Source organism: Lepidochelys kempii, chromosome 19 (assembly GCF_965140265.1).
Source record: "Lepidochelys kempii isolate rLepKem1 chromosome 19, rLepKem1.hap2, whole genome shotgun sequence".
Classification (NCBI taxonomy): Eukaryota; Metazoa; Chordata; order Testudines; family Cheloniidae; genus Lepidochelys; species Lepidochelys kempii.
Window position 1 is genome coordinate 11,148,229 of NC_133274.1, and position 55,777 is coordinate 11,204,005.

Below are 55,777 nucleotides of genomic sequence, written 5' to 3' on the forward strand. Positions count from 1 at the left end.
TTGTTTATTCTGTTTTTAAACCAAAAAAACCCCACATAAATGGCCTGACCAGCTGTTGCCACTGACTGAAAGCTGAGGGATGAGTCAGACACAAAGTATTCAGCATTTCTCCAAGATCGGGGTTCATGGGGCGTGGGGATCAACCTGGATGCTTCTACAGAGATTCTTAGCATCCTATATTGGACCCCACATATAGCACCAAGACACATTGCCACAGGAGGCCATCGATTTTGGGTGCCCAAGCACCTCAGAAAACCTATGGTGTCTCAAGGTGCCCCCCTCACCCCAATTGATATCCCCAAAATGTCTGCTCTTAATGCCTAGAGAACTGGGTAAGGCCAGGCTGCAGAAGGACAAATCACATTCTCCTCGACTGCTGGTTCTAACAGCAGATGGAAACAAATTGTGTGGAGGAGAGAAATGAGGTGGGGGTCTTGAAGGAGCAATATCCTGGGGTGACACCACAATATAGTTGTCTCCGACGCCCATCACTGTAGTACTGAAACACCGGGCAAGTGAGATCTGCACGGTGAGATCCAGAACGGGCGTTGCAGTGTGCAGAGACGAAAGCAAAAACGATGCAGCACTGCCAACTTCTAGAGCCTGTTCATCCCCGCCAATGGACAGATCCAAGGCCTTTGAGTCGACAGTCCCCACACACACCACTCCCCATCCCAGGGACGGCGTCTTTTGGCCTTGATCTGTCCTACAATGATTGTCTTTCAGTGAGAACATGCTGAGCCAGTGCTTCAAACCCTGGACCTGCAGCAGCCAACAGCCTGGGTACAAAGAAATGACCAGGCCCTTGAATTCAGTTGCATTTCTTGAACCCACCCATGGGGCGGGGCCGACTTTTCCCATTGGTTGACAGAGTGCTGATGATTTACATCCAGCCTCTTTTTTAGGGGGCTTCTGGGAGGTTCGACTTGCAAAGAGGGAATGAGGGATTGCCTGGCTGCACGTCCTTCACCCATGGCGATCCTCAGGCGGATGCTGATTCTTCTGTTGTGGAGCTGTTGCTCAGGTGAGTTTACTTCCCTGCTAATCCCGCCCCACCCTGTGTATTGGCCGCTACTGGAAAGGCATCTTTGCTGCCCTGCCGTGAGTGCGGTGCTGGGCCATCTAGCCTAACGCCAATGTGCTTGGTCCAAGAAACCGGGGAGACGGCGAATGTTCCCTTGTTCACGGTGCTTGCAGTCCCTTCCGTGACTCCAGAGGCGAGGCAGTGTGGGGGCTGCGTCCGACTGTCAGTCTGGGAGCGAGCAGCTGCGAGTCCCACGGGGCCTGTCTGCCTCCAGCAGCCTCTGTTAAGAATCTCCCTTCGTAGCCATGCCCGCCAAGTTCTGTCTCTTCTCTGCCCTGAGGGCCATGGCCTGCCCTGAGGCCAGTGGGACTCGGGGTGTGGTGGGAGTTTTCCCCGGCAGAAAGGGGGGCGGGAAATTAGGAGGGAGCAGGGGGTAGGAACTGAAAAGCCAGGGATTCTCTGGGGCCTCCCTCGTTCTGGCCTGGGCAGAAATATTGCTGTCCACACTAGGTACAATTGCTTGCTGGGACAGAGAGTGCTGACATGAAGCAGCCTCTATCCACCGATGGTAGCCAAGGATTTAGCCCACACCCCAGACGCTCGCTGGCCTCTCTGGGAGTTGCGGGTGCGTGAGATCAGCGGGACTGGTCCCATTGTGCCCTCGGACTTGGTCTGGGAGAGTGGGACACAGCAGGCATGTGAATTAGGCATGGGGTGTAAAGTAGTTAATTCTGGGGTATAGCCCCTGCGCTGCTTTTGGGGGAGGGAGTTTGGGGGGGGAGTGCCCCTCCAGAACTCTAGCACCCTGTCCAGGCCATGCTCATCTTCTCTTCCCTTCTCTGCATGCATAGGTGCTGGAACTAGGGGTGCTCCTGCACCCCCTGGCTTGAAGTAGTAATAACAACCCAAATCCCTGGCTTCTGCCTTCAGCACCCCCCCCTATAAAAATTGTTCCAGCCCCACTTTTTGCATGTGAGCCCCAGGGATCTGGGAATAGTTTCGGGAGGTCACATCCCCAGCTCGGGATGCTCAGGGGTCAAGAGCTTGATAACAGGTCACCCCACGTGATAAGCCAGCAGAGTTTCCTTCCCACTCAGCTGTCTAACTCACTGCCAGCGGGACTGCTCTTTGCACCTGGCTGGGATAGACACTGTGCACGGCCCCCGCAAAGCTGTGAAGGTTTTGGGTCCTTTCATCTTCCCTCGGCTGGTCTTGGTGGGGAGTGAAGTGGCTGCTAGTCGGGGAATAAGACGACCCTTCTCTTCCAGGAGCCGAGGGCAACCTGCAACCACTCCCCAAGTTTGGAGATGTCTATCACGTTACAGGTAATGCTCCAGGAGGGGGCTTGGCCCTGCGTGTATTGGGGGCTGGGGGCTGTCCCGGGGTGGTGGTGAGGAAATGTCTTAAGGATGGGAATTCTGAGGCTTAATTAGCATTTGCAAAGTGCTTGGAGATCCTTGGCTGGAAGGTGCTGTAGAATCACACAGGGACAGATTTTCACAGGTATTTAATGCAGATAGGGGCCTAGTGGGATTTCCGAAAACTCTCATGTAGGTTGGGTACCTAACTCCCACTGGAAATCAATGGGAGTTGGTTAGGTGCTTATCTGCAGCTGTAGGCACCTAAATATCTTTGAAAATGTGGCCTGAAGTACTTTGGCAAGGCAGAAGTGGTGCTCAGCTCCAAGTCAAGTTTAGCCTGGGGTCTGGGTTCAAGGGTTCGGGGGGAGGGAGTTAGCTCTTCTCTTGAGATGTCAGACATATCTGGCTTGAGAAATCAGTCCCCTCCAGGTTTGGGATGTGTTCCAGCCACCAAAGCTGCATAGCTGGGTCTCAGATTCAAATCAGACCGCCCCCTCCCCAGCCACGAAATGCAAAGGAGTGCAGATTTAAGGCCCTGATCCCTACCTGTTAGAATACTGTTGTCCAGGTTTGTTCCATCGGTATAGTCTGAAAGACAGTTGCATCTCCTCTATTTAAGGGGACCGGCTGAGGTCTGTGTTTGAATGCCACGCTCCCGTGTAAGAGTCCAAAGAGTAGGGAGGAAAGTAATTCTGTAGAAGCCATGATATCACCCTCCACAATCAGAGCTGCAGGCTTAAGTGCCACAAAGGCAGGAGGGGGCTGGTGTGTTCCCTCCCCACTGTTCTCATCAGCTTGGTTTCCAGGACTGCTCACATTATGCACTGCAGAAGAGAGCCTTCAGCTCCCATTTCTCAGTGCCCTAGGAAGGAGGTGCCTATAATCTTGTTCAACGACACCTTGAAACAACCTTAAACCCCCCCCCCCCCCGTCCCCGTCCCCACCTCTCGCCCCTTTTGGAGCCTGGCAAATGAGCTTTTTTCCCCTCTGAAGTGGTTTGGCTAGGACCCCTATTGAGATGAACTTGCAACCTCCTCCTAGCTGGGCAAGTGCCCTGGGCCTCCTCCCAATGAGCTCTCACTAGAAGGGATGTCTCTGGCCACTGAAATTTACCTCCGTGCTGCCCCATCCCCCCAACCCCACTCTGTCGTGAATTCGCAGCCCTTAACAAGGATTTGCACTGCAAGCGCTGAACCATGAAACCAGGTTAGAGAACACTGGGGCAACCCCTTACCTGGCTTTTATACCCTCCCACTGGCTTCAGGGGGAGTTTGCCTGGGTGCAGGGTGAGCCGGGGCTCAGGATTAGGCTCCTGTGTTTAAAATCAACTGATCGGTTGCTCTTAACTTCCCCTGCATTTGCCCTGCAGCTGGCGAGCCCTCTCTGACCGGATGGGTGGGGCACACTGTCTCTAAAGTGATTAACTGTAACTAAGATCTTGTCCCTTGTCTCTTATGGGACAGGCTAATCTGGCTTCTGTCACCTTGTGTCCTGCAGGGGTTATCAGCCTGCCCTATGCTGAAATCAAGGAGCCCTTCGAAGCCTGGTACAACCTGACCGGAGGCCAGAGCCGTATCCAGTATTACCATGGTAAGTCACCGGGGTACTGTTGGGGTAGCGGTCCAGGGAGGCAGTGTCCTTCTCCCCTTACCCCCATTGAATGGATTGCCCACGTCTGGCTGCACGGCAGAGCTCTCTCCTCTGAATGCATCTAGCGCTGTGGATATGTCTCTGTCATAGCACGCCTAGAGAGGCAGCACCTGGGCCAAGGCCCCAGAGGCTAAGCCTAGATCAGTTTATGCTCTGGGGTGCAGATTCATAGATATTAAGGTCAGAAGGGACCACTATGATCATCTAGTCTGACCTCCCGCACAATGCAGACCACAGAATCTCACCCACCCACTCCTGCAATAAACCTCTCACCTATGTCTGAGCTATTGAAGACCTCCAATCATGGTTTAAAGACTTCAAGGTGCAGAGAATCCTCCAGCAAGTGACCCGTGCCCCATGCTACAGAGGATGGCAAAAAAACCCCAGGGCCTCTTCCAATCTGCCCTGGAGGAAAATTCCTTCCCGACCCCAGATATGGCGATCAGCTGAACCGTGAGCATGTGGGCAAGATTCACCAGCCAGATACCCAGGAAAGAATTCTCTGCAGTAACTCAGATCCCATCCCATCTAACATCCCATCACAGGCCATTGGGCCTATTTACCATGAATAGTTAAAGATCAATTAATTGCCAAAATCATGTTATCCCATCATACCATCTCCTCCATAAATGTATCGAGTTTAATCTTGAAGCCAGATAGGTCTTTTGCCCCCACTGCTTCCCTTGGAAGGCTGTTCCAGAACTTCACTCCTCTGATGGCTAGAAACCTTCATCTAATTTCAAGTCTAAACTTCCCGATGGCCAGTTTATATCCATTTGTTCTTGTGTCCATATTGGTACTGAGCTTAAATAATTCCTCTCCCTCTCTGGTATTTATCCCTCTGATATATTTATAGAAAGCAATCATATCTCCCCTCTGCCTTCTTTTGGTTAGGCTAAACAAGCCAAGCTCCTTGAGTCTCCTTTCATAAGACAGGTTTTCCATTCCTCCGATCATCCTAGTAGCCCTTCTCTGTACCTGTTCCAGTTTGAATTCATCCTTCTTAAACATGGGAGACGAGAACTGCACACAGTATTCCAGATGAGGTCTCACCAGTGCCTTGTATAACGGTACTAAAACCTCCTTATCCCTACTGGAAATACCTTGCCTGATGCACCCCAAGACTGCATTAGCTTTTTTCATGGCCATATCACATTGGCGGCTCATAGTCATCCTGTGGTCAACCAATACTCCAAAGTCCTTCTCCTCCTCCATTACTTCTAATTGATGCATCCCCAGTTTATAACTAAAATTCTTGTTATTAATCCCTAAATGCATGACCTTGCACTTCTCACTATTAAATTTCATCCTATTACTATTACTCCAATTTACAAGGTCATCCAGATCCTCCTGTATGATATCCCGGTCCTTCTCTAAATTGGCAATACCTCCCAGCTTTGTATCATCCACAGACTTTATTAGCACACTCCCACTTTTTGTGCTGAGGTCAGTAATAAAAAGATTAAATAAGATTGGTCCCAAAACCAGTACCTGAGGAATTCCACTGGTAACCTCCCTCCAGCCTGACAGTTCACCTTTCAGTATGACCCGCTGTAGTCTCCCCTTTAACCAATTCCTTATCCACCTTTCAGTTTTCATATTGATCCCCATCTTTTCCAATTTAACTCATAATTCCCCATGTGGCACCGTACCAAATGCCTTACTGAAATCTAGGTAAATTAGATCCACTGCATTTCCTTTGTCTAACAAATCTGTTACTTTGGTTTGGCATGATCTACCTTTTGTAAAACCATGTTGTATTTTGTCCCATTTACCATTGACCTCAATGTCCTTAACTACTTTCTCCTTCAAAAATTTTTCCAAGACCTAGCATACTACAGATGTTAAACTAACAGGCCTTTAGTTACCCGGATCACTTTTTTTTCCTTTCTTAAAAATAGGAACTATGTTAGCAATTCTCCAGTCATACGGTACAACCCCTGAGTTTACAGATTCATTAAAAATTCTTGCTAATGGGCATGCAATTTTGTGTGCCAATTCCTTTAATATTCTTGGATGAAGATTATCTGGGCCCCCCGATTTAGTCCCATTAAGCTGTTCGAGGTTCACTTCTACTTCAGATATGGTAATATCTACTGTTAGGGGGCTTATTCCTTCACCCACTTACTTCCGTGGTCCTTCTTGCATGAACAGAGAGCAACAATACCCGAAGTCCAAAGGTGCAAACAATTCAATGTTTATTGGGGTGAACTTCCAGCAAGCATGATTCCAGTTTCCTTCCTTAGTGTCCCCCCTTCCCAGCTCTGACACCACAGAGCCTTACACCTGTGTCCCTGTTCCCATTTCTGCCCTTAGCCAAACATGATTCCAATTTTCCCCCCGCCACCATTCCCTGTTCCCATTTCCCCCTTTAGCAAAACATGATTCCAATTTCCCCACCCCCATTCCCTGTTCCCATTTTCCCCACACACACACACTTCCTGATTGACTGCAGACTATATAGTAAAACTTGAGTTCTGCTTAGCTATACCTTAACCAATCATTTTCCTGAAATCTAACTAACCAATTTTAACATATTGTAACATGATTATTTAACCAATTATATCCCACCACCTTAATTAGTTTACACCTAGCAAAATTAATTATACAGCAGACAGAAACAATCACAGAACCAGACAGAGATTATACAGACAAACAATGGGGAAATGGGGACTACAGTGATAGAACAAACACAGAAATGAGGATTTCACATCCCAGCTATTGATAAGTGAATTCTTGCCAGACAGGATGCTATCAAACTAAGTTTCCTTTTACATTTTCTAGGCACTTCCCTTTCTCTGGAGGCGATGAGCATTATCAGGACAGGATTGTATTCCTAACAGCCCAATAGCACCTTCTTTCAATGTGACTAGGTTGGGATGTGAGGATGTGACCGGTCGCTTCCCAGCTTATGGCTGCCTCTGCTGCTTAGCCAAAGGCCTTAGCCTAAGCACAGGGCCTCAGACTGTCACAGTAAGAGAAGGCCCTTACACCTGCAGACAGTGATTTTGATTCTTTCTTTTCATAGAATCATAGAATATCAGGGTTGGAAGGGACCTCAGGAGGTCATCTAGTCCAACCCCCTGCTCAAAGCAGGACCAATCCCCAATTTTTGCCCCATATCCCTAAATGGCCCCCTCAAGGATTGAACTCGCAGCCCTGGGTTTAGCAGGCCAAAGCTCAAACCACTGAGTGATAAGAATACACCTAAATTCTTCGAGTATAGGCCTTACAGACAGGCCTGAATATCTATATCCTAACATCCACCTCCATATCCTCATTCCCATTTGTCATGCTACCATTACCCCGAAGATCCTCTTTAGCCTTATTAAAGACTGAGGCAAAGTATTTGTTTAGATATTGGGCCATGCCTAGATTATCCTTGACCTCCACTTCATCCTCAGTATTAAGCGTTCCCACTTCTTCTTTCTTTGTTTTCTTCTTATTTATATGGCTATAGAACCTTTTACTATTGGTTTTAATTCCCTTTGCAAGGTCCAACTCTACTGGACTTTTAGCTTTTCTCACCATATCCCTACATGTTCTGGCCTCAATAAGGTAGCTTTCCTTGCTGATCCCTCCCATCTTCCACTCCCTGTAGGCTTTCTGCTTTTTCTTAATCACCTCTCTGAGATGCTTGCTCATCCAGCTGGGTCTACAACTCCTGCCAAAGAATTTTTCCCCTTTCTTGGGATGCAGGTTTCCGACAGCTTCTGCAGCTGTGACTTGAAGTAATCCCAGGCCTCCTCCGCCTTTAGATCCACAAGTCCTTCAGTCCAATCCACTTCCCTAACCAATTTCCTTAACTTTTGAAAGTCAGCCCTTTTGAAATCAAAAACCCTAGTTGCAGATTTATTTTTGTTACTCCTTCCGTGCAGTTTGAACTGAATTAAATGATCACTCGAACCGATCATGATCACTCGAACCAAGGTCGTCCCCTACAACCATTTCTTCTATGAGGTCCTCACTACTCACCAAAACCAAATCTAAAATGGCATCCCCTTGTCGGTTCAGCAGCTACTTGATGAAGGAATCCATCAGCTATCGCATCCAGGAAAATCTGAGCCCTGTTGTTATTACTAGCACTTGTCCTCCTGTCTATATCTGGGAAGTTAAAGTCTCCCATGATCAGGCAGTTTCCATTAGTATTCACTTCATTAAAAACATTAAAAAGGGCTCTATCCATATCCAAATTAGATCCCGGCGGTCTATAGCACACCCCAAACACTATCCCAGGGGAGGCTCTAATAGTTTTCTTCCCCAACGTAATTTTTGCCCAGACGGACTCTGTCTTATCCATTCCATCGCTTCTTGTTTCTTTACATTCTACCTCATCCTTGATATACAGTGCTACTCCACCACCTTTACCTTTATTTCAGTCTTTCCTAAACAGCACAGACCCTTCAACACCGGTAGTCCAGTCATGACGACTATTCCACCCTGTTTCTGCTATCCCTATAGTATCTGGTTTCACTTCCTGCACCAGTAACTCTAGTTCCTCCATTTTGTTACCTAGGCTCCTCGCTTTGGTGTACAAACACCTTAATTTTTGCTGTTTGGCCTCGCTCACATTCTGTACCCGATTAGGCACGGTCATTCTACAGCCAGTCTGACCTATTAGACTGGTATCCAGATAAACTGGGCTTCTAGCGTTAGCGACTATCTGCACCCCCGAGCATAGGATCTGGCCCCAGCATATTACCAAGCTGAGGTCCTGACGCAGGCAGCCCCCGCAGCGAAGGCCGGGGGCGTCAGAGAGGGAAATCCAAGCCAGGACGCTCAGGCTGAGGCCCACAGTGCACAAGGCTCTGGTTTATGCCGTGATTCTTTGCTAGAGCGCGGTTAACGGCTTCAGGTCACAGCTGCTGCAACTAAACTGGCCACCCTCCCCTGGCCAGCAAGCCTGTTCTCCTCTCCACTCCTGACAGCGGCACGTCAGGGCAGCTCCGCTGGCGAACAAGTGCTGAGCAGGAGGGGAGCACCAGGGACTTGATCCTGCAGCAGTGAGCACCCCATTTACTCCTACTTAGCAACCTGGGGGAGTCCCACTAGTCCCACTGCCGTGAGTGCCGGGGCATGGGAGGCTACCTCTAGCCCCTGGCATGGCCCGCGTCTCCCAACCCCCGTCACTCAGCACAGAGTGAAGGTCGCCTCTGTTACGCTTCCCCTTGCCCTCAGGGAGGGCGTGAACGCCTACAGCACTGTTACAGCCGTCTATGGTAACTGTTTGCCCTGGGTGCGTCCCTGCAGGCCAAGTGATCACGTACCAGCTTGGCTCTCTGGAGCCATTCGGCGCCAGTTTCAAGGTGACCCCAGAAACCACAGAAACCGAGGCAAACGTTCGGAAGTGCTTCCGGGTCAACGGCACGGCTGGGGATCTCATCAGCCCGCAGAGCGTCTTTCCCCGCCTGGGCGGCTTCAAGGTGAGCCCACGTCTCGCGGGACCAGCCGAAGAAGGGCCCCAGATGCCAGGCATCCTGCTCGGCGAATGGGCTCTCCTTCCCCCCCGGGAGACCCTGTAGTTACCTCACCCTGCACCATACCACAGGGCCACTGGCCTTACAAAGCGCACGCGCCATGGGGCTCTGCGGCAAACTAGTGCATGATTGAGCCAGCACACCCCTTCCCCTGGCAGCGATGTTACAAGCACAGGGCCAGATCCAGCCCTGCCCTAAGAAAGGTGCCTCGCCACTCAAGTTGGTGGGGCTTGTGCCAGGGCTGGCTGGGGTCAAACTATCCCTCCCAGGGGTGCACAAGTGGAAAGGGGTCCGGGGAAGCCTACCCCATCCCCCTTGTACACCCTGAGCAAGGGCCAGGGATAATCAGCTGAAGGGGGATGGGGACTTCTCCCTTTGTGCACCCCCGGGGAGAATGTCCCCCAAGAGGGGAGGACTGACCCGCGTCTAGACTTCCAGCCACGAGGCGCGAGCTTGGCCTGACTGTTGCACAGCGAGCCTCCATCCTGCGGCTCAGAGCGCGCACAGCTGCTGGCCAGAAGGCCGTGGGCAGCGCCTCATGTTTGCACCGCGTAGGATCTCTCTTGCTCCGGCAGTTAACTGCCCCATCTCATTCGGAAACACTGCCCCTACGCCCGCTGCCTCCCCAGCCCGTGCGGGAGGAGCCCTACAAAGGGCAGCTCTGCACCGTGCTGCAGAACGTGTCCTACTGGGGCCGGAAGAAGAACGTCTACACCTTGTGGGTGGCCAGCTCCGCCGACGGCCCCGTGCCCGTCCACTACGAGATGCGGGGCTTCAACAGCCTGCTGGGCTCTCACTACGACAAGTATGAGATTGACTACAGCAGCTTTGCCCGCAGCTACCCAGCCGGGGTCTTCAGCCTCCCACACGGTAAGCGTACTGCTGCCCTGGTCTACAGGGCTTCCGCCATCACACCCATCACAGGCCTGTAGATCCAGCGGAGACACCGTCCATCCCCTCCATACCATGCAAGCGCTTCTGGCTACAGTAATACCTGGCCACGTCGCAGGCAAACACCGGGCAAAGGGGTTGGTGAATCAAGGGACTTGAAGCCAGATCGGTGCCTGTGTGGATGGCACTGGTGTCCTCACGGAGCACAGTCTGTTGGTGAAGCCGTACAGACTGGAAGGATTGCCCGTGCCATGCAGACTCCGGTTGGCAAACACTAGATGTGAACATACTGGCGCTGGCAAACCTTGCACTGGGCAGAGAAGTGTCAACTTTCCATACGGCCCCTCAGCGGGTGTGAAGCAGCATAGTTCTGCTGAGGTCTGTTTACACCTGTGGCAGCCACGTGGCCCTCCAGAGCCAGGCTGGCTAACCCGCTAGCTGATGCCAGGCTCCAGGTGCCTCAGCTTTTCTGACGCCCTTCTGATGAACTGCCCTGGCCCAGCCTGCGCCCTGGCGTCACGCCATGGTGTGGGTCAGGTGCCGTTAACACAGGCAGTGCCATTGGCTTGCGTGGGGAGGTGGGGTCTGAGAAAAAAACAAGCTCCGGGAATTTCCGAGATGATAAAGATGCTCCCCCTAACCAAACCTCCCCATGCTCGACCCTAGGGTTTGAAAACTTAACTGGACAAAAGTCCTAGAAAAGAGCTCTCCATCCCTTACTTCTGACCCAAGGACATGGGGAGGGCCCTCTGCAAGTGCCTAACACAGTGAACAACCGGTGCAGGGCCAGATTCTGCCCTGGATTTACACTGATGTAACCCTCCCCTCCCCCAACTCTAAGGGAATTACTTCAGATTAACAGCCGTGTACCGGCAAAATCTGGCCTACTCCCTACCTATAGGCCAACTACAACTTTATACTGCAGCAAGAAGTGAACTGGTGAAGATGCAGCTTGATTTATGATTGCTCAGATAAAGTCAATCCTGCTCTTGATAACCTTTGCCCTGCCAGTCTGCTCCAGGGATAATCTGTGCCTGCCACAAACTTGTCCATGACAGTTGCTTCTGCCTCTGTCCTTTCTAGGTCTAAAATGCGAGCACTGGCCTGGCGCAGGGCCGGAGCACCAGATCCTGGCCAATCCAATGCAGGAATTTGTCGGGAGAATTAGAGAAATAGACAGAGTCCATCACCGGCTGTTCCACCACTACAAGGAGAAGTTCAGGAAGACGTATAGCACTGAGAAGGAGATGGAACACAGGAAACGAACCTTCATCCACAACATGAGGTATGGAGCTATCTTGGAAAGGAAAGGAAAGGAAAGGAAAGGAAAGGAAAGGAAAGGAAGAACAAGAGGGTTTGTTTAAGCATCTCAAGGAATGATCCAAGGGACCAGCAAAATACTGGTTGCTTGATAGAAGCGTCTTCTAATAACAATGGAAGAGACTCCTGCCTGGCCTGTGTGGGAATGCGCTGGGGTACTCTCTTGAGAAGGGAGGATGCCTGGTAAACGTGCCCTCACGTATGGGTATGGGTTGGCTGCGTCGTAAGCCTGGAATGAACCCAGGACACAGTTTGAGAGTGATTTTGGTTGCTGTATTTTGGGCGTCCAGCTCGAGAGTTCGGGACACTCGGCCCATGCTGAAAATCCGCCCCGAGCGTCTCCAGCTGGGCACCCAAAAAATCCAGGGGTTGGGGCTGGAAAGTTTGGCTGCAAACCCCTGGCCTCTCCCACCACATGTGGGGCAGCCCCAAGATGAGGGAACTCCCCAGACAGCTAGAAGTGATGCAGGTTGAGTCTCTTGCATGACATTCCCCCGCAAGAGCAGCTTAGAGGGTAAGTGCTAAGGGATGACTGCTCTGCATCACGGCCCATGGAACCTGACCCAGATACTGTCCCAGGCCCTTCCCTCTTGTTACAGGCCTGAGCTTCTCCGGGCTCCAGACTAGGGGCCTCCAATCAGCTAACCTCAGCAGGTGGGAGGAGGAGGTAGCTTCTTCTGGGATTGCTTCTCCCATGCGCCCTGGCATGGCTAGGAGCCACCCATGCCGGTTATGATTGTTTGTTTTTTTGGTGTTACTGGGTGGCCACAAGGCAGTGCTGCCTGCTGTCCAGCTCCCTCTTCACGGCATCCATCCCCTCCCAGGTACGTCCACTCCAAGAATCGGGACAACCTGCCCTACAAGCTGGTGCTGAACCACCTGGCCGACCGCACCCCGGCGGAGATGGCCGTGCTGCGGGGGCGGCTAAAGAGCGGGGCCCCCAACAACGGGCAGCCGTTCCCGTCTGAGGGGTACAAGAGCCTCGTCCTACCGGAGAGCCTGGACTGGAGGCTGTACGGTGAGTGACACATGCCGTGCTCTGCCGCCCATTCTAACCTCCCAATGGAGCAGCAGGGAGTCCAAGCCCTGCCCAGGGGGCTCTCGTCTGGAGCCGCTGCATATGACAGCCTGAGAAGGGAAACAGATCCCAGAGAAAACTAGCGCTGATGCACTGCATACCCCGGGCACACCCCATCCCTACCTTCTCCTGACCAGAGATCGCGTAACCCAGACTAAGGGTACAGGCCTACATGCCTCTCTAGTGGCCGGGCCGTAGAAGAGATTTGAGTCTCGCGCGGCCTCCACCTAACGGAGCAGGTCTTTTAGCTCAGGCAGTAACAGTGGCTGTTTTTAGCTCTGAGGGTCCCAGGTTCAAGCCCCACAAAGGGCCGAAGTGGGGTCCGTTACTCTCTGCGAAAAGGAACTTTTCTGCAAAATGGCCACTTTCCCATGGAAGAATGTGGGAGATGTTAAAAACCCTAAACTACCTCACTGCAAACCGTCCTGTAACCCCCTCCCTCCCCAGGTGCTGTGACCCCAGTGAAGGACCAGGCCGTGTGCGGCTCCTGCTGGAGCTTTGCTACCACCGGGGCAATGGAGGGTGCCCTGTTCCTCAAGGTGAGAGCCCAGCTGCCTTGCGTGTCTAGGGAGGGAGCAGTTCAGAGTCTCCGAGGCAGGCTGGGCCATCTGAGCCCACACCCACTTGTCAGGCTCCTGCCACTAGTCCGGATCCTCTGGGCTGCTGGGGTGAAGAATCCACCCCTCCGGCCGAGCTGCACAGTGCTGGGAGTTAAGGTGGGAGCACTGAAGGGAACATGGCCTTGCTCCATGCCACGGGTGACCTCTGGCGCCTGATAAAAACCAGCTCGGGGATGTGGAGCATGGTGTGGCTGCTAGACACAACATGCCTGGGAAGTGGAGGCCACCCCTCACTGGGGAGAGGAAGCAATGCGGGGGGTGGGGAAAATCATCCTTGAATGGGACAGGGGGCAGCCGGGCATGCTCCAGTGACCCCCCTCTGCTCAGGCCCTGGATGGAGGCAGTGCCCAGAGGGAACCTTTTGTGCTTTTGGCTGGAGGAGGGAGACAACTGACCCCTCCTTGAGCCGGGGGGAAGCCCCATCCCCCTTCTCCTCTGGGCTTTGTGCATTACCCGGGACTCCGGAGCTCTCGGCTGGAACCCTGACTTTCTTCTGGCTGCCCCCCCAGACCGGAGTGCTGACCCCGCTGTCCCAGCAAGTCCTGATCGACTGCTCTTGGGGCTTTGGGAACCATGCCTGCGACGGCGGCGAAGAGTGGCAGGCATACGAGTGGATGAAGAAGCACGGTGGCATTGCCAGCACCGAGTCCTACGGGCCGTACATGGGCCAGGTGAGCGCTGGGCCAGCGGCCGAGGAGAGCACGGAGCCGTTTGGCTTGGGGGAGCTGACGAATTTCTTCACGCCGGTGGGAGATTCTGGGAGGGCCTTCGGGACGCTGGGCACCCTTGTGCCTGCTGTCTCCATGGGGGCTGAGGGTGCTTCGTACCCTATCTGGGGCATGCACAGGCCACTTCAGCCACTGCCAGGCCTGTCAAAGGCAAGACGGCCTTGTGGTTAAAGCAGTGGATGGCAACCTGGGTTCAATCCCCAGCTCCACCAGGCTCCCTCTGTGATCACAGGCAGATCGCCCCCGGCTGGACTGAGCAGGGCTGGATTTCCACTTAGGCACAGTAGGTCCATGCCTAGGGGCGCCCTACCTCTCCAAAACCGTGGGTAACACAAAGGGCAGCTGTAGGCAGCAGGGGGCGCTGAAGATGCTGTGCCTCGGGGTGCGTAAGGTGCAAATCTGGCCCTGGTGCTGAGCAGCTGCAGCGCCCACTGCCGATGGGGGTGCTGAGCACCTCCAGAAAGCAGAAGTGCTGCCCTCCTTCCGTGCCTCAGCTCTGCAGCTATAAAACGGATTCAACCCTGCCCCGCGTCCCAGGCTGGCTGAGACGTTACAGTGACGGGGGCTGCATCAGTACCCAGACAGGAGAGCGGCGAGTCTGGCAAAGGAGTCTTGTGCAGGAGAGGGACTTCTCACCCGTGAGCCGCTCCATGGAACTCAAGGAGATGGTGGCTGTGATGGCCAGGGCCTGCGTGACAGCTGTCGCTAACTCATCATAACCCTGGCGGTGGCTGGAGCGGCCTGTGTAGATCCAAACCCTGAGACTGTTCGGCTGGCGCAGGGTGGGGGAGATCTGGGCGTGACGGGTTGGATCACAGAAACCCCTTTGGGAACTGCCAACTGGTGGGCCCAGACTACTTCTGCCCCTGCTTTCCCTGCCAGGCTGGGACGCCAGCACCCTGTCTGGCCGAGCCAGACACGCCCGTCTGCTCCAACACAGACCCAGGGTCTGAACCACGTGCTCCAAAGCTGCAGACTTAAAAAGCGTTCCTGTCTTTAACACTTAGATGCTCAACTCCCGATGGGGTCCAAACCCCAAATAAATGGGGTCCAAACCCCAAATAAATAAAGCTTATACAGGGTAAACTCATAAATTGTTTGCCCTCTATAACACTGATAGAGAGATATGCACAGCTGTTTGCCCCCCACCCCCACCCCTGGTATTATTAATTAACCCAGGTATGTATTAAGTAAAAAGAGATTTTATTAAATACAGAAAGTAGGGTTTAAGTGGTTCCAAGTAATAGCAGACAGATCAAAGTGAATTACCAAGCAAAATAAAATAGCACACACAAGTCTATGTCTAATACAGTAAGAAACTGAATACAGATAAAATCTCACCCTCAGAGATGTTTCAGTAAGTTTCTTTCACAGACTGGACACCTTCCCAGTCTGCAAAAAGAACAGGAGGACTTGTGGCACCTCAGAGACTAACAAATTTATCTGAGCATAAGCTTTCGTGAGCTACAGCTCACTTCATCGGATGCATCCTTTTCCCCTGGTACAGCCCTTGTTCCAGCTCAGGTGGTAGCTAGGGGATTTCTCATGATGGCCGCCCCCTTTGTGCTGTTCCCCCCACTTATGTATCTTTTGCATAAGGCGGGAATCCTTTGTCCCTCTGGGTTCCCACCCCTCCTTCTCAATGGAAAAGCACCAGGTTAAAGACGGATTCCAGTTCAGATGACATGATCACATGTCACTGTAAGACTTCATTACCCACTTGCCAGCCCACAGGTATGCAGGAAGACTTATAAGTAAAACAGAAAGAAAAGGAGGACTTGTGGCACCTCAGAGACTAACCAATTTATTTGAGCATGAGCTTTCGTGAGCTACAGCTCACTTCATCAGATGCATACTGTGGAAAATACAGAAGATGTTTTTATACACACAGACCATGAAAAAATGGGTGTTTATCATTACAAAAGGTTTTCTCTCCCCCCACCCCACAAGTACTTCTTTTCTTTTTGCGAATACAGACTAACACGGCTGTTACTCTGAAACCTGTTATTAAGTAAAACAGAGCCATCTACAGGTAATTGTCCTGGTTAACGGGAGCCATTAAGATTCCAAACCACCACTAATGGCCCACACTTTGCATAATTACAATAGGATCTCAGAGTTATATTTCATATTTCTAGTTTCAGATACAAAAGTGGTACATTTATACAAATAGGATGACCACACTCGTATGCTCAAATAAATTGGTTAGTCTCTAAGGTGCCACAAGTCCTCCTTTTCTTTTTGCGAATACAGACTAACACGGCTGCTACTCTGAAAGCTTTGTAATGATACCTTACAAGAGACCTTTTGCATGAAGCACATTCCAGTTACATTAGATTCATGCTCATTAGCATATTTTTATAAAATCATATAGAGTGCAACACTGGGTTTAGTGTTTCTCCAATAAGACCAGTGAAACTCCCTCCTTAGCCAGGGGGAGTGTTAACAGACTGGACAGCCCAGCATCGACTGGCTGCCACTGGGCCAGAGCCTGCCCAGTCTGCTCTGCCATGGTCTCCGGATGGTGCCATGAAGGAGTCTGGGCCTAGGGCGGGAAGGAGAGATCTGGCTGAGGGGCTGGGCTCTGGATTTGACTGCAGTAGCCTTGTCACCCAGTTCTTGCACCTGTCTTTCCCCTCCAGAACGGGTACTGTCACTACAACCAGTCTGAGCTCATAGCCAAGGTCGCTGGCTACATCAATGTAGACCCCGGGAACGTCACAGCCCTGAAAGCAGCACTCTACAAGCACGGCCCGGTGGCTGTGAACATAGATGCCTCCCCCAAGTCCTTTGCGTTCTATGCCAACGGTGTCTACTACGAACCTGCCTGTGGTGAGTCTGGGGGAGCGCGAGGGGCTCTGCTGGGGGAGGACTTTGCTTCTCTCAAATTGGACAAAGCCAGGTTCCCTGCGGGCAGAAGCCGGGGCAGCTAATTGATTCTTGCCACTGCTAGATCAGACCCATGGTCCATCTCATCTAGGATCCTGTTAATTAATCATAACATCACTGTGACGAAGTGGGCCTGTTCTTAATGTTTCCTCCGAATATTGTGGGGGTGCCTCAGTTTCCCCTATGCAGTTCTTAAGTATCTAGGTGGTGGGGTAAGGGTGTGTGATCATTGCAGAGCCCTAGAGGGCAGGTGTGTGCAGGGGTCTGGACACAGAGAATGGCCAACACCCTGTTTCCTGGCAACTGATGGCCTGGGCCCTTCCCCCCCTGCAAGGTGAAAGCTGAAGGGTTGGAGAACAAAGGAATCAGGTGCCCTCCTGGCCCGGGAAAGGAACAAAGCCCAGAGGAGGAGGGGCTGGAGAGAGTCTCAGTTTGGGGCTGGCTGGGACATGGAGTGAAGGGCAGACGTGGTTGTCTGGCTCACTGCCCCCAAAATGGACCCAGCTGAGGGGTCCCGTTCTCTGCACCTGCAAGCTCTGTTTTAGACCATGTTCCTGTCGTCTAATAAACCTTCTGTTTTACTGGCTGGCTGAGAGTCACGTCTGACTGCGAAGTTGGGGTGCCGGACCCTCTGGCTTCCCCCAGCAGCTTTGTTCTCATGGTTGTGTTATTTCCCTTGGCTTCAGATCTAACAGAGGTAACGGCTGAACATGAGACTAGCCGCCAGGGCCAGGTCCTCGAGGATGCAATATAATGTCACTAAACTTAACTTTAAATAAAAATAAAGGCTACGGTCCCATCCGCCCAGCTGCATCAAAGGAAGGTGCCAGAAACTCCCAATAGAACAACCTATACATGCAGGGAAGCTTTTACCCTAACCCCATACAGAGAGTGACTGCCTAATGTCCTAAAGCAGGAAGATTCATAACTCTTATCTTTTACTCTACCTAACCTAACTATGGATGTTCCTTCTCAATGTCCAGTCCTCTAACTTTTGCTAAACTCATGGCCTCCATGATATCATGTGGCAGTGAGTTCCGCAGGCTAATTATGCATTGGATTAAAAGGCATGTATTAAAATGTTACCTTTTTTAATTCATTGGGCATCCCCTTGTTCCTGGGTGGCATTGACCTTCCCTGACACTCATTATCTTGCACCCCTTTTTATAGCCCCCTCTTATTCATTCCCCTTTACACGAACTCCTATAAGGCAGTTACACGATGAACATAGGAAGACATGTAGGGTGGTTCCTCTGCGCAGGGCATGGCCTGCTGGCCTCCTCTGCATGCAGGAAACCACAGCCCAGTCTCTCACCTCCCAGCAGAGGGAGACTAAATCTCCTCTCCTTTCTCCTAGGAAACAAGAGCACAGAGCTGGACCACGCAGTGCTGGCCGTGGGCTACGGGGTCCTGCAAGGGGAGAGCTATTGGCTCATCAAAAACTCCTGGTCCACCTACTGGGGTAACGACGGCTACATCCTCATGTCCATGCGGGACAACAACTGCGGGGTGACGACGGCTGCAACGTACCCCATCCTGGCCTGAGCGCTGATGCTGTGTGCAGGGCCTGTTCCCCCAGCCTTGCTCGAGAGACCAGCTAGCCCTGGGGAGAGAGACCTACACAGCTAGCTTTGGCTGAGTTCCCACTAGACTCCAGCTATGTGAACCGGCTGGAGGCCTGGCAGCAACTCTCTGGCTGGGGTAGGTCGCTCCCGGAGTGTTGCTTTAATACCCACAAATCTTCAGCACCACAACGGGTCTGATTCCCTCAAGGTCCTGTGAGATGCTGGGTGGCCTCCAAGCTGAGGGGCCCCCTGTGCCTCGCACCACCTCGGCACAGAAGCTCCGCAAGGCAGGGGCCATGCTGATGTGTGTCTATGCATCAGGCAAACCTGCCACCGTCACAGTGCTAATAACGTGTCAAGCAGTGGGGGGGGTGGCAAGCCACAGACGTTGGGGGCAGAGGGAGAGCTAGGCATGGCCACTGATGAGTGTTGGGTAGGGAAGCCAGCACTGCTAGGATCTCTGCTACACTGCGCAGCAGAAGGCTGCTGAATGCATGGAGAGCGCCAGGACAATAAACTCTAGGGAAGAACTTTGCTGTGTCTGTGTGTTTAACGGGGTGGGAGCTGGGGGAAGCAGGGTTTAGCCGTGCCTTGCCTCTATGCTGCCCGACATTGCCCCAGGGAGCGGAGCAGGGCACCCCTCCTGCTGGGGGCAGTCGCAAGGTGGGGCACGTAGCTGTTCTGAAACTGAACAGACACAGCCTGTGAGTCTGGGTTCAAAGAAACTTTCCAGAGTTAAGAGGACTTCCTGGGCTGGGGCTGAAGTAGAGGGCTGGGTGGATCAGGTGTCCTCAACAATAGTGCAAGCAAAGAGCAATGCTCCCAGGAACACACCAGCAGAGCAGGTACAGGCTGGGTTCACCTTAAGGAAAGCCCACCCGTTATCAATTCAAGGAGCGACAGAATAAACATCCCAAGAACATTCCGGTTCTACCAAAACTACTCCCGCCCCAGCTCTACCTGCCACGGGGTCTGGTGTGTGGTGCCACCGGTGTGATGAATATCACCCAAACCTCAGCCCACCAGTGGCTGGCTTATACCTGATCTGGGACTGACCAGAACTTTGCATACAGCTCCCATAACAAGCACTGGGGCCAACCTCCTCCAAAAGGGAAGAAAAACCAATTCCCTTTCCAGCCTCCCCCAGCCTGGCCTGGCTCAGGACAGTAGATTTCTCTTTGCTCCCAGCACCTGAACTTTGCCCCAGCCCTACTTTGCCTGGCAGCGTTGCTGACATATTTCTAGTAACAAAGGAACAGTGTGAGCACAGGCTGCAGAGACAGGGAAGCGAGAAAACCAGCCAGCTGCAGTGAGGAGTCCACCCCAGAGCCCCCCTCATCCCCAAAATGCCCAGACCGACCTTCAGGCTGGTGCATGCACAGGTGAGCAAAACAAAAGGCAGCCAGGCTGTGGGCCAGTTGCTGCTGCTCTTGGAAAAACAGAAATTCCATGTTTGTTCAGTGGAAACAGACAGTCAGGGATCCTCCCCCAGCCCAGCTGTACAGGTGTGTTGCAATCAATGGAGTAAAATGAGAACAGAACAGCAAGAGGCACCGAGAAGGAAGAAGTGGGGCGTGCACGGGATTTTTTCCAATACATTAGTGGGCAGTTCACAGCTTAGCATCAGTGACAGCTGTTGTATATTGGTAATGGGACAGGATCAAGCAGAAGTTTGTGCATCAGGACTCCTGGGTTCTACTCCCAGCTCTGCCACTGACTCATGCCTGGACTCTGTGTAAATCACATCAGCACTCCAGTCCTCAGTTTACCCATCTGTAAATTGGAGCTTACAGCTGTTGAGATTTCTCAGGCTTGGTTAATGTTCCCAGTGGGGATCTCTGGCTGGAGCAGTAGATATTGTGCTGGCTTGGAGGAGAAGTAGCTGCAGTGAGAGCCAGCTGCCTACTCTGGTTTTGTTTCAGACCCTCCGGCAGGGCGTGAAGGGGCAGCAGGGGGATTTTGATTCACGTGGGCGGTGATGCTCTTCCCAGACCAGAAGCCACTTTGAGATGCACTTTCATTTTCTTCGGAGAGGCTGCTTGTGAGTCACTGTCGCTTTCCCTTGAACGCAAGCGAACAGGCAGAGCTGACCGTTGTGAGCGATAAGCAGCCGGCTCTATGTTCCACGCAGCCCACTGTGAAAAACACCCACGGATGCTCCGTGCTGGAGAACATGCCAGGCCCAGCAAACACACCCCAAGAAAGGGGACGGATGGTTTCATCTGCTAGGCTGGCATCATCTTTAACACAGGACAGGGGAAGGGGGGGCGGATGTTAGAAGGCAGCTCCATGGGGCTGACCCCAGGGAAGCATAGTAATCCAGGCTCTTTCCCCTGCAGCAAGGGGTCTGACATTGCAGCTCCAGGGACACACACACATCCGCTGTCCTGCATCTTCCTCCAGCGCTCGGCTCCCTGCAACATTTGCCTCTGCAGCAGGTGAGCCCTGGAGAGAAGGGCAGTGCTACCCATGGCTACTAGACAAGCTTCTCCTACCTTCTCTGACACCTCCAGGAAGGACTGCACCATACCCCTGGAAGGAGGCTGCCCACGTGGGCCTAATTCTGATCCCCCTTGCATGGGCTTTGCACCGATGTCACTCGAGTGACTTTAATGGAGGGGCTCATGATTTACGCTGCTGGGACCAAGAGCAAGATCAAAGCCTGCTCCCCTCTGGCCCCAGAAGGGGCTGCCTCGGTTGTGCCAGAGGGCAGCTAAAGGCAATCCCCCCAATCCCCCAAACTGGCTGGTACCATTTCCTCCCCGGCAGCTCCTCCTCCCCCCTCCCTCTGTTCTGGAAGCTCAGCCCTGGTCCAGCATCAATAACACCCCGAAACCCCCAGCACAGCAGAACTCCAGAGGGAGGGGAATTATCCCATACACTGAAGGGCTCCTTGCTCTCCCGCCATCATCACTGGAGAGGTGTGAACCCAAAGCCATGGCCCTTCAGGCTGGGAGCTCAGCTGAGTGTTTATCCAGCTCCTAGCACATTCCTGGTGGGTCCTTAGGCGCTACCTTAATAAACACGTAACCTCTCCAAAGCCAAGCAGGGGCCGGCTGGGTAAGTGCTTGACCAGACTTCAAGGAAATCCAGTTGCTGCAAGCAGTGAGGGGCTAGGGGTGTTGTGGTTGCTGCTCTTCCCTTTGCCTCCGTGCTGAGCCAGTCCCCTGGGGTCCTGGATCTGTGTGGTCATTCCAGATCCCCTGGCACTTTCTGCAGGGGTAGGGGTGTTAAGTCTGCTGTCCTGACCCATTTCCAGTTTGCTCCCCTAAAATATTCCTTGGACATGAGATTTCCTTCACTTCCTGTCCTAAACTCCGCTGTCAAACAGCCACCATGTTCCACCCCAGAGGTGGCTGCATGGGCTGGGTGAAGGGACGCCTGTCTATGTGGTTTGCCAAGGCCAAGGCTGTAGTGAAAGGTTCTTTACAAGTTCCAGATGTTAGATAGACAGATGCTGTCCTTGGGAATGAAAGGCACCAGAGAAATGTAATACTAACACCTCCTGGCAAACCGTCCTTTTCACAGCGGCTTTGGGAGGGAGGCAGGAAAGCATGTGTTACCCATTTCGCAGATGGGGAAAGAGAGACACCCAAGGCTTCTCAGTGAGTCAATGACAGAGCCAAAATTAGAATTCAGGTGCTCTGGGGCACCCAGTCCTGACCTCATTCCTGTGAGCCAGGCTGCTTTTCAAACAGGAATGAACTTACCAACCACCAGAATGCAGCCAGCTCTGGGGTGGAGTGCAGCAGCTGTTCAACAGCATGATCAACGCCACATAACAGCTCAGGACAGGAAGTTCAGAAGAACCCTCCAGCTGCTTTTGAAAAAGCAGAGGGGATTTCGTTAGGCCGAAGTGCAAACAGAGGCTCACTGATAGCGCGATATCGCACGCCGCCCATGGCCATTTGTTTGGCTCCAGGAAGTAAGCCTGTGCCTAGCTTTCGGGAACCTCTGAGCCCAGCTCTTGCGCCACATGGTCTTTGGGAAAGGCTGGCCCCCAGGCAGAACAGGCGTTACACAATACAGGTGTTTACCTGTCCTCGGGGCTCCTAGCCTGGAAAGTCAGCGGGGTATGTAAGCAGCAGAGCAGTCCCGGCTCCAAGAGGCACCCCGAGGGGTAACGGTGTGGGGGCAGCAGGACAAGATGAAGTCTTGCAGGGGCCTTCTCCGTGCCCTGGCATTCCTGATGGCTGCTGCTGCCCCCAGAGCAGGCTTTGCCCAGGAGACCGAGTCCAGCTGCTGTGCCCGTGAGTAGCTGGGGAGCTGAGTCCAGGGCCGAGCTGAGAGCCCGTGGCTCCCATTGAAGTCAGCGGGGGCTGGGGGTACTCAGCACCCTTGGGGATCCCTTTGTGGGGTTTTGTTCTCCAAACTGGGGGCCAAACTCAGTCCAATGCTCATGGGCTCCAGCAGGGAGCAGGCTCTGAAGAGGAGCCGCAGTGGGACATTGCCGGGGGCAGCTGCATTTCTGAGGAGCTCCCCGTCAGACAGGCAGGATGCTCCCCCGCCCTGAAAGGCGAGGCAAAGCCCCCTGGAGTCCATGGAAAGGACCTGACCTGAGAGGGGTTTGGATCAGAATAATGGTAAGGAGGTGGGGAGACACCCACAGCCCCAGGGGTGGGGTGGGGGGAAGCTGACTGAAGGGGTTTGTTTAAGCAATCCCAACCCTAGCTGGAGCAGACATTCATGCATGGCTGGGTTTAGCAGTGCTCGCCTCTGTGTCAGGCTGTCAGCCTCTCCCAGTCAGCAATTAATCCCCGTAGGCTGGGTTCCCTATTGCTGGTGCTGAGATGCTAGGAGACCTGGAGGGATGGGCTCTGTCTGGGGAGCACATAGACACTGCCCAGGAAGTAACTCCTTGGGGCAATGCATGGGGGACATTTTGCCCTTGATAGCAAGTGTCCTGTCTAGAGAGTATCAGCTGTGGTCACTGTGATCTCACAGGCAGAGGATGAAGCAGGGCATCAGGACCATTCCAGCTCTAGCCTCAGAATCTCTGTGTGGCCCTGGACAAGTCACTGACTCATTCTGTACCTCAGTTTCCCCATCTGCCAAATGTGGCTAATGATACTTCTCTCCCTAAAGTCAGACACCAGCCTCATCCTCCTTGGCCTTTCTCCCTCCTCCTCAACATTTGCCCACCACAAGGAGCACCGCTACATTGATTGTGTGACTAGGTGACAGCACCCCAGCCATGTTTGTCCTGCCTCTCCCTTCCCCCCCCCCCACGCCCCCTCTTAGTCTGGGTAGGACCCTCACCTGCTCTATGCTGTTAAATATTGCTTGGGAGCCCACTGGGGCAGGGAAAGTCTCATTACTTGGTTGGAGAGGTGCCTAGAACATCTTTGGGGGCTCAGAAAATAGCCAGAGGTGTTGTGATGAACCCATTCCCACTTTCCAGCGAGATCCAACTCTCTCCCCTCCCCCAATACAGTTTGTACTTATTACTTTAAACTTTCTAACATTTAAAATGGGCAGATTGTCTCCTGAGTTGGGAGCTTGATCGATGCGCACAGGCAGGGATTGATCCCCAGCTGAAATCTGACACAGGGCCCGACCCCTCCCCGGCTTCTCTATATTACTGTCCATATCAGATGAGCAGGGTGATATCTAGGGGTGAAAGCACAGGCTGGAGTCAGGAGAACTAGGGTCTATTCCTGGCTCCACCACGCGTTTGCTGTGTCATCTGGTGCCAGGCACTTAGCCTCCGTGTGTCTGGGTTTCCCTCAGTCTGCACACTGGGGGTTCAGGTTTAATTTACCCACATTTGCCAAGTGCATTGTCACCTTCTGGTGGGGGGGGGATGTTTAATTCTAGTCTTACAGGCGGGTGGGTGGAATCTCACCCTTGGACTATCACTCCTGACCAAGCTGCTTCCTTCCAGTCACCATGGCCAACTACACCCCTAAGCCAACGAGGGCAGAGATCTGGGCAGACTTCCCAGCCCTGACTGTTCAGTTTGGCTCTTCACGCTACCTGCCAAATCCCAGTGTCACATACTCCTTGTACATGGGAAATTGCAGGGCTCCTACCAGCAAGTCAGGCTGCGGTACCAGATATGGACAGGCTACAGCGCTTCCATCATGGAGGGAGACAAGAGATGTGTTCCCTGTAAGACACTTGAATACGCGCCCCGGTCTGCCTAGTACCAGCCCAGGTTACACCTAGTGGCTAAATGTGATCATGCAGTTTCAGCATCCCCCCAAGTGCATGAGCCTTTCCCGGGGTCACTGTTACCGCTAACTTCAGGACACCACCATCACACTGCGTGCCTGCTTCCCTCACTCCAGCCTGCTTCTCTGCCTCTTTCAGAGCTGAAGGGATTATCCCAGTGTGGAGCGGACAAGAAGATCTTTTTCCAGGGCCAGCCAGGGATCCCAGGAATGCCGGGCATGCCAGGGACAAACGGCCTACCTGGGGCTAAAGGAGATCCAGGACCTCAAGGGCCCCCAGGTGAGAGGATGCTGTCAGGACTCAGCAACCACAGCCTCAATATAAAGCAGGCCAGAGGTTGTTCTTGCTCTGCCCGGCCCTAGTGACAGACATATGTATCCAGACAAGACAAAGAGACTGGCAGACTCCTTGTGAATGCTCAGGCCCTAACGCAGCTGACAGGCAGGGCACGGGCTCAGAGAGTCTGGGGAGCACGTTGCCAACCTGCATTTCAGAGGAGGAGAAAGGAGAGCAGGAAATCAGCTCACGGGAGGCAAGCAGGACACTGCTTTGAGGAAGCTCACAGCCCTAGAACTCTGTGCCAGAGCACAGTGCTCCTCAGGGACACACACTGGGGAGTCGGAGCGGCTGGACTGAGGAGCCTATCAGGCCTTGCGAGGGAAAGCAGCTTTTAGATTTGGGTTATATTTCAGCATTTGCAGGGAAAGTTTCAGACAGGTTTGCACAATCCAGGTTTGAGTTCTGCAGTGCAGTCTGAGCTCTCAGGCTTGTGTTACTATTAACACTGATCATGTGTATTACCATAGGTCAGAGCGGGAGGGGGCTGGTGGCTGTCCAGACAGTCCCTGCTCCCAAGAGCTTACACTGTGAATGGACCAGAGAGGCAGTGGGGACAGAATAATGCGCAGGAGAAATGTCAAAGAGCTGGCAAGGAGCCTGTGCCCAGCAGATCTTGGCTGGTTGTCTCTGCTACTAAAACGCTGACACAATATCCCTTCCATGAGCGAGTGAACCATGTACGCAGAGACTAGCTGGGGGTGAGAGATGTGGCACCTTGGCCTACCCAATCCTTGGCCTCTGGTATTTTTTTTTGCACGGACACCCCTGTCCACTGGGAACTGGACTGAGCTGCTCGCTCATTTCACCCGAGCCAATAAATGGTACCCACCGAGGCTGAATTTGAATCCATGACCTAGAAGCAAAAGGCTCCGTGTCCCCTTAGAAATCCCCATCCAGTCTGCTCCCCTCCCACAGCTCCCCAGCCGCATTGCCTGGCTTTAAAAGGCTGTTGTCAGGTAGCTCTAAAGGCACAATAAAGGGAACCAGGTCCATGCCTCTGCTCTCTTTCTTCAGGCGAGAAGGGCTCCCCTGGGGCAATGGGGAAGGCTGGACCCAAAGGAGACAAAGGTAACTTCAATGGGACTCTTTGGGGGAGGATGGGATGCAGGACTGGGCCCCTTGGGAAACCTCACAGCTCTATCCCCTGGCTGCACCCTGCTAACTCTCTTGACATGTCTGGACTCCCGCCTGCAAACTGGTCTGAGTGCTGCATTCCCTGGGCTTATCACCTTCCCCTCCTCTGCTCTGGAGAAGAGACATTGCCACTACCCCCCTAGGAAGAAGGACTTAACGGCTGGGAATGAAAGCCTGGCCTCACAGAGGTCCAACATGGCTGCCAGCACCCCCTGCAAGGCCCTTTCACCACCGCGAGGTGACAGTTGAGAGCCACGCTTCTCCAGAGCATGTGGCAACCTCTGCCCTCTCATTACTGCCCAGCTGCCACATGCACCCATCTTACCAATGGCTGTCTCTCTCTTCCCTCAGGAGAAACCAGCAGTTCTGCCAGCTCTCAGCAGCAAGGTACATGCCTTCCTCAGCCTCAAACCCTACCCTCGCGCACCAACACGGCTGCGAACACACAGATGCCACAGGCCGTCCATGGGGATCAAACCCGGGACCTCCCACACCAAAAGCACAGACTGCTACCACCCCAGCTACAGGAGTAACTCCATCAGCTGCAATTTAATAGCATATAGTGAAGCCACCAAGTGAGAGTCCGGCCTCCCCCAAACAACATCCCCACCAAACACAGCTGCCCTGGCTAAGGCCATTTTCCTTCCTTTTCTCTTGCATCAGTTTACTCCTCCAGAGACCCAGAGCATCGTTAAACCCCAATTAAGGCCCCTCAAATGCATTTACCATCAGCTCCAGCATGAAACAGCCAGGCAGCAGCTAGTTCATTCCTCACCCCACCCTCACCACCTGCAGTTCTGATTTCACCCTCCGGTGTTTCTTCAGTCCAGCTGGAGAGAACCCCCCCAGCTGAATCACCGCCGGGGCCAGCTCCGAGTTTTCGCTGGGCACCTGCCTTTTCTGTGAAAAGAGCTGCTTCGGGGACACCAAAGGGTTTCCAGAATTTTTGCTTCAGTCAAAAACAAAACACCCCCCGACAAAACATGTCATTTTGACCCTTTCTAAATGAACGCCTGGATTTTTCGGTTCACACTGACTTCTGTGTCTCCAGATTTCCTTTCCTTTTATTCAGGACAGCCAAACGTTTAAAAAGGGTCAACCTCTAAACACAGGACCAACTGCGGCCTCAACAACGTGGCAGCAAATCCAAACCAACCTTCTGTTCCACCCAATCCGAAAACTTCTTTGACTTTTCAATTTGCCAAAAAGCTCCAGAAATTTTTCATTTTCAGCCAGTGAACAGGGAAAATATTTGCCCGGCACTGAGAGTCCCTAACCAGTGTGTGTTTATCGCTCAGCCTGCAGATGGCTGTGAAGGCCAATGTCATTCATTCTTTCCACTGCTCAGGGTAGGCAGTAGGTACCACATAAGATCCTTCAGTGGGGAGACAGCTGTTTGATGTTCACGGAGATCATCTGAAGGAGACTCACTGGGAGACCCCTCTCCCCCCCCGCCGCAGCTTCAGCAGCCAGTTTGGGCCCTGCCCAGCTCCCCGTGTCATCCAAGACAGAGTGGCTAGTGCTCTGGGACCCCCATCCCAACCCCTGTGTCGGATTGAACATTCCTAACTGCCTTGTCCATAACGAACTCACCCAGCTGGTGTTTCCCCCAAGGGACAGGTGCCAGGAACTGCAAGGAGCTGCTGGAGCAGGGAGAGGGGCTGAGTGGCTGGTACCCCGTCCACCCCCAACCGGGGAGGACGCTGACCGTCTTCTGTGACATGGAAACGGATGGCGGGGGCTGGCTGGTGAGTCCTTCTACTGACGGGGGCAAGTAGGCCAGGGAGGAGAGGATGCTGGAGGAAATACACCATTGCACAGAGTGGGTCTGTGGCCCCTCTACTGGCCAGTCCACATGCCAGGTTGAAGACTCTGTTGCAGGTCCCGGTTAGGGGAGTTCAGGCCAGACTTTCAGACGCGCTCGTCTCGCACGTAAGCACCAGGTAGCCAGTCTTTCCAAAGAGCTCAGCACCTTGGCTGTTGTGGGGGGCTGAGACTCCCCAGAGTCCCCACCAGAGCCCAGGCCACGTTCTTTATAACGTCCTCCCGCTGTTTGTAGCGCACAAGGGGCTCTCCAGACAGAACAGACAAGGGAGGCCCTTTTCTCTCTCTTTCCCTTAACAGGGAGGGAAATCAGAAAGCAGAAATAAGGGCCGTCTCTTCGGCAGTCTTTCTGTAGCCAGCCTTTTGGGGCTGTCTTTAGTTAGGGTCTCACTCCAGCCTGGGGCACCCTCTTTGACAGCTGGTCACTGCAGGGGCAGTGAAGCCAGAGACTGTCTCCCGCTTGGCTGATCTGTCTGCGTGGTCAGCACTCTCAGGGGCATAGCAGTGTTTGCCCTGTTCACCGCCCCTTCCAGGGCCCTGTTTTCCCTTTCTAAGCTCCCACCCGCCCCCTCCAGGCTGAGCAACCCTTACAGATGTGCCTCCTTAAGGGCTGAACAAGCCCAGGAGAGCTCATTAGTCTCCTCTCCCCCAGAGCAAGGGTGTGCTCCCTGGCCCCCGTCCCAGCTACCCAGGGCTTTGAAACTCTGGCTGTCAGCGATGCTACAGGAGCAGTGGGGTGCTAGTCCTTTGCCTCTAGCCCTGTGTCTGTTGTGAGGGAGGTCTACGGGTTGATCCCTGCTGGTGCTCCTTGGCAGTAGGCACCACATAAGATCCTTCAGTGGGGAGACAGCTGTTTGGTGTTCACTGAGATCAGCTGAAGGATGGATATTGGACCCGCTGGGAGACACCCCCCCACACACACAGCAGCAGGATTGGGTCCTGCCCAGCTCCCCGTGTCATGCCTGCATTGCACGCAGGGCTCGCTGAGTTTGGGCGTGACTTGCCTCTTGCCTTCCAGGCGTTCCAGCGGCGACAGGATGGGTCGGTGGATTTCTATCAGGGCTGGGAGGCCTACAAGAGAGGGTTTGGAAACCAAGCATCGGAGTTCTGGCTGGGCAACGACAACATCCACCTTCTCACCCGCTCCGGTAAGGAGACTTCTCACCACCCAGCTGAGAAGGGAGCAGTCACAGGGAGAGAGCAAGGGAAGGCTGGACTGAGGCATAAAATCACTGACTTTAAAGAGCTACCCCAGATCTACCCCCGCATAGCAGGGATCAGAATCTGGCCCCGGGAGTTAACACCGAGGAAAGACTTTTCCTTATCAGCTTTGAAACCAACCCATCGCTGCTGCCCACGCAGCCAGTTCAGTTTGGCTCTAAGAGTAAACACAGCACGTACCCTTCTGAGCGCGCACCTCCTCCTGGGACAGGCCGCTAACTAATCACCCTCTGGAAAGAAGAGAAGTCCAGCCTGCAGCAGCCAGAGGCCAAACGGCCATTTGTAGGGCTGGAGCAGCTTGTCTGCCCCAGAGTCTAAAGGGCCAGCTAGCCGCAGAGCATGCTGGGGTGGGTTCCTAGAAAAGGGTAAACCCCAAACAGAGCTCGGTGTTACCTGGTGAGCTCCAAAAGGAGACGGCTCAGAGCTGGCGTGATCATGGTGTCATCATGAAAGTCCAGACCCCTTTCAGACATTGGGTGCTTCCTGGGCTTAGTTCCCCACCTTGGCATCACAGCCCCTAGCCCCTCCTGTACAGCGCCCTAAGGCACCAGCCCAGGGGAGATTCCCACCTCCATTTCCTCCGTGGTTTCCCATTCTTGTATCTCCAGGCTGCCCCCAACCCCCAGGGGGACTGCATCTTCCTGCCGTGAGCATAGCTCCCGCTCCCACGTTGTGGGAGGAAAAGGTGTTGGTCTTGGGCCATGGCCGCTCTCTCCAGCAATGCCGGGACCTTGATGCCTTGCTGTCCTTTTGGCCTCAGGGACCTACCAGCTGCGGATTGATGCCAGGGATTTCAATGAGTCCAGCACATTTGCCAAGTACACCAGCTTCAAGATGCTGAGCGAAAAGGAAAACTACACGCTTGCCTTGGGCTCCTACTTGGATGGCACCATGGGTGAGTTGCCAAGTGACTTCCACTCAGGCCTGCCTGCTGCTGCAGGGTGATCGGGGGCCAGCTAGCGGGCACCCCCTTTGCTATTACATTCTTCGGCCCCTCCTGAGCAAAGACTGGCAGCTGTGCCGCAGTGTTTCAGCTCGCTCTCGTGGCTTTACCCTCTATTGCAGAGTGGAGGCCCTCAGACCAGTGGCCTCTCCAGTGGCTGAGTCCAGATCTTCAGACGGGGAAGGCTTAGTTCCATGAGGCTAGCTTGTCACCAACGGGCAGCCGAGGATCTGTCCCCGAGCCTGCAGTCTCCCCAGGACCCTCTGTCAGAGCAAGGGTAACAGAGCAAGTCACAGAAAAATCAAAGCAGCTGCCCCACCAGACTGTGTGAGAGGAGCGGTGAGAGCTGGCAGGCAGAAGGGGCTGTTACAGGACGGAGGTGCATTTGCAAGGCTGGATGGGGGAACCCAGCCCTGGAGAAGAGGAGGAGGGTATGTGCAGGTCAGGTTCCCCTTAGCAAAGCTGGGTGGTGGAACTGCTGTCTCTGGATCCTGTCAGTGCCCTCGCTGCCCCTCGCCTTCATGACCGTTTGCGAAACTTTACAAACTTGACAAAGTCGAGGAAGCAGCGTCAGTTTCTCACGGTTATGGAGGGTCCGCCTGCACATGCAGTGTGGCTGCAGCTGCTGGGGCTGGCCTCCCGATACTGCCCCGCCGGGGGTCCTGGGTACGTACTCGGGCGGCTAGCCACGCGACTACTTCTACTGTACCACCTCGAGCAAAGCTAGTGTACCCCTCCCTGCGCCGGGAATCACGGTGCGCAGCTGCTGTGCAGACGTCCTCTAAGAGTTTGTAAGCCACTGACTGGATTTCTCGGTCACAAGGATAACTGGCTGGGGGAGACGCCTCGAGTGGGGATAGGCTGCTGGGGTTATCACATAGGAAAGCCGCCACCGGTGGTTCCCAAGGGGTGGATAAAATACCAGCTGTGCGAGGCTGGGAGGCAGGGCTAGGATTCCTCAGCCCTCCATTGTGACTTTGTGTCAGCACTGATGAAGGGCCCCAGCCTGCCCCCACCAGAGCCCCTGCACGTCCACACACCAGGTCCAGCCGGGGCGGTGTCTGCAGGAGCATCCCCCCTCCCCCCTGCATGTCCACAGTGCTTCAGCCCTGGCCTGGAGGGACCAGCTCTAGGAGTGGAAAGGCAGCCCAGTGTCCATGGGCCGCTCAGGCCTTGGCTTCTCTGCTGCGAGTTTCCGACTAGAACTGGTGGAGGAAGGGGAATTTCTTGGCGACTTTATCTGGAAAACGTAGCAAAATTCATTTAGTAAATGTATTGAGCCAGTACTAGTTCCAGCAAGGGTGTGAGTGGGGCTGGGGGCTCTAGTGGTGTATGGGCACCGCCTGTCTCCTGTGACCCACCAAACTCATTTCACACAAGACAGCCAGGGGAAGGACTAGGGCCTTATTCTCCATGGTCCCTGCACCTTGGGTCCGCACTTACACCAAAACACTGCAAGATCAGACCAGTGTGAGCCTTTGCACAAGTGTAAATGACTGTGCAAGGTGGGAATCAGGGCCCCATACGTGATACTTCCTACTAAGGACTAATAATAGGTAAAGAGACATGGGCTGGATTTGAACCAGTGACCTAGAGGCAAGACTCTTTGTTACGACTCCAGCTAGGGAAAGCCTTTGCCCTCATGCGAAGGCCGTGAGTTTGGCATGGAATGAGGATGCCGCAGGCCAAGCCCTGTGTATATTTGCCTTCTTCCCCTTGCAGGAGATTCTCTCTCGGGACACAACAAGCTGGGCTTCTCCACACGGGATAAAGACCATGACACCTTTGGGGGCAGCTGTGCCACCCTCTACAAAGGCGGCTGGTGGTATGCGCAGTGCCACTCCTCGAACCTCAACGGGCTGTACCTCAAAGGTGAACACAGCTCCTACGCCAACGGGATCAACTGGTCCACCGGGAAGGGGCACCACTACTCTTACAAATACGTGGACATGAAAATAAGGCCCCAGTAGGCCGCCTCTCTCTCTGGGGACTGGGCTGATGCTGCAGGGAACCTTCCCCAGGGACCTACTGACGGCTGAAGACCCCTTTTGCAGGGCTAGTAAACTGGGAACTTGCCATTAGCTGTGGTACTGCAGACTGCAATTCAGTCTCCTCTCCAGGCATTAGCCCTGCAGGTGGTGTCCCCCCAGGGGCTAAAGCAGGAGCACCCCCCGAGCTCCTTCTTTTCCTTGGCTGGCCCAATGAGAGCTCTACCTACTTAAACCCCTACTTGTCCTGCTATAGGAAAGATGAGCTGGGAGTCAGGACTTCTGGACACTTTTCCCACTGACCTGCTGTCTGACCCTGGGACAAGTTGCTGCCCCTCCCTGCCTCAGCTTCCCCCGGCTCTAAAATGTAGGTGAGAATACTGGCCCATCTCACAGCTCAATATAATTTGCAAAGGGCTCTGAGATCTTAGAGTGGGGGTTGCTACAGAAATGCAAAGTGTTACTTTATTGAACGCTGGCCAAGCAGCAGAGAAATTGCCTGTGACTTGAGCTGTACTTGGGCTGAATGCCAAGCTACTGCAGCAAAGGCCCTTTTGATGAGCCCACACTGGTATTTTACTGTCTCAATTAGCCAGTTTTCAGCAGGGCTTGGCCTCCACAATGGGGGTCAGATTTTCAAGAGACCTCTGTGCAAAGTCTGGCCCTACGAATTGCAGAGGGAGCGGCTGACATCTCGAGGGTCTGGCCCCTATGGAGGGTGCTCAGAGCTTGAGAATTTACCCAGTCAGCCTGCACCCCACAGTGATTTGCGGGTAGCTTTGTATTTCTCTTTTCTTATTCTTTGGAAAAATAAAGTGCCTACGATGTTTAGAACACGTTTTCACCCAAAGCTTTATTCAGTCCCTCAGCACAAGTTTTTGGGATTGAGACTCAACATGGTTTACATTACGGAAGGCTGCACGTTGTCTCTATGCGGCACTGCTCAGGCCAGGAGAAAAAAGGAGAGCGATGAAAGCCTTTTCCAGACTCGCTGGTTTCTAGGGTCCCGAACGCAGAATGGGCGAGAAATCTCCCTAGAGAAGCTCTCGTTGTAAGCACCCTTGTCATAAATATAAAGGGAAGGGTAAACACCTTTAAAATCCCTCCTCGCCAGAGGAAAAATTCTTTCACCTGTAAAGGGTTAAGAAGCTAGGATAACCTCGCTGGCACCTGACCAAAATGACCAATAAGGAGACAAGATACTTTCAAAAGCTGGGAGGAGGGAGAAAAACAAAGGGTCTCTCTCTGTCTGGGTGATGCTTTTGCTGGGGATAGAACAGTAATGGAGTCTTAGAACTTAGTAAGTAATCTAGCTAGATATGCGTTAGATTATGATTTCTTTAAATGGCTGAGAAATTAAGTTGTGCTGAATAGAATGGATATTCCTGTCTGTGTGTTTTTTAGTAACTTAAGGTTTTGCCTAGAGGGATTCTCTATGTTTTGAATCTAATTACCCTGTAAGGTATTTACTATCTTGATTTTACAGAGGAGATTCTTTTTACTTCTCTTAAAATCCTTCTTTTCAGAACCTGAATGCTTTTTCATTGTTCTTAAGATCCAAGGGTTTGGGTCTGTGGCCACCTATGCAAATTGGTGAGGATTTTTACCAAACCTTCCCCAGGAAGTGGGGTGCAAGGGTTGGGAGATTTTGGGGGGAAAGATGTTTCCAAACAACGCTTTCCTAATAAAAATAAACACAGATAAACGTTTGGTGGTGGCAGTGAAAGTCCAAGGCAAAGGGTAAAATAGTTTGTACCTTGGGGAAGTTTTAACCTAAGCTGGTAAAAGTAAGCTTAGGAGGTTTTCATGCAGGTCCCCACATCTGTACCCTAGAGTTCAGAGTGGGGAAGGAAACTTGACAACCCTCAATGCACCCCCAGAATAAGAATGAAAGGGTGAAGTCCATTGAACGGGCTCTGTCTTAAACCCCAACCGCATCTCAGATCATTTTGCGAGAGAAAATGTTTGATTGCAACCCGCAGGCGTCACATCATTCATTGTAGCGTTTAGGAGCCCAAGCCATGCCCCACGACCCCGTTGGGCCAGGCGCTGTACAAACAGCAAAAAGACAGTCCCTGTCCCCAGGGGTTTACAATCTAAGTTTAAGACAAGAGACAGCAGAGGGGAGGGGAGGTGTAAGTAAACAACGAGGCAATAGCTCTCATTAAGATTGCAGAGACTTTGGCGGGTCCATTGGGTAGCGTTCACGTACTGTATGCTTGCTACTTTCCTGACAACAGGTACAAACAAGGGGCCAGATTCTCATCTGCTAGAATGGTTTAGCACCAGAGTTACAGCGGCGTAAACAACAGCAGTCTTGCCCACGATCCCTAGGCTTGGGAGTTTATCATTTGAAAGGAGAAGGATAGAGGAAGGGTGAGCTGCAACAAAAAAATGGCAGCTAATGCAGCAGTGATGTTTAGCGTCTCTTAATAGCTCATCTATTTAAACAAGCTACGCTACATTGTTCACAATCCTCTGGGGGGCGGAGATTGAGCTTCCCAGTCCTCATGGGAACCACTATCTGTTTTCTATGGAAACCAAACGAGTATTAAGGACCCTTGGAGCATTCACTCCTGTGGCAGCTCTGCCCTGTCTCATACAGGGCCTTGGGCAATCACTAGAACTGAATACTTTGCAGGGAGTCATACCGTAAACTCCAGCCTTCCCCAGCTGCCAGAGCTCCTAGTGTTTGGAGTGTGCAGATACAGTCTCATTACGGACAGAGAAGACCCCGGAGAACTCCCAAGATGCTGGGGTTGTTGGAGCTTGCAGGTGAATGATTCATTTTTCCATCTAAACTGCACTCTGGTTTCTGAAGGCGAGTCATCAGCAGGGTTTATTTGGCGGGTGCTCCCATCAGAGCAGAGGCGGGGCTGCTGTCGCATTCATTGGCCACAGTGAAATGCCTCGGGTGAAGCAGTGCGGCTCTATGAGGTCTGCAGGATTGGGCTCCTGATCAGCCATGCCCTTTGGATGCTGAAGGGTCAGGACATGAACAGCTCAGTGGCCAGGCCAGAGAACAGGCACTCACATAGGCCGGAAGGGCCACCACTCCAGTTATGAGGAGTTGGTCCACGTGGTCTTGCACTGAAACTCATGTAAGACCCTGTGCGTGGCTAGGGACTATAGGCACCGCTGTGTAGAGAACAAGGAATATTAGCCACTCCACTGCTAGTGACAGACAGGCAGGGAAATGATCCTGCCCTGGAGTAGCTACAAACAAAAAATTGCATCACCTTAAGGGCTGCATAGGTGCCCTCAGTAAGGGCCCAGGCTCATCAGTGGAGAGTGCGGAGGGGTAAATGGGGGGCATTGCCCCCCTAAACTATACGAGGCAGAGGCATTCACCTCCTACTTCCTCCCAGTGGGAGGGAGAGGTGACGCCAGGAGCTAGATACCCAGCCCCTGTGATGAAAGGGACACTGATCCGCAGGCACAAGGCACCTGGGGAGGAGTTGCTCCCCACCAACCCTCTTGGTGGGGCACAGAGGAACTTGGGGGAGGGCGTGAGCGGGTTATACAGGGCACTTACCTGTCTGGTCAGTTTCCCTACATGGGCAGGGCTGTGTTGAAGGGGAGAACAGAAGAGCGGTGACCATTCCTTTTCAGTGAGCAGACTAGAGTCAGGCAGCTGCAGCTTCCCAAACCAGGCGAGTGCTCAGCTGCAAGTCCCAGCTGGGAGGGGGCTGGGGAGAGAGGGTTGCTGCTGGGCTGGGGGGAGCTCTGAAGTTGGCTGTACTCCAGGGGAAGAAGCCTGGAGCACACCTTATTATTGCCAGGCAGCAGCTCCGTGCACTGTTTAGAGCACTATAGGAACCATGTAATTCAGGAAGCCATGGGCACGTCCTCTGTAACTCATGCTGCTGCTGGCGTGGTGAATGATGGACATACATCATGTGTTCAACATGACTATCCAGATTCCTGTCTGCAAAGGTTTTTTTAAATTTTTTCCTCTGCCTGTCCCTCATTCCCCAGCCCAGAATGGATTAAACCCCATAGCCACACTCTGTTCAGGCACTTTCTTCAGGGACGCTCCAAAGCTGCTTCCCCACCCCGCACTACCTGCCCCCATCACTCCATGGGGGAGGGTGGGGAAGGGTCATTGTGCAGGGAGCTGCCCTCCCCCTGTCCACCCAACCCCCATGCATTCAGATGCCTCCCCAGCACCCAGACTCACCCTGCTGTGCCCCAACGACCTTCATCTGGACCCCCCTCCCCACGGAGTCATAGAATATCAGGGTTGGAGGGAACCTCAGGAGGTCATCTAGTCCAACCCCCTGCTCAAAGCAGGACCAATCCCCAAATTGGCCCCAGATCCCTAAATGGCCCCCTCAAGGATTGAACTCACAACCCTGGGTCTAGCAGGCCAATGCTCAAACCACTGAGCTATCCCTCCCCCCATTCCCATTCCCCCTGCACCCGGAATCCCCCAACAAGCCCCTATGCATCCAGATCTCCCCTCCTCTGGGCACCCCACCGAGCAGCCCACACCCGGATTGCCCAGGGGGCTGGGGTAGGTATAGCTCTGTTGCTCAGGCGTGTGGATTTTTCACACCCCTGAGCGAAGTAGCTATACCACAGTAAATGGGTAGTGTAGACCTGGCCAAACACGCCTATTTATTTCAGGAGGAATTACATCAAACACCTTCATGCAGAAGTCAAACTACACCTATGCCCAGGCTCGGTATCAAGAGCCCAGCGGTAGCTTTCCCGACAGCCGGCGAGAGGGGAAAGGGGATTACTGCTTCTTGGACTTCCGTTTCTTGCCACAGATGAAGTTCTGGTGGGCAGAGTAGCCCATCTTGGAGCCAATCGACCCCCAGGCCATGCTGCCTGCTTTAGCCCCTGGAACGAACAAAGGCTAGGGAATAGCCAGCGCAGACCCCAGTCAATCCAGCGGTGGACCGGGAACAGATCCAACGCCTGCACTGTCCAGGAGAGAAGCCAGCCTGGACTGTCGATATATTAGGGAGAGTCACAGGGTCCCAATCTAACCTCACCTGTTTCACGAGCGGGTGTCACGACTCCTGGCTTCTGTTCCTGGCTCCACTGTACAAGACCTGGGGCAAGTGACTGCCACTCTCTCTGCTTCCCCTCCCACCCTCTGCCTTGGCTATTTAGAACAGTAACTCCCTGGGCAGGGGGTCTCTCACTATACCGGTGCCACACGTAGCAAGAGGGGAGTTTGGTCTCAGTTGGGACCTCTAGTACTAAAAGCCCCCGCCCCAAGTGCCATGACTCCCAGCCCCCTGCTCTTTTTACAAAACACCCCCCATCCTAGCGATCCAGAGGGAAAGAGGCAAATGAAAGGGGAATAAGCTCTTTAAAAGCCCACACTGGGTTTGAAGTGTTCCTTGCACAGGGCATGTCATAAATATAAAGGGAAGGCTAACCACCTTTAAATCCCTCCTGGCCAGAGGAAAAACCCTTTCACCTGTAAAGGGTTAAGAAGCTAGGATAACCTCACTGGCACCTGACCAAAACGACCAATGAGGAGACAAGATACTTTCAAAGCTGGAGGGGGGGAGAAACAAAGGCTCTCTCTGTCTGTGCGTTGCTTTTTGCCGGGATCAGAGTAGGAATGCAGGTCAGAACTCCTGTAAAGGGCTAATAAGCTATCTAGTGAGATATGCGTTAGATTCTGTTTTGTTTAAATGGCTGATAAAATAAGCTGTGCTGGATGGAATGTATATTCCTGTTTTTGTGTCTTTTGGTAACTTCAGGTTTTACCTAGAGGGATCCTCTATGTTTTGAATCTGATTACCCTGTAAGGTATTTACCATCCTGATTTTACAGAGGTGATTCTTTAACTTTTTCTTCAATTAAAAGTCTTCTTTTAAGAACCTGATTGCTTTTTCCATGTTCTTAAGACCCAAGGGTTTGGGTCCGTGTTCACCTATGCAAATTGGTGAGGATTTTTATCAAGCCTTCCCCCGGAAAGGGGGTGTAGGGTTTGGGAGGATTTGGGGGGGAAAAGACATTTCCAAGCGGGCTCTTTCCTTGTTCTATATTTGTTAGACGCTTGGTGGTGGCAGCAATAAAGTCCAAGGGCAAAAGGTAAAATAGTTTGTACCTTGGGGAAGTTTTAACCTAAGCTGGTAAAAATAAGCTTAGGAGGTTTTTCATGCAGGTCCCCACATCTGTACCCTAGAGTTCAGAGTGGGGAAGCAACCTTGACAGGGCACGTCCCACCTACCGAGGCTCTGGAGCGTGGCCACGACTCCCCCTGCAGGCACGCCGCCTCCCGAACTTATGGCAGACCAACTCATCAACCAGGAACCCACGGACTTGGCTGCTATGCCGGTGGCCTGGAACCCCAATGCACCCACCAGGGCTGGTCCTCCGTACATCAGAGCAACTGGAGCAGAGAGACACAGATTAGATCAGAGGCGTTTCTGTTTCAGCCCCCTTTCGAAGCCCAAACCACCCTGCCCGAGTGAGGTGTTCACCACAGAGGAGGAAGGCCCTGTTTGGTTTACAGGGGGTCATATAGCACGTTAAGAACTGTCTGCAGCATTAGACTTCAGTTGCTCTCCCCTCCCATCCGTGCCTTGTGCTGTGAGAACTAACAAACTCAGCACATACACATGCTCACTCTGCTACAAAACCATCTACTATTACTCTGGGCTGTATGGATGGGACTGCTACAGAGTCATGCACCTTTTCCTCTGCCCCCTCCCTCCCACGCCCCCGGCCTCCATTGGGGAGGGGCGTTAATAACTCACCTCCGCCCACGACCAGGTACGAGAGAGCATCTATTAATGTGCAGCCATCCTCCTCTTCATCATCTAAGGAGATGGGCAGAGAAACAGTTTGAGCATTACTGGGACTTCTGGGTTAGAGAGGACATGTGAGAGGGGGGCGTTTGAGTTTTAATGTTTGCTTATTTTTGCACATCCAAAATAAGAAGGGATTCTGGCAGGGGGAGAGGGGCTTGTTTAGGCCACAGTCCTCCAGTTGGATCCATACATGGGAACACGGACATTCAAGCAGAGCCCCTAGTGACTTCTCTGGGAGCAGAGGGTAGTGCCTTAGATTATAAACTATAAGAGGCAGGGGCCTTGTCTCTGTGTTTTCCTGGATGAAGCAGTGATCTGGGTGCTGACCCATCGGGCCTTCCAGCCAGAAAAGGCTACAGTTAAAGGTGGGCTCAGATCCTGTAACTCTTGTGCGTATTTATCACAACACAGCCTTTAATACCACAAATAACACAGTAGCGTACGACTCCCCCCTGGCCCCCTCCCAATCTTATCTTTGCGCCAATTCCCTCTGCTCAGGTTTCTGTACTTGCCACACTGGTCCAATCAAAGCCAGGTTTCTCTGGAACTCCCAGAGGTGCATCTAAGCGAGGGCTAGTTCCACCCCCAGGGCCCGATCCAACGCTCAGATCCGTGTGGGTGCAGCAATCCACTGGCAGGATCAGGTCCCAGAGTTCAGCATTTTATGCCCTAGGTTTCACGTATGGCACTGCTCTACAGAAAACTCACAAGAGTATTTTCTCCACCCCTCTTCTTGTGCTCAGAAGGAGATGAGCTGTGATTCGTCACCAAAGAAAAACCATTTAAAAACCAACCAACCAAATGCTTGGGCAGAGGCCAGATCTGGAAAGTCTGAGGAAGCTGGGAGCTCCTGAGAAGAGAAGCCTTAACTAGAAACCTTAGTGCTACTAGGCCACTTATAAGACATCATGCAAGCCTATGAAGCTATAGCGATGATAGTGGCTAGCATACAAGCATCCATCGTGCACACATGGGAGTTTAGGAGTCTGCAGGGAAGAGAGCAAGGCCTGCCCAGGCCATGGGGACTCACCCCTAGGGTAGGGAATGGCAGATTGCAACAAATTGCAAGCTTCCTCTACCGCCCATGGCAAGGAGAAAGCAGATGCGTGCAGTCACCAGCGCTGTCTGTCGACGTAGCGCCTGGCCCCAGCACGGATTTTGATCTGGGGGGGCAATGGAAATCGGGGGCAAAGCAGATTTTGATTTGGGGGGGCAATGGAAATAAGCAAAAATAAATATACCTATAAACTTGTCAGCAGAGCCACTGGACAGAACCAGACACACCAGGAGGAGAAGCTGGGATTGCCACCACATGGCACCCGAGTGGGGTTTTCTTCCTGATAGGCACCTGCAGGTATAAAAGTGACACCATCCCTCTGCCCTGCTACCATTCCACTGCCTGCAGGTCAATTGGGAGAGGGAGGGGTGTGCGTGCACCATTGCCCTCTGCTGGAGATGACAGGTAAACTCTAACCTTCCCCAAAGGGTCCCCAGCCCCTCACCTCTCAGAAGGGTATTCCACAGAAGATACCACAAACACACTGGAAAAACAAGCTGTCCATTCCCCAGGATTTGGGGCTGTACCCCTTTCAGGAGGCTGATTTGTCTTGCGTACCCCAGGTTTCACCTCACTTAAAAACTACTTGCTTATAAAATCAGACATAAAAATAAAGAAGAGTCACAGCCACTCTGTTACTGACAAATTGCTGACTTTCATTTTTACCATATAATTATAAAATAAATCGATTGGAATACAAATATTGTATGTACATTTCAGTGTGATACTGTTTGTCATGCGTGAGTCTTGTCTGAAGCCTGAGCCCCAGGGCTGAAGCACATAACTTAGCTTCACGGGGTCCCCTGTGGCATGGAATGTGGGGCAACTGCCCTGCTTATCACCCCCTAATGCCAGCCCTGCACTTGCAACTCCCCTAAACCTGTCCCGTGACCCCCCTTGGGGGCTGCATCTCCCCCAGTTGAGAAACATTGATCGAGATGATTGAGTGCCCCCTGGAATACCTCTTGAGTACCCCAGGGGCATCCACGCCCTGGTTGAGAACCACTGATCTAGCCTCCAGCACATTGCAGGTGACGGAACCTCACCCACCTACCCCTTTAATGGACCAGATCCCCCAACCTCTGGCTGTGCTATGGAATTCCTCAAATCATGATTTAAAAACTTCAAGTTTCAGAGAATCCACCATTTATTCAAGTTTGAACCGGCAAGTGACCCATGCCCCATGCTGCAGAGGAAGGCAAAACAAAAAACAAAAACAAAACCCCAGGTCTCTGCCAACCTGCCCCAGGGGAAAATTCCTTCCCAACCCCAAATGTCACTTCTACGAGTTTAAAATCCTAAATTCTCTGCTCAGTCCACAGTCTCTCTCTCCAGCTCAATGCGATTACCTTGCATTTACCCCGTTACTAAGCAGAGAGCTTGCGCCTCCTTCTTACCTTGCACAGCTGTACCCAGTAGAGCCGAGGACAAGCCACCACCTCCCTGCAGATAAGGGGCAGAGCTGCTACAGGACACAAGCCAGCCAGCTGCCCCTTTTTATCCCTATCCCTTTGCTCCACCCAAGCTGGGATGGTCCCCTGTGCAATTCACCTGCTCGTACCCTGGGGCTGTCTCATTTCTCCTAGTTTGATTTCTCTCATCGACAGGCTCTGCTAGAAGCACAGAAATGAGTCTAGGAAACTGAAACTTAAGCTTAAAGGGACCTCACGCATTTAAAAAGCACACGTCTACTTACAAACATTTTACCTCCTATGGTACAAGCCACGGTCACTAGCACTGGGCGAGAACATCTCCTCCTTACCCCCCCTTACTTCCAGTTTGTTCCTTTTGGACCTGGCAGCTTCCCCTTTCCCCTTTCGCACCTGATCCTGCAAACTTTTACCCTCGCACATCAGTGTATGACAGTCTGTCCGTCCCCCAGAACTGGACACCCTAACAACTGTTGGGGTGGAGGCTCCAGCCACAGCTACTCGAATGGCTGCAAAAGCTGCCTCCCAACTCAGCAGTGGGAGCTGCCCCTCCAGCCCCAGTGCTGGCAGCTGGGAGCGTCCCTTCTCCAAACCAGCAGCAGCGATAGGCTGTCTCTGCAGACAAACTTCTGGGGGGACCTGCAGTTGAGGGGGGGGGGAATCATTGTAATACTTGTAAACAGCGTAGGGTGACCAGACAAAATCGGGATGGGGTGGGGGGTAATAGGAGCCTATATAAGAAAAAGACCCAAAAATCAGGACTGCCCCTATAAAATCGGGACATCTGGTCACCCTAAACCAGCATCCGCGTGATATGGCGTCGCTGGGGTGATGCACAGTCAGCCTGTCGCGCTGTCTCTGCAGGCTACGGTCCCTCTACGGCGTGCGCCTGCCCGGCCCTGCCCGCTGCGCTCAGGGCCCGGGGTGAGGGGAGGAGCTCGGGGCTCCTCCAGCCCCAGGGCGCGGAGAGGAGAGATGCCTCGGCCCCGGCCCCGGGGCTGCAGCGAGGCCCGATGTCTCTCCCCCAGCCCCAGCCCCAAGGCTGCAGCGGGGCCCAATGTCTGTCCCTCCACAAGCCCTGGGGCTGCAGCGGGGCCCGATGTCTCTCCCCCAGCCCAGCCCCAAGGCTGCAGCGGGGCCAGATGTCTCTCCCCCCACAAGCCCCGGGGCTGCGGCGGGGCCAGATGTCTGTCCCCCGGCCCCGGGGCTGCAGCGGGGCCCGATGTCTCTCCCCCGGCCCCGGGGCTACAGGGGGGCCCGATGTCTCTCCCCCGGCCCCGGGGCTACAGGGGGGCCCGATGTCTCTCCCCCGGCCCCAGGGCTGCAGCGGGGCCCGATGTCTCTCCCCCGGCCCCGGGGCTACAGGGGGGCCCGATGTCTCTCCCCCGGCCCCAGCCCTGGGGCTGCGGTGGGGCCAGATGTCTCTCCCCCGGCCCCGGGGCTACAGGGGGGCCCGATGTCTCTCCCCCGGCCCCAGCCCTGGGGCTGCAGCGGGGCCAGATGTCTGTCCCCCCACAAGCCCTGGGGCTGCAGCGGGGCCCGATGTCTCTCCCCCAGCCCCGGGGCTAAAGGGGGGCCCAATGTCTCTCCCCCGGCCCCAGCCCTGGGGCTGCAGCGGGGCCAGATGTCTCTCCCCCCACAAGCCCCGGGGCTGCAGGGGGCCAGATGTCTGTCTCCTGGCCCCGGGGCTGCAGCGGGGCCCGATGTCTCTCCCCAGGCTCCAGCCCCGGGGCTGCGGCAGGGCCAGATGTCTGTCCCCTCACAAGCCCCGGGGCTGCAGTGGGGCCAGATGTCTGTCTCCTGGCCCCGGGGCTGCAGCGGGGCCCGATGTCTCTCCCCAGGCTCCAGCCCCGGGGCTGCGGCAGGGCCAGATGTCTGTCCCCCCACAAGCCCTGGGGCTGCAGCGGGGCCAGATGTCTCTCCCCCCACAAGCCCCGGGGCTGCAGGGGGCCAGATGTCTGTCTCCCGGCCCCGGGGCTGCAGCGGGGCCCGATGTCTCTCCCCAGGCTCCAGCCCCGGGGCTGCGGCAGGGCCAGATGTCTCTCCCCACACAAGCCCCGGGGCTGCAGGGGGCCAGATGTCTCTCCCCGCACAACCCTGAGACTACAGCAGGGCCAGATGCCTCCACCCCCCCAACCCTGGGGCTGTGGCGGGGGGGGGAGAGAGAACTCCCCCAGCCCTGGGGCTGCTGCAGCGAGGGAGGAGCTGGGGGGAGTCCTCTCTCTCCGACTGGGAATTGGTCCTGCTTCGAGCAGGGGGTTGGACTAGATGACCTTCTGGGGTCCCTTCCAACCCTAATATTCTATGATTCTATGATTCTCTCCCCGCCGCAGCCCCGAGCAGCCTGCACCCCAAACCCCTTATCCCTGGCCCCACCCCAGAGCCCGCACCCCCAGCCGGAGCCCTCGCCCTCTGCACCCCAGCCCAAACCCCTCGGCCCCACCCCCACCACAAATCACCTCCATGTTGGTGCACATAACAGCATTCATTCCACACACGGATGGGAAAAATTAGAGGGAACATTGTCTGCAGGGTCACTTTAACTAATGACTTTTCTTTTCCTCAGGCATCAGATGACAGTATTGACCCAGGTGCCTTTTGTCCACTGCTGAGCTGGGGAAGAAAGACAAGGTGGGTGGCAGGGGGGGTGGAATCTTTTATTGGACCTGGCTGTCTGTTGATGAGAGAGACCAGCTTTTGAGCTTATTCAGAACTCTGGGAAAGGTACTCAGGGGGTGTCAGCTCCATAAAAGGCAGAACTAGAAGTAGCTAACTCCTATTTCAAGGGACCATTCAAGGTGAAGTGGCCAGTTAACCCCTCTACAGTCATAGGACAACATTATGAATTTAAGCTCCCATTCATAACTTCTCTAGTCATTAAAAATCATGGATTTAAAGTCACTGGATTTATGGTTTATTACAACAACCGGTAACCCACTAACCCCTCTTTTTTGTCCGATGACTGGAGACTGGACAGAGCTGTACTGTGCAGTAAACTCTCTCAGGGTGGTTAAGCCCTGAAACAAATTGCCTAGGGAGGTTTCAGAATCTCCATCATTGGAGGTTTTTAAGAACAGGTTAGACAAACACCTGTCAGAGATGGTCTAGTTATTACGTAGTGCTTCCTTGAGTGCAGGAGACTGGATTCGATGACCTATTGATGTCCCTTCCAGTCCTACACGTCTCTGATTCTCTCCTGACCCTGGATCCCAGCTCTTTTCCACCTGGCTTCATTGCATCTGTGGACTGTAAGAGCAGGAGACATGGAGGCACATGGTGGGCTCCACACAACCATCCCAAGACAACTCCAAACCAGACAGACAGACAGGTCCAGATTCAGCTGGTCTGGGAAGGACATGTCGTGCTCGTGAGCGCACATGACCTGATGTGACAGATACAATGGACACATGGAACCATCAAAATCTATTGCATCAACTTGGTGTTACAGGTATATTTATTGCCTAGTGTCAAGGTTCCTTCCCCACTCTGAACTCTGGGGTACAGATGTGGGGACCTGCATGAAAGACTCCCTAAGTTTATTTCTACCAGTTTAGGTTAAAACTTCCCCAAGACACAAAATTCCTCGTATCTGGGATTCAGTATGCTGCCACCACCAAGCAATTTAACAAACAATCAGGGAAGAGACCACTTGGAGACGTCTTCCCCCAAAATATCCCCCTAAGCCTTACACCCCCTTTCCTGGGGAGGCTTGAGAAAAAACAAGATGAGCACAGACCAGCCTTGGGTTTTTAGGGTCCTAAAAACCCAATCAGATTCTTAAAAAACAGAACTTTATTAAAAGAACAAAAAAAGATAAAAACAACTCTGTAAGATTAGAATGGAAGATAATCTCACAGGCAGTCAGATTCAAAACATAGAGAATCCCTCTAGGCCAAACCTTAAGTTACAAAAGGACACAAAAACAGAGATACACATTCCCTCGAGCACAGCGAATTTCATAAGCCAAAAACAAAAGAAAATCTAACGCATTTTCTAGCTAGATTACTTACTAACTCTATAGGAGTTGGATTGCTTCCTTTCTTGATCTGCCTCCGGGAGAGGCATCACACAGACAGACAAATCCTTTCTCCCCCCACTCTCCCTTATTGGTCATTTTGGACAGGTGCCAGCCAGGTTACTTGAGCTTCTTAACCCTTTACAGGTAAGAGGATTTTGTCTTTGGCCAGGACGGATTTTATAGCACTGTATATAGAAAGGTGATTACCCTTCCCTTTATATTTATGACAGCTAGTGATTAGATTCCTGATTCAATGGGGGAGTTACAAGGTTTCCCTGGGGGGCCGGGGAAGAATAATGTCAATCCCTAAAGCAGGTTACAAGTCTGGAGAAGTTTGGTCCTGGGGAAGTTGCATAGACTGTTTTGACCTCGCTTATGCGGCCTAGCAAACAAAGAACTGAAAATGGTATAAAACAATCACCCTGATGCAGACAGAAGGGGCACTCTCAGATCTGAGCTAAGGACCAACATGAAGCTGTGATCAAGAGAGACAGACCCTGCAGAAAGGGTCTGAAGTATTTTAATCTCCATGGGGAAGATATGCCACTGCCTGGTAAGCTAGACCTGCAAATAAATGCTTGCTTTCCTGGTATGTTTTCTCTGAAATCATCATCTCCTTTCTCTGAAATGCTTCTGAATAAACAGTACTTTGTTCTAGAATTGGCTGGTCCCTGGCTGACCTTGTCACTGCCTCTGAGAGAACAGGACTGCAGGGGCTGAATTAAAGTCAATTAAAGTGAATTGCAGGTTGCCGCAACCTGCATGCTCCATCTGGAGGGAGTGGGTTGCAGGATCACACCGGGAAAAAGGTGATGGCTGAGGACTAAGTAGGACACCCTTGTCACAGTATTTGGAGTGGCTCACAACTGTGAGTGCCAACCTCAGGGCAGACTGTCAGAAAACGGGGCAGACACCCCTACTTGGTGGTGTGTTCTATAATGAGATTTCAACAAACCAGTAACAAATGTGAGCTCTGGATCACTATCCCAGTCTTATCATGGAGTCACAGACTGTCCCCTTGATTGTCCAGCCTGGATTGTCACCCAGACAAACCAAACTTAGTGATAATGGTCACTTAAACCAAAGTTCACACCACATCAAGTTGCTCCGAGTCCCAAGAGACAGGTCACTTACCGTAGAACAATTGGTACTCAGATCATACACCAAAGACAACGCTAATAGTCAATTCTGTAGTAAACTAACTAAAGATTTATTAGCTAAGAAAAGGAAATGAGCGTTATTGAGAGGTTAAAGTGGGTAAAATATATGTACAGGTGAGTCACCGTCTGTAATTCCAAATGGTGGCAGTGATGTAATAAATTGCCAGTTTCCCAAAAGTCTTGTCAGGGTACCCAGACTCTCTCAGGGGATCTCTGCTTTGTATCTGGTACACTTCCCTGTAAGAGTCCATACGGTCCAGAGCAGAAGGATCTTTCCTAGAATCCATCTTTAAAGCTTTTTCTCACAGAAAACAAGCTGACAGGGACACTACTCATGTGTGTTTTCCTTTGATAAAGGTGAGTGAGGAATGCACTTATTTAGAGTCTCTGACCTCCAGTCATCACACACAATGGCTACTTGCTTTGAAATTAGCCTTTGCTTCATTTGCATTCCACAAAACTCATTTGCATTTGATGGGTTATTTAGTTACGGGGTATACATAGTGTAAATGTTTGTTATTGAATTACAACAGGATACAGATAAGTGGAAACAATGCAAGTAACATTCCACTTGTTTTCATGAAGTTTAAAGACCCTATACACTTCCCCATTTAACGATCACTTTGATCTATACTAATAAACAAGTGAATTGGCCTGAATACCCTCTGACATGACCTGGTCTGCCAGCATCACAGCCCTCAAGAAGGCCACAAAGGGGTCAGAAGTAGAGCTGGGCCATACATTTTCAGTGAATAGTAAATACACCAAAAAATACATTTTTAGGCCACTGAAACGCATCACAAATTCAGGTTGAATTCAGCGAATAGATTTGGCCGGAAAAGAGCTGAAAACATCTAAATGGTTTATTTCTGCCGTTTTAAAACTAAACGTTGCAACTTTTAATTTCAAAACAGTGCTTTGTTTTGAAATTCAGATAATTTGAAAGAAAGAAAGAAAGAAATTTTTTAAAAGGGTGAAAAACACCCTAAATGAAAAAGGTTCAAAGCAAACCGAAAATATTTTTTCCACCTGGATTTTTTGATTCAAACCCCAAACTAAAACAACTCAGTTATTTGCTCTGTTCCAGTCACAGGTGCAGTTATCTTGGGAACTGAGACAGCTGAGTCCTTTTCTCTTCTTCATGGAGAAAGACTTGACTTTCTTCTGGCATTAATCTCTGGATGGAGGTATCCCAGCCCCTCCATCAAGAACCTGAACTAGCTCTCATCTGTGGGTTAGTCCATAACCTGTCCTGTGTCCTCCTGGACACCAGACCAAATGGCCCCAAGAGAAACTAGGTCTAAAACAGTTTTTGTACTTGGCTGGTTCAAGGTATGCTTTTTAACTGATCGTTCTATCAGTACAACCTCTAGTGTAGAAGCAGGTATAAGTGTATTTCTACCAGAACAGCATTCCTCTTTCCGAGCACCAATAAGCTCTACTAGTATAAGACACCTTTATGCTGGTATAACTGCATCCACACTGGAGGTGAGCAGGGATTGTATCATTTTAACTGTCCTGGTATAGTACACCTTGTACATTGACAAGGCCTATGTGACCTTCTCTCTTCACCAGCTATAAGAATTTTCGTGTAGCTCAAGCAGTAGAGGGCTGTCATTTAGAGCTGACAACACCAGGGTCCTAGTCCCCACGCTGGAAAGCATGAGAGTCATGCCTCAGCCCATCTTCCTCCTTTAAAGAACAGGCCTTCACCACTTGAGAGATGGATCTTCTTTCGGGGTTAGGATTCCACCCAGCAGAGGGCAGCATAGTATTTCCTTGCCTCGTTTCACGCTCTGTTAGACCGCTTTACGTTATTTTACCATTTGCTGTGATGATTCTGAAATGAGCTCTTTCCTCATTCACAGCAGGATGCAAGCTTGAATTCATGTTCTACAGAGAGCAATGATGGCTCTGCAGGAATAATGCAGAGTGCAGGCTGTATTTGCAAAGTATCTTGGGAACCCAGATTTCCAGGTCTTTTATTCCCTTGACTGCCGTCACTAAAAAACTATTTTGGCTTTTAGAGGATCATTAATCTCAGCCTTTCTTTGAAGGTATGAGTTTTGTATTTGTCACAGAACATACGGGTGAGTTGACAAGTTTTGTGGGTTTTTTTCCTTTTTCATAGCAAACATTTTCCCCAGACCTAGTAATTTTGGCGTATTATGGTAGAAACTGAAGGGATCCAAAGGTAAGTAGCTAAGGAATTGTTTTGGAGGCCTGGACAGACTCAATCGGTTTATAAGAGATATAGGCTGTTTAGATTGCAGAGGAGACAACTAAAAGGGGATATATCTGAAAAGACATGTATCTCCAGAGTCAATACAGATTTACATCTGGGTAGCAGATCAGAATCTGTACCTAACTATTTTGACTTAACTGGAGTTACTTCAGATTTACCCCAGTGTAACTGAGATCAGAATCTGCTCGTTACTCAGCTAGCTTCAGTGGAGTCATTTCAGATTTACCCTAGCATAACAGACTAGAATCTCTCCCTAAAATTTGGAAATGTCTAGGTTATCCTTTGGAAACGAGACATTTTCTATAGGTTCTACATTAAACACACAAACCTGTTCAAAAGTCCCTGTACAATTGACAGACTGTGACGCCAAGGCTATATTTTGGAAGGAGTTTAAGGAAGTTAGGTGCCCAACTCCCAGTGAAGTTCAATGGGATTTGGCACCTAACTCTCTTAGGTTCCTTTAAACATCGCAGCCCAAATACATCTGTGGCATACACTCCGTGGAGCATGCTATTTGCCCAATAATTAGTAAATGCACCTGTACAGACATGTATGAGAGGCAGAATTTATTGAGGCCGATGGTTGTAATTCATGAAAGGGTCCCAATTATGAATTGGCTATATCAGATGGTAAATCCAGGTAAATCAACAGCAACCAGCAAGCCTAGCTTCCTTGGTCCCTGCTAGGACTTCCTATGGGTAGATCACAGTGGTAGTTTGGGTAAACTGGAAAGTCCAGCTGCAAGTGGTGACCACGAACTTGCTTGGTTTTGTTCTGCTGATGCCCGTGGTGCTGTTACTTAGGCGTTTAAGTCCTGGGAGGGAGTTCCCCGAGACCATTTTCATAGGGCCTGACCTCCTCCTCTTCAACCATCCAGTTGGACTCAGCCAGGAGAAGGCCAACTGACATTTCTCCATCACCTTCTTCTTCGCCTGCAAGGTGAAGTAGTTAAGGATATCTTCCGAGGTCCGCTTCACACTGAAAGCGCAGGACTGAAGGTAGTTCTTGGTGGCCAATTTCCATTTCTGTGCCCTGTCCTCAGCTTGGTATTTCTCAGCCTCTGCCGCTAACTTCTGTATCTCCTCTCTGCTCAGTCGCCCCTTGTTGGCAGTCACAGCAATGGGGTTGGCATTGCCGGCGACTTTGTCCAGGGCAAACACAGTCAGGATACCATCTGCGTTAATATAGAAGGTCGCCTCCACCAAGACCATGCCACGGGGGGCGGGGGAAATGCCATTCAAAAGGAAATGGCCAAGCAGGTGGTTCTCCTTGGCAGTAGCTCTCTCCCCTTCATAGGCACGGATGAGCAGGTCAGGCTGATGGTCATCGAAGGTGGTGAAGGTCCGAGTTACCACCGTGGGGATGGCAGTGTTGCGTCTGATCAGGGTGTGCATCTTCCCTGCGTCTGTCTCAATTCCCAGAGACATGGACACCACATCCAGGGCAAGCAGGCCCCTTGTGACCTCTGACCTCTCTCCGATCAGGATGGCGGCTTGAACAGCGGCCCCATAGGCAACAGCTTCATCCGGGTTCAGGCTTTTGTTCAGCTGCCGGCTGCCGAAGAAATCCTGCAGCAGCTCCTGGATCTTGGGGATGCGGGTGGAGGCGCCCACCAGAACTACATCATGGATCTGGGCCTGGCTCAGCTTTGCATCCTGCAGCGCCCTCTCCACGGGCTTCAGGGTCCCTCGGAAGAGGTCGGCACACAGCTCCTCGAACTGGGCCCGGGTGATGTCTGCGTGGAAATCGATCCCTTTGTACAGGCAGTACAAGTCGATACTGGCTTTGATGTTGGAGGACAGGGTGCGCTTGGCTGCCTCGCAGGCCCTCCTGAGCCTCCACACGGCCTTTCTGTCCTTGCTGATGTTCTCCTGATGTTTCTTTAGGAATTCGTCTATGAAGAAGCTCACCAGGCAGTTGTCAAAATCATCCCCTCCCAGATGGGTGTCCCCAGAGGTGGCCTTCACCTCGAGGATGCCCCCGTCAATGGTGAGGACGGAGACATTGAAGGTTCCTCCACCCAGGTCAAAGATAAGCACATTGTGTTCTCCATTGCTAGGGTTGTCTAGGCTGTAGGCGAGGGCGGCGGCTGTAGTCTCACTGAGGATCCTCAGCACATTGAGGCCGGCGATTGCCCCAGCATCTTTGGTGGCCTGGCGCTGGGAGTCATTGAAGTGGGCTGGTACAGTAACAATGGCATGGGTGATGGGATGGCCCAGGTAGTCCTCAGCCATCTCCTTCAAGTTACCCAGCACCATAGCAGAAATCTCCTCTGGGTAGAAAACCTTCTCCTTTCCCTTGTATGACACCTGCACCTGGGGCTTCCCTTCAGCTTTCACTATCTGGAAGGGCCAGAACTCCGCATCTGCCTGCACAACAGGGTCCTCAGATGTTCGGCCAATCAAGCGCTTGGCACTGAATATGATGTTAGGAGAGTTGAGGGCTGCCTGGTTCTTTGCCTCATCCCCTATCAACCTCCCTGTCTCAGTGAAGGCAACACAGCTGGGCGTGGTGCGGATGCCCTGGTTGTTGCCAATTATTTCCACCTTGCCGTCTCGGAAGAGGCCCACGCAGGATTTAGTGGTGCCCAAGTCAATACCAATTGCTGGGTGTTTCAGAGCAGGCTTGGGTGAATTCTTCTCCATGACGTTACACTCTGCCCAAGAGGGATTCTCTTCATAGGCTGGTAACCTCTCATAAAGTTCCCCTCAGCAGAGCTGGTGGTAAGCCCTTCTTTGATTCAGGTTTCCCTCAACAGGGCGAGTAACCTCAGGGCGAGTGCATCAGGTTCTCCTCAGCAGGGCTGGTGGTACCCCACGCCCTGGGTCCCTTCCCACTCAGCTGTGCTGGGAGTGGCAGCTCTTCCTCCTGCTGCCTCTCTTGATCAATGCAGTCTGCAGCCCCTGCATACGCCTTGATGACCTCACAACAGACATGTCACAATACAGTTGAAGGCCTTCAGCCAATAACAGCAGAAACTATGTCCACTTTACCTACCATGGAGTGTTCTCTTGATTATCTTAACAACCATCCCATCACGAGGGTTGGCATATGATCATGATGAGGTGGGAAAGTGGGTTGCTCAAGTCCCTAAATCCTAACTCAATTCCTTAACAAGACCAGCTTTCCAGAAATAAATCCAGACTAGCCCCCAGATTGAAACGTGTCGATCAAAGCATCATAAGCAAGTAGCTCAGCACTTTCTGAAAACCAGGCCCCTTTAAGGTTCCTCAAGTTGTGCACCTCACTAGTCACTTTTGAAAGACTTGATCTAGGGTTTTAATACTCATACTCTTGAGAGAAATGCCATGGGATCTTTTCAACCAGACACATTCCAGTCTGGAGGTCAGAGTATTAGGATGATGGAGTTTGCTAACGTGTCTAGCCCAAGCCAGCTAACTCCATTCTTTCTCCCTAAATTTCAACTGGATTGGATTTTCTCCTTGCACTAAACGGTTGCACACCATGCCATGCCCCACCCCAGAGGCAGCTGCACTTTTGCTGGGTGAGTAATCTTTGTGCAGCTTTGCTGTGTGATTAACAGCTACCACACTTCAGCCCAGAGGTGGCTGCATTTCAGCACTGAATGATGATCTCTGGGAAACATTTTTTATGACTTGCAAAAAGCAAGTTAATTATTCACAAAGCACTGGACACAAGGAGAGTCAGAAACTGGAAATATCTGTTCATAAAACTTACAGAAGCAACTAACGGGCTATTGAAAAACCCTACAATGCGAAAGGGAACAGAAGCTGACTCAAGCTTTCTTTGGCAGCTTCTTGTACTCCCCAAACCTCCAAACAATTTACTCTTCAAGCTGTTGGTCATAAACTTCCAAAAACAGACTCTATGGAATGGGACAGAGGGTTATTACAGCACCAGTTCCAATCTGGCCCCAGTTTAGGAAGGCTGGCTGGCTTGTGGGTGGTTGAGGGAAATGAATTACAGAGCCTTTCACTTTTAGGTTGATATTGGTTCCAATCCAGTTTCAGGTGAGCTGGGGGGGAGCTCCACCATAACAACATTTTTCATACGTCATGTGAGCCATCCACTCAAGAATTTTGGCTCCGATAAGGACCAAATGGTCCTTTCATCCAACAGCCAAGCCATCCACTGTTGCACGCTGGCCACCCTGGGGAGATCTGAAACAAGCCTACCAGGATTTGCAAGATAATAAACAAGCCTGAATATTCTACTTGTGGAGTTGCACTGGGAGACCCGTGAAGCAAAGGCACTTTTGAATGCTTCTTATTGAATTTCCTGCAGCAACAGCAGCATGGCACCTTTGTGAACACTGCCATTCAGCTGATCAAACATTTTTCTTTAGTGATTATAGCCGCTGTGACAAAGAGTACGGCAAAGAACAGGACACCCGTTTCCTCAGCCAGGTCATGAGGTTTGGCGGACTTCATTCTGTATTGCCATGCAGCTTTTCTAGTCAAGTCCTTTATTCCTTGCATCAAGCCAGTTTTAGTCTTTACATTTTTGCAGGTCGTGCCATGTTCCAGCAAGCTGGACAGTCATGTTCCCCTACATCTACATGAGCCCCTGCTCCCTATGGAGAGTCACTGTGTTTATCAGTGAGGGGTTGGAAAAATATCATTGTCTCCGGCTTCCTCTGCCAGTCTTTTAAGAGATCTCTGCTCTGCCTCTTGTTTTAGCCATGATAGTAACTTTTCCCAGTCGAGAATCTCCAGTCAAGCTTTATCATTCTCTGTAAAGCGACAAGTTTCATTATTGCTCCTCCACACTGTGTAATTATCTGGTAGTTAAACTAGTCATTGAGATAGCTAAATACAACAGGACCTTCCTAATCTGCACACCTACTTCCCACAGAGGGTATGTCTACACTACCCACCTTAGAGCTCTCCCGGCGATTAAAAAAACCCAGCCCAAACAAGCGGTGGTAGCTTTACCTGAACGACAAAAGTTTTAGTGCTGAAAGTGGCAGTGTAGACACAGCCTAAATCACAACGGTTTCTCCCCACCCCTTCATAGGAAAGATTCAAGACCAGAGCATTGCAGTGAGGCCCTCAAATTTCATTTTCACTACGTCCATAAAATATGCTAAAGAACATTTACTAGTATTTTATAAAGTGTAGTGAAACTTCAATTCTCCAAAAGTTTCAGGTATCCCTCACTGGAGTGGAGAGCAGTAGGAAATTATGCAACTATGTGCAAACTTGAAATATGGAACCCAAGAATCAGACAAAAGTATTGTGCATTCTTTGTCAAGATGATCATAAGTCATTTTTTTTACAGCTGTTACTCATAATACTTTAGATCCTCAGAAAGAATTTTTAAAACCCAACCTACATGGCACTTTGGTTTTTACATTTCTGTCAGGGAGGGCAATGATACTCAAATAAACCAGTTTCACTTTCAGATTATTAAGTGATGCAAAATTTTAGGTTTCAAACACTACAGGGGAACATTTATTCATTTAAAAACTGCTTTCTCTGAAGTCTTAAAATTAGAAAAATTTCTAATGGGTCTTTCAGTTTTATAAAAGCTTTCTTTTGAAAAAAAAATATTTTGGGCCAAATTTAAATTCACAACACCTGATCTACATCCATCAAAATGGCATATTCTTGCTGGTTAATTTTTATTATTAAATTAAAAGCATTTACACATTGTAATGATTTGTCCTTGTACTACTTTAGTAATTAGAATTTCTAAGGTCAGATTTAATAATTTTATTAAGATGATGTTAAAATTAAAAAAAATGGTACAGAGTTTAAGCGTAGAAGTTTCTGATTATCAGGGAATAACGTACAGATTATCAAGGGGTGTGAAGTTCGGTTAGGATCGGGTGGTGTAAGGAATACATAATCTGCAATATCCCCGATTGGGGGTCAAAGTACAGACATTGAGATATGAGGGTATGTTGTTCATATAATGGCTATGTTCAGGTGTGGAGTATGAGTGGATATGATGATAAGGATGGATTTACCCTCATTTGGTGAGATGTAATGTTCAGTGAGTTTATGGTTCCAGTTCATATGGTCCAATATGTCCTGATTCCCCAGCAATTGTTGAAGCTACACCCTGTGCAAACTTTTAGTGCAGACAAAGAAAGTTGCAATTGGCAACGCTGGGCCTTCTTACCCAGACTTCACACCAGTGGCAAACTGCAGTTTGCTTTGTTTCAGGCTGGCAGATGTGCAGCTACTTTGGCAGCTAGCCATCAATTGCTGGAATTCCCATCACAAAGAAAGCCCGAGTCTCAGGGGTTTTCACATGCAGAATCCTGCCTCCCTTTCTCCCTTCTCTTTTTCTCAGACCCACTTTCCTTCTGCCTTTGATGTATCTACACCCATCAACTTCCCTCTCCTCTGCCCCCAGGTCTCCGTCCACACTGCCTCTCACACAGCTCTCCCCATTGCGTCTGCCCTCCCCCACCTCCAGTGGTACTGCCTGCATTATGGTAGCACTTCAAACCCCACCTTGTGCGTCTCCTCCCCCGCATTTACCCCCAACTCCTCCTATCTGCTCCCCCCTTCCTCCTCCTCCCCCCATCTGACCACCCCCCTTCCTTCCCCCCATCTGGCCTCCTCCCCCCATCTGGCCTCCCCCACATCTGGCCCCTCCTTCTCCCATCTGCTCCCTTCTCCTCCTCCCCCCACATCTGGCCTCCTCCTCCCCTTACATCTACCCTCTCCCCACGTCTGGCCCCTCCCCCTCCGGAAGCCTGCAGACCCAGCCCGGCACCCTTCCTTGATTCTAACGAGGAGTAATGGTCTCAAGTTGCAGTGGGGGAGGTTTAGGTTGGATATTAGGAAAAACTTTTTCACAAGGAGGGTGGTGAAACACTGGAATGCGTGACCTAGGGAGGTGGTAGAATCTCCTTCCTTAGAGG

The 55,777-nt window shown here is 51.9% G+C and overlaps 4 protein-coding genes across 4 annotated transcripts; 2 read left to right on the forward strand and 2 right to left on the reverse strand.

Moving 5' to 3' along the window:
• The first annotated feature begins 972 nt into the window (after positions 1–972).
• LOC140900488 (digestive cysteine proteinase 2-like) lies at positions 973–18,583 on the forward strand. Its single transcript, XM_073317838.1, has 11 exons — positions 973–1,024; positions 2,293–2,349; positions 3,883–3,975; positions 9,286–9,458; positions 10,142–10,382; positions 11,487–11,688; positions 12,548–12,741; positions 13,249–13,340; positions 13,931–14,092; positions 16,792–16,981; positions 18,396–18,583. Exons 1-11 carry the CDS (start codon positions 973–975, stop codon positions 18,581–18,583), a joined length of 1,644 nt encoding a protein of 547 aa, XP_073173939.1.
• Positions 18,584–22,750: 4,167 nt separating this feature from the next.
• On the forward strand, positions 22,751–33,042 carry LOC140900286 (ryncolin-1-like). The gene is made up of 8 exons (XM_073317324.1): positions 22,751–22,853; positions 24,916–25,056; positions 26,131–26,184; positions 26,602–26,637; positions 27,865–27,998; positions 29,093–29,222; positions 30,056–30,190; positions 31,961–33,042. Exons 1-8 carry the CDS (start codon positions 22,751–22,753, stop codon positions 32,206–32,208), a joined length of 981 nt encoding a protein of 326 aa, XP_073173425.1. The 3' UTR covers positions 32,209–33,042.
• Positions 33,043–36,967: 3,925 nt separating this feature from the next.
• On the reverse strand, positions 36,968–41,496 carry IFI6 (interferon alpha inducible protein 6). Its single transcript, XM_073317666.1, has 5 exons — positions 41,463–41,496; positions 40,250–40,356; positions 38,955–39,017; positions 38,426–38,587; positions 36,968–37,074 (listed from the first exon to the last, which is right to left on the reverse strand). The coding sequence occupies exons 2-5, from the start codon at positions 40,320–40,322 to the stop codon at positions 36,968–36,970; spliced, it is 405 nt and encodes a 134-aa protein (XP_073173767.1). The 5' UTR covers positions 40,323–40,356; positions 41,463–41,496.
• Positions 41,497–49,610: 8,114 nt separating this feature from the next.
• On the reverse strand, positions 49,611–51,563 carry LOC140900585 (heat shock 70 kDa protein 1A-like). Its single transcript, XM_073318090.1, has one exon. The coding sequence runs from the start codon at positions 51,561–51,563 to the stop codon at positions 49,611–49,613; it is 1,953 nt and encodes a 650-aa protein (XP_073174191.1).
• Between the last annotated feature and the right edge of the window lie 4,214 nt (positions 51,564–55,777).

Coding starts and splice junctions, on each gene's coding strand:
- LOC140900488 (XM_073317838.1), top strand. CDS start 973: ATGGCGATCCTCAGGCGGATGCTGATTCTTCTGTTGTGGAGCTGTTGC. Junction 2,350..3,882: donor AGATGTCTATCACGTTACAG/GTAATGCTCCAG, acceptor TGTGTCCTGCAG/GGGTTATCAGCCTGCCCTAT. Junction 14,093..16,791: donor ACGGGCCGTACATGGGCCAG/GTGAGCGCTGGG, acceptor TTTCCCCTCCAG/AACGGGTACTGTCACTACAA.
- IFI6 (XM_073317666.1), bottom strand. CDS start 40,322: ATGTGGTGGCAATCCCAGCTTCTCCTCCTGGTGTGTCTGGTTCTGTCC. Junction 39,018..40,249: donor CTCTGCTGACAAGTTTATAG/GTATATTTATTT, acceptor CCATCTCCTTAG/ATGATGAAGAGGAGGATGGC. Junction 38,588..38,954: donor GTACCTGGTCGTGGGCGGAG/GTGAGTTATTAA, acceptor TCTCTGCTCCAG/TTGCTCTGATGTACGGAGGA.
- LOC140900286 (XM_073317324.1), top strand. CDS start 22,751: ATGAAGTCTTGCAGGGGCCTTCTCCGTGCCCTGGCATTCCTGATGGCT. Junction 25,057..26,130: donor AGGACCTCAAGGGCCCCCAG/GTGAGAGGATGC, acceptor CTCTTTCTTCAG/GCGAGAAGGGCTCCCCTGGG. Junction 27,999..29,092: donor CGGATGGCGGGGGCTGGCTG/GTGAGTCCTTCT, acceptor CTTGCCTTCCAG/GCGTTCCAGCGGCGACAGGA.
- LOC140900585 (XM_073318090.1), bottom strand. CDS start 51,563: ATGGAGAAGAATTCACCCAAGCCTGCTCTGAAACACCCAGCAATTGGT.